Below are 72,089 nucleotides of genomic sequence, written 5' to 3' on the forward strand. Positions count from 1 at the left end.
TCGCTTAGCTCCTCCCCCTCCCTCCGGCGGGCTTTAGGACCCGGTTCCCAATCCTCATTCTCTGCTGTCCCGCGCTCCTGTACATTTGAACTTGCCTCTCGCGCCAACCCAGTGACCTTTCTCCTAACCGTTACACTACTTCGGTCACTGCTTCCCTCTTCCGGGACACTGGCCGGATCTGACCTCTCCTCCGTTGTCCGACTTTCTGATGGAGGCGTGGTCAGCCCTGCCTTATCTTCTCTCCCTGGTGGGGAATGCACTGGCCCCAATCCTTGGGACTCTTCCCCCCCACTCTGCTCTGGTGGGGAAGCTGGTCCTGATTTCCAGCTACTGCTCTGGGAGTCCCTGCTGCCCCCTTGCTCCTGGGGCGTTCCCCTTGGGAACCCCCTACCCCTGGCCACTGGCGCCCCCTTCTGTGAATCTTCCGATTCGCTGGATAGGCTCATGGAATCCCTCGGTCCACTGTCCTCTTCTTCTACGCTCCCCTCGGATTCTTCCCCTTCGCTCTCCATCTCCTCTCTTCCCTGTGCCTCTGCTCCTGAGCCCCTGACATCACCCATTACAAGTATCTTTTTATAATACCCTGAAATAAATCAGCTGCTTAATCTAAAAAAGAACAAAGGCATAAATAAGAAAAGAAAAAGAAGAGAATGCGAAAGAAATAAAAATTAAAGAATGATAAAGATAAAGACTTCAGATTCATTGTCCTGCAGCTAAATATAGTATCCACTCATTAAGAGCCAACCATTCTATCCTCTGTAAACCAGTATTTTTTCAGTCTTCAAATCACTGTGCTACAAGTTCATTTTCTCTTTCACGCAGAAAGTCAGTAAGAAGTTACCAGTCCTGAATAAATGTCAACAATTATTTGCCATCTCAGCCAAGATTAATAATTTTATCAGCCAGGGCTGTATTTTTTCATCTTTGTGCATATAATAATCTTGCCATTGTATGCACACGTTGGAGTAATCTTCTATAATTCTTTTCTAGTTCTGTATCCATTAAGCCTAAAAGAAAGAGTTCCAGCTTCAATTGAATATTAACCTTTAAAATCTGCTATATCAATGTATGCATTTGTAGCCAATATATTTTAGCCTTTTTACATGTCCACCTTGGAAGTACCATTCCTTGTTGGCAAACACATTTCTTGCCACTGGTCAGTGTCCGAAATTATTCTTGCACAAAATCTTGACTGGGCAGCACAGGCTCTTGATGCACAACATTCATTTAGCTTGACTGCTTTCTTAGTGTTGACCTATAGGTTCCCTGGTGAATTCCAAGTACCATTAGAAACAACTTTTCAGAGCATCAAATGAAAAGGGAGCTTCATTTACAAAAAGCAGCTGTTGCCACACAGGTTTAGGTTAGGACCATGGTGCAGGAACGAAATCCAATCATTTGCTCCCATATTAGTTCCAGAAGCAGGCCCATAAGCCTTCTCTTCCATGTGTTCCCCAATATGATTCAGGGTCCAGTTTGGCATTTTTTGAGTGACCTGGGATGATCTAGGCTCCAAACTGGTTTGTGGGCCTTTCATAGCCATGCAATCAGGGAACGTGGGAAAAATATGCCTCCCCTCCCTCCTCTCTGGACCATGTATTTAATCAAGTTTTAGGACTTTGTGGTCAGGGGTAGGATGGAGAAGGAGACATTTATAGGCTGTCTGGGAGCATCCTTCTGCCCCACACTTTTTCTTGCTGCCAGACCATCTCCCCCTTTTTGACAGACCTAGATCACTCTGGACGGCTCCAACCTGGCCCAGAGTAATCTGGGACTGCTGAGAGTTCTTGTCCTATGTTATTTAACTCAAAGATGCTGAGGATTGGTACATAAATAGGGATGTTCCTGCTTGAAAGGGGGAAAGTAGCAGCATAGAGCAAAGCACCAACAAGAAGAATGAAATCAACAATAATATAACTAATAAATAAATCAGAATTGATGTCATGTTTGTGAAACCAGTGGAATGTTTGTCATACATAATACAGTTGGTGTGGGCTCCAGCAACTATTTTTTTCTCACATTTGTGCATAAGTTATGGTAAAGCATTCTTTTTTGGGGATTTTGTAGGATTGCAATGACCAAGCTACCCTGGGACGAGAGCTCACTAGCTTGGTTATCTTTATAGGCTTTGAGTTCTCACATGTTCTTGGCTTAATTTCTATCCTTGGTGACTATTTTTGGCAGGGTGAATTAAATGTTAAGGTGCTTGGAGTGTCAAAAGTGTCCCACAATGGACTGAGATCATGAGCACACCAGATGTTTCACTAACATTATTTGCAGTGGTGTGCTAGAGTTTTATACATTCTTTAACACGTCTCTTATAGGTTTTGAGTGCCTTGTTTTAGTAAGGAAGACAGGTCATGCTATACTTTCCTGCTACAGAATGTAAAGGTGACTACTGTTCAGCTGAAGTTAAGTTCTGTATACAAAAATATAACAAGAGAGAAGGATCGCAACACCTAATAGAAGATATGAGGATGAATTCTGAAGAGCTCTTATGACTAAACCTAATGTAATTTACAAGAAGGATTGCCTTCAGGGAATGAATGGTAGATGCTTGGGTATTAGAAGGGGGAGAGTAGCAACCGATATTTGGATTACTTGAACCTTCGTTTTACAAAATGTCTGGAGGAGTTTTAGAGAGCTCTCATGCCTATGCCTCTTACTTAGTGCCCCAAGACAGATTGTACTCATGGAATGAAATAAGGGAGAATTCCATGTGGACATAAGTGACATCCTGCACTAGGTTCAATACAAAAGAAACAAGATCCTCTTTGAAATGGTGAGGTGACCATCCAGAAATGACAGCTGAGTAATTTGCCTTGTGATTACCTACTCATGTGAGTCATAGAGCATGATGCACACAAAACATTACTCATGTTTGAAAATCAATGGGTACAAAAATAAAGAGATGAATTCTAAAGCCAGATAAGACCCAGCTTTGCCAAGGCAAATCATACCACGTCCTCCATTCTCCAATCTGCAAAGACTAGTGCTATAACAATGAACATGAAAAGTTGATAGAGTACTGTAAGTGTAATAACAAAGCGGTTGCTGCTACTAATTATTTTTAATTAAATAATAATTTTACACCACAGTTCCATATTAACAAACCCTGGCACACATTATCTCAAGTAAGCCTTTTAATACATCTCAACCATTTGTGGGTTTGCAAATTACAACAGCAATTTGGACACAGGACAGAATCTTCAGCACTTCCTCCTATGCCCTCTTGGCCAGAGGAAACGGCCCTTTTGCCATCAGTATCTGAAGATGAGCAGCATCTCCAACATTCCCATCTTGTAAAAGGTTGTGATTACAGAACAAGGGATCCTGCCCCTTGTCCAGGCAGCTCCCACAGAAGGGCAGGTCTTTCCAGCTTTCACAAGGCTCCAAGCAGCAGCTCTGCTATGGCAACATCCCTTTATTACCCACAATGAAGAGGAAGAGGGAGGAAGGGCTATAGGCAGCAGAACTCACTGGGAACTATCCATGGTCCTGATAGGGCTGCCTGAATCTGGACATACCCTGCCATGTCACGCTGTAAGTTTCTTTTATATACAGCCTTGTAAATATGTCTTGCATGTTACAAACTTTTTGTGCAGTTTTTTAGTCAGTGTTTCAGTTCAAAATAAGCACTGTGCCAAAAAAGTGCATGCCCGTGCACTTAGAAATTGCATGCCTATTTGTTTGCAAAGGAAGGCCTCCACAAGTCAGCCCACCTTTTCTACGAGAGCCACCAAAACCGCTACCCAGTCTGCACCAAGTCCTAAGCCATCAACCACTTCCCCAAAAGGATGGCATTGAAGACAGACTTCTGTTTGAGCTGCTCCCTGACTTCTGTCTGTGACAATAACTCACTTGTTAAAACTCACTTTTTTAAAACTCGTCTGCTTGTAACAAATTTAATAGCCATCAGTAAGCACAAACTGGTTGTTCCTACATGTGAGTGTGGAATAATGAGGTTAAGCTAATGGCAACTTCAATCGGAGCATCTCTTAAGTTCCCACCCTTTGCAGGAAGCTGCTGTCTCCTGGATGAATTTAGAGCTGATTTCGTTGTGCATTGATTAAAGATAAAGGGACCCCTGACTATTAGGTCCAGTTGCGGATAACTTTGGGGTTGCAGCACTCATCTCACTTTACTGGCCGAGGGAGCCTTCCAGGTACAGCTTACGGGTCATGTGGCCAGCAGTGCACGGAAACACCATTTATTTTCCCGCCAGAGCGGTACCTATTTATCTACATGCTCTCGAACTGCTAGGTGGCAGGACCAAGCAACGGGAGCTCACCCCGTCACGGGGATTCAAACCACCAACCTTCTGATCTGCAAGTCCTAGGCTCTGTGGTTTAGACCACAGTGCCACCCGCATCCCATGCATCGATTCGCATCTGAATAACAGTACAATCAAAGTCTCTCCTCCCCTGCCCCATTGCTCCAGTTCATGTACTCTCGGTATGAGGCAGCAGACTCTTTCCTTGGAGGTTTATAAGCAGAGATTGGATGGCCATCTGTCATGTATGATCTGGTTGAGATTCTTGCATTGCTGGGGGTTAGACTAGATGGTCATTGGGATCCCTTCCAACTCTGCAATGGTATGACTGGCAAGTTATAGCCCTTCATATGTCACTATAGAAATGGCACACATGCAGGCCAGCACTTTTGCTACCCCAAGCATTTAAAATAGTTTGTAGTTTACTGTGAGGTTATTAGTGTGACATGAGAATAGCTACTGTACCCTTATGGGGTATGAATTTTTATTTCAGAGCCAAGGCTTTAAAGGTAGTGTATGCAAGGGAATGTATTCCTTGTGACACTTAACAGTGCTATTTGCATTCTGTTGGTGAGAAAATTCTACGGGTTCAGTAACATAAGTTAACGATTTTCATTTGCTTTTATGCAATACATGGGCTGGATTTTGTTCATGGGTGCTGCTAGTGTACTTTCTTCTGGAGCTTGAGACACAACATAGAACAGATTGTCTCCTTTTCAAAATGGCCTTGATTTTCTGTGGTGAGCCGTTACATGCCAACAGTTTACCACAGAGACAAATGCTACGTGATGTGAAGCAGCCTTTGTCTTGCAGCTGTGATGTGCACAGCAATCTTAACTTCAGTCATTCTGGCTCCTCGCTCGACTTCATCAGCTCCTTTTCTTTACCTTGACACTATAATGATATGACTCCTGACTTGGCTACTAGGCTTGCTCATGAAACTGCCAAAATGTACTATATAGACTGGGAAGGAACACGGTTTCTCACTACAGCTTGCTATCACATGTTACACCCTACAGTGGTACCTTGAGTTAAGAACTTAATTCATTCTGGAGGTCCGTTCTTAACCTGAAACTGTTCCTAACCTGAGGTACCACTTTAGCTAATGGGGCCTCCTGCTGCCGCCATAGCACAATTTCTGTTCTCACCCTGAAGCAAAGTTCTTAACCCGAGGTACTATTTCTGGGTTAGCAGAGTCTGTAACCTGAAAAGTCTGTAACCCAAGGTACCACTGTACAGACATTGGCCCAACTAGCTCAGTATTGTGCACAATGACAGTCAGTAGTTCTCCAGAATTTTAGACGGGATATTCCTAGCTCTTCCTGGAGATGCCAGAGCCAGAACCGGAGACCTTTTGCTCTACCACTGAGCCAAGACCCCAAGTATACAAAATCATTTCCCGTTACTGCTGTTCTGCAATGAAAAGCATTAATGAAGGACAGTCGATTAACTACATTTTTTCCAATGATCAAGTGAGTGGATACTAGCACTTTCTCATCAGGGACTGATACAAGAAGCTAATGGAAATGAAAATGTATATAAATGGCACATGAGAAATGGAAAGGAACCACTGAGTAATTTAGTACCACCTCCTCACTGTGCGTGTGCTGTTTATTCAAATTACAAAGATACAGATGACGTTTGTTGTTGTGGAGTTAGGTGAAGCAAGGTGGCAGTGCATAGCACTCATACTTCCATAAGCTAGTCAGGCTGCGATATCCAACAAGTATGTAAACTGCATATTTTTCAGCTGACTGTTCAGAATCATTACTGAATATGTTAGGGTTTTGTTTGACAGAATTTCCATTTTAGACACACATAAAGATTATAAAAATGAAACAGATGACAAATATTCCTGAAAAGCCAAGGCCATCACTGGGTGTTTATATTTTAAATCTATGACTTAATATTCTTCTTATAACTCTTCTGAGAGCCTGGTGTAAGCAAGGAACAACTTCTTCCCAGGATGAGCATTTACAGGAATGTACGTTCCATTCTGAGTAATTTAAAAGAGGAGTGGCTTCAAATGTTATGAGAAGTGCTGATAGGTGGATGCGCAAAGTGGCACCCGCTTCTGCCTCCTCACTTTCAGTGTCCTGAATTAACAGGGTTTTTTGCAAGGAGGAAGTCCAACTTTAGTTATAGATTCCCTCTCCACACAAAATACCACCCCACCCACCACTTTGAAACCTTACAGTCCAGGGGTGCCCAAGCTTTTTTCAACGAGGGCCAAATTTGATGAAGTGAACATGCGTGAGGGCCGACCAGTTGTTGAGCTTTTTTAAAAAAATGTACCCCAAAATTGTTCGGCTTTTTTTTTTAGCATTTTACCCCAGGACATATACTGCCACGGGGGCTGGGTTAGGCCCCCAAAACAGACTTTGGACATGCCTGCCTTACATAGAATATGCAAAAGGAAGTATCTCCACAAACCAAGTTATGAAGATAGGATCTGACCCTGGCTTCGTATCAGAGCTCGGCAAGAGCTCTCAAGTCACAGTCACTCAGTTTGGGTGTCATCGGAAACTGGGGGCTTAAGAAAAATCAAAAATCTTCACTGAAACCAGGGATGCAAGGACACAGATTGTTCCTGCCCACTGACCCCCAGTTCATCAGACTGGAATGATAACATTTGAAATGGGCCACTGCCATTTTTGCTTATTTTACTTCTGTGTGGTGAAAAGAAAAAGTGCAGTAATGTGTATCTTTGTCATCAAGTGTCTATTTATAGTGCCCCTATATCCAGAGCAAAGAGCTCTGGGTTACATAAAGTTCACAAGATTTCCAGAAGTTTTGAAACTCTTGGACATTAAATGTAGATTGAATTCTACAGTTATTCTTCTATGGAATTACAAAGAAGAGTTAGGAAGATACTGTGCATGAAGAAAAATGGTTAGAACAAACACTATTTTGCCTTGTCCCAAGCAATTTATTTGAACCATTTTACTTAGATGTTTTGCTGTGCAAACATGAACTCTCATTAGAATTATGAGCTTTGCCATACACTGAAAGTTTCAGAATGCTGTTTCTTTTGAAATAATACAGGCATTTTATATCCATACAAATTATCTTATACATTTAAATTTAAAATTTACAAGAACAGTCTTGGATAGAACTGTCGTACCACACGGGCATTTAAAAAGCATGCAGACCATTTAGACATTTACAGGTTCAAATCTTTATTGTTTTAAAATTCTACGTGTCTTTTACAATACAATAATTTGTTACTTCAATGACCTTTTCATAGTTAATGTACAATGGATTCTTTTTTTTCCTGAACCTCAGCCATGAAATATAATTTTATCAATATGATTTTTCTAAATAGATTAATACAAGACGTCTCTGTGGATTGGGAAGGTTCAGGTGCTTCTTTTAAATACAAGAGCACATCTGCTTCCCTTCAAAATTCTGTGATCAATCCTTCAAAAAAGCTTTACCTATTGCTGTTTTGTATCAGTCCAACATTTTTCTTCTCTCTCTCTTATATTAAAGGGCTTTGTAACACCAGTTGCAGTAGTTACCTTTTCATCTACTGAGGCAAACTCATGTTGAAGAAACGTATGATTATCTGCATGCAATGAACACTCCTCTTTAAATAACTGATGAATTTATACATATTATAAAGAATCTGTTAAAGAGTGCAAGTATTTTGATAATGATTTCACAAAAGGTCATATGCTGGTAATAATGGTAGCTAACATTTAACACCTAATAGGAACTAATGTATATTTAACAGGCTAGTAGCATGGCTAGTAAATAAGCCATGATATGTAAGATTTGCCCTTTCAGAAAATGAACTCATTTGGTCCACACTTCTAAAGTTATCCAGGTAAAAAAATTGGAACAGTTAGGCCAGACGTTGTGATGAAATCCTTGTTTCTAAAATGTAACACATTAAAAAGGAAAAAGGGAGGGGGGACAGTATTACATTGTGGAGCATTGTCATGGGACCTCAGTATAAAAGGATGATGGCCTGCTACTTGGGAGTGGTGAATGAGCACTGAAGGCCAGGCCAGAAAAAAATGGTGATGAGGAGTTTCCATCATGTGTTATACTTTCTTGTTCCATGGCACTGCTTTTACTCTGTAGAATTTTGTTCCCAAAGGAACTTTAAATCTGTTTTGTGCCTAAGCAAAAACAAAAACACACATATGCAAAGAATTATTTGAAATATACCAGAGCTAGTCAGAAGACAATCCTTTTTCATCTCATTTCTTTGCAGACATGGTTGAGCTGGCAGCTACATGGCCTCCCCCCACCCCAGTCCATAATCACAGCTTGTTTTATTCACAATAATGGTTCACTAATTCATGCAAGCACAATAACACTAGCTAAATATAAATCAAGCGTCCTTTGACAAGCTCAGTATCTTTAAGGTGAAAATGGTCAAATATGCATAAATTTTCTGTGAATGGGCAATGCAACTAAATCTACCCAATTTAACAGAGTAAGATATTTAATGTACATTAAGTGAAACTGAATCTCCTTTTGAGGTAAATTACTATTTCACCATCTAGTGGGCTATGGGTAAAAAAATGTAATTTTGTGACACCTCAAAGCACTTGCTTCTTGATTAGCTATTGGCAGCAGCTCAGCAAATTACTGAAGTACTTGCCCCAAGATATTTAAAAGTATTTCATAGTTAGCCAAGCTTTTAGACTTAAGAAGTTGATCCAGAGCACTTTCATAAAAAATAGTAGTGTTGATGGCTATGATATGTGAGGGATGAATTAAAAAGCTAACAATTACTTTATTTTTCCGTGTATAAGACTAGGTTTTTTCCCTAAAAAATAATGTCAAAAATTAGGGGGCGTCTTATACATAGATACATCTCCCCCAAATTTTCTTAAATCTGAGTCCCCCAAAATAGGGGGCATCTTACAGACAGAAAAATATGGTACTTTAAATATTACTTCTACAACTGAGTTTAAAACAGAGTTATGAGTAAGAATGAGGGAAAAGTTCCCTCTTAACTAAAAGGAACTCTTGCAAATATTTTAAATGAGCCATGCTGAAACTGAATATCTATCCTTACCTTTTTTGCCTGACAATATTCCTTTTCCATCACTTTTCCCAACACCCAAGGTCTTCGAGATGCTCCTGAAGCTGGAAGGAGAATATTTATTACTTGTGGCATGATATTATCCAAACTACTTTAGGCACAAAATTGTCCATGGCCATTTATCTAGCAGGCACATTATAATCTTAATTTTAATTATCTGATGGAATAAAAAACTTCCATATACAAAATGTTACCTCAAATTGGTAAAATATTCTAAACTCATAATCTTGCATTTGAATTTGAAAAAGCGTATACTAGCAAAAATGTGTATAGTGGCATATTGTCATCTTTTTGCGACATACAGTGGTACCTCTGGATACGAACGGGATCCGTTCTGGATCCCCGTTTGCATCCTGAAGTGAAAGCAACCCGGGTCTGCAGGTTGCAATTCGCTGCTTCCGCGCATGCGCGTGACGTCATTGACCGTCTGGGCATGTGCAAGCGGTGAAACCTGGAAGTAATGCGTTCCATTAGTTCCGGGTCGCCGCGGAGCGCAACCCGAAAGCGCTCAACCTGAAGCATATTTAACCTGAGGTATGACTGTACTGACAAAAGAAATTGGTTTATTGTATGGTGCGTAAGAGGGATCTACTCTAACCAAGGAGCAATAGAAGATAAAAGCAGGCAGACAGCTCACCTTCATCCCTGCTACACTTCAGTTGCCCAATCCAGCACCATAGGAAACTTCCTTAGGCAACTTTAAAGCTACATGGACATTAATTAGTGGGGCATACTTTGCTTCTTCATCTTTTTCATGCCACCTCCCCATAGCTGTCAACTTTCCCCCCTTTTTAAGGGAAATTCCCTTATTCCGAATAGGATTCCTCGCAAGAAAAGGGAAAAGTTGACAGCTATGCACCTTCCTCAAATCCACCCACCCACAGATATTGCTTCCCTACTACTCATTAGAGAAGCAAAGCATTAAACCTCCATCCTCAATGCTGCTCAACTAATCTGCACAGAACACTTAAGTAGCAGGAGAAAAAAGACAGCGGCTACACCCTCATTCTCCCACTGCTCAGTTCATCAGCAGGAGAGGACATCACAAGCTGCATAAAATTAAAACAGTGGGCTGGACGTAGTATGCAGCAAGGGATTGCCCACCTCTGTACTACAGATAGAAAAAAAGGGTATGTTTCTTTGTACATCTGCATAATGGCTGGCAAATGTGCACATTGCCCAGAAAATGTAAAAAATGCAGTTAGGTTGTATACAATGCCCCACTCAAATACCTTTGGAGATAATGCATGGAAAATATATGTACAAAATACTATCAACTTGTAAGCATTCAATAAGCCTGCTGGAAAATGACTGGAAAATGTGCACAATTCCCTCATGTTTATATTTTTCATAAGATGTGGGAATCATGCACTAGTCAGCGGTTATATATATACTGGCCCCAACACGTATATGTAATACATGCATTCACATGTTCAAACATAAATTTTAAGCAGATTATTGCAAGACTGAATATTTAAATGCATCAGAAGAACATTCTCTCCAGAGTTATGACACTTACCACACTCACCTGGTTTGAGATCCAGTGCAGCAAGAGATTCTGAGTGTAAGAAATACAAAGTTGGGCTAACAGTAAATAATACATAGTTGTCATGACGTTCATCCAAAATAATGAGAACCAAATCGCCAACCTGAAAACTGGATAAAAAATACAAGGCTCAGAAGAAAAGCAGCACAATTGTATTTTTGTTTACTCAGGGGAAAGCCCTACTAAGTTCAGTGGGCTTCCTCCTAGGAAAGGGACCACAAGATTGCAGCCTGAGTCCTTATGCCCTTTACACACTTTGGTGCCGTGATATGCTTTTGAGGCATTATGTAGTTTTTGCTTTCACCAGCTAGGTATGGACATGTTGCCAGAATCGGGGACTGTTGTGTTGAACCAAAGGCGAAATGTTCTGGAAGACACTGTCTTGGTAGTCAAGATAACCCCAAACTAATTGGCAGTTGTTGCACGAATGAGCTCATAGATGTTTATATTCACTTGCTTTGATATATGCTAACTGGCTTGCTTTGATGCTGTGCTTATCTGTGGGCTCTGGGCTCTAGGCCCAGAGAAGGGAGAAGCTTTGGACAGTTGCCACCTATGGCCTCACTGGCCAGGTGTGATGGGAGGTTCTGGGTGAACTCACGTATGTTGCTTTGTGCATAAAGGATGTATACATGTCTCCTTGGGTGCGGACAAGCCACCTCCTTACTGCGATGTCCATCCCACTTTTGTAAAGGCTGGAAGACCTGGCAGGCTGGTTGGCTGCAAGTCCCCACCTTTTTTAAAATAAAGCACTAGAACTGGTCACTCTGGCATTTTTGACATCCTTCTTTGGTATCCCTGCATCTGACCAGTCCCACAAGCCCTCCTTTGGGCCAGTGGATCAGGACAACTTTATAAAACAAACTGCATCCCATTAGGCGTTTCTATATGACTTTGTAAAACAAAAGTACATATGTAGTGGGCTGTTGTTCTAAAAAATACAGCCAGTGCTGTGCAGTAGGTAGTATCAGAGTAGAAGTGGGAAGACATGTTCAAATCCTCACTTTCAGTTGCACAGTTGTGTGGGGGGAACCTCTACAGGAGAGTACTCCCTTAAGGATGCAGACCAGTATCTCTTGAATGACATCAACCAGGTTTTTTTTGTGTTTGGCAGTTTAATTCTAGGATATTATCTATCCTAACACAAACAATGCATTTTTTCAAAAGGACACCCAGGGTGGGGTGGGGCAATTAGATGCTTGCCTAAAACAATAGGAACAATTAAATAAACCAAGGCAGAGAACTGACTCACTCAATAGCTTTTCAGATATACTGTTTTCAGTCTGCGCTCAATTACAGTGGTGCCCCGGAAGACGAATGCCTCGCTAGACGAAAAACGTGCAAGACGAAAGGGTTTTTCATTTCTTGAGTTGCTTCGCAAGACAAATTACCCTATGGGCTTGCTTTGCAAGACGAAAACATCTTGTGGGTTTGCTTCCTTTTTCTTAAAGCCGTTAATACACGGGGAATCCGCGCTCCGCAAGACGAAAAAATCGCAAGACAAAGCAACTCGCGGAACGAATTAATTTCGTCTTGTGAGGCACCACTGTAGAACTTTAAAAAGCATTTACCAGAGGAGGAATTTTTTTAAAAAGAATTCAATAAAACAGAAAAAAAATCATTGACCATTATCAACACCCATACTTACTCTCTGATTGCAATTTTCTCAGAATGTCTTAGAGACACTGAAGACATGCTTTGAGACATCTGCAAAAATGAGACAGCAGCATTATTATCCTTTCCTGAAGGGTTTCTGCAACATATTCTGGCTATAGGGTCAATATTGTAAGATATTTCTATTACCACTTATTAGACTGCCTAGGGACACACCAGACACCAGTGAAGGCATAGCCAGAGTGCTCTTTAACCAATAGCCTGGATGCAAAACTGGTTTACTCTTCACAGGCTATTTTTGACAGATGAGTGGGGCCACAAAGATTCCTACCAAAAGCACATCTTGCATTGGTGCTAGATTTTTTTTTTGCAGCGATCAGCTACACTCAGGAGTTCCAACTGGGAGTCTGCATATGGTGATGATCATTCACCTGTACTCAATTTAACTTTGAATGGCATTAACTGAATAGCTGGTACTGTACTGACCTGCCACTGTGAAACTCAATTTTAAAAAGGAAGGCAATGAGGACAGAGGCTCAGTAATGAAACAAAAATGTGTGAATGCACTGGGATGGTGGTGGTGGCAGCAGCAGCAGCAAGTTCCTTTTTACTATTACTTGTATGAGAAAGAGTGTGATGGGAAGGTTGTGACAAGGTTTCTGTGTGAGGATGTGTGTGGCAGTAGGGCATGTATGTGCACACACAAACATGAATGTAAGCACGCAGTCCTCAATTTACTGCCAATCCTGCCTACAGCCCCTTGGGGTCAAAAAGGTTGCTCACCCCTGTTGTTTGGGCTTGGAGTGAGTACTTCACTCTGAGTCAAACGGGCAAGAATATAACAAGAGTCCTGCTGTATCAAACCAAAGGTCCAACTAGCTCGGTATGCTGTTCTCACCAGATGCCTATGAAAAGACTGCAAGCAGGACTATTCCCCACACACCAAAAGGGAAAGAAAACCTTCAGAAGCTGACCAAATTATGCTCAGCATTCACATCACTACCAAAAGAGCATGGACACTTACATCAAATACTGAAACCCATATTCAATGATGCATCAAAATCATTTCCACACAATATAAAACTTCTCTTAAAAGTATAATTTTTCCAAGGACCATTCTGTGCACAACCATTTCAAAGAAACGAACAAAAAGTAATGGGGGGAAAATCACCTCTTTTATATTGTAAAAATCTTTCATGGCATTTCCAGGTCCAACCACCATCAATAAGTTTATTAACATGCTTTCTTATTTCATCATAATTTTAAACAAGGCTTTTAAAAACTATGTGCCTCATCACCAGATCTGGCCTTAAGTCTCAGTATATAAAATAATTACTTTTATCATTTGTTTCCTCTGTTAGGCTTTTCTCTTCAACATACTGGCCTGAATCCAAAGATCTACATGCTTGACAGGGCTATTAAGAGGCAACCAATTTGTGTTCTGCTATGTTGACAGTGTAACTTTTTGTCCATATGGAACATAAAAGCTGAATATATACGCTTTTGTCTGGTCACCCCACACCTTTTAGAATCTTTCCTTTATTTTATGACATTTAAACTCAGGGTTTTTCATAGTCTGTCACAAAAATGACATGTTCCAGTGACTCTAGATGAAAGAGGTCTGTTTCCTTACTGCACCTCGTAGATACTAAGAGGGTCCTAAAATAACTCTCAATCAATGGAAAACTGAACATAAATCCTTGCTCTCACAGTACATCCGAGCTGAGAGAATGTACTTCACATCTCTTCTTTATGATGACGTAAATGAAAGGAAGCATTTGCTGATAAAATCTTGGGAGTATCAAGAAAAAATGCAGTCATGCTCTTGGCTGCTACATTAGTTGCTTCAAAACCAAGTAGCAGCTATAATTACCCATGGACTGGCAAAAACTAGCTTTAGATTATTCGTGCTTACTTGTGAAATAATTAAGTTACTGTTTTCCCCTTGTGAAACTTCTGTTACTGAAAAAAAACGGTCTTTAAATCATACATCCAACTGCCAAATGCTCTCTTGTAGCTTTGTTAGTGTTCAGCTGAACACAATATAAGATATATTAGACTTCACATGAGGGGAAAAAGGAAAGTTTGCCGTTAAATGAAAGTTTGGCTACAAACTTTTAGAAGCAAGTTATTTAAATCAGTGAGACGTACTTTTCAAGTAAAAATGGATAGGATTACGTAGGATGGTAGTCAACTTAATAACTGCACTCACACAAGGATTACCATTGGGATGTTTACTGTAGTACTATGTTGGATCCAACCAATAGTATTTTAGAATGCCAGTGAAAAATACCTCCAGTGAAAACTACTTTTTACTGCACTTCAACATCATTATTATGCAAAACTATTACAGTATCACTGATTCTTAGTTTCAAAGTAATTAGAAACCTATAATACTTCTATTCCTATGAAGTGGTTACAAAATCTCATTAAAGAAACCAGGCAAGACTCCAGCTTGCCTGCTGAATATTCTATGTTTTGCAGAGCTTTTGGGGATGCATCAATAGCAGGGGTAGCCAATGTGGTTTCCTCCTGATTTTGCTGGACTATCATTTCAATCAGTCCCAGGCAACATGGCTGACTGACTACAACACGCATCATCCCTGACCGACTACATCTGGAGGGTGCTATGCAGGTTACTCGTTCTAAGGCATGTTTTCTATACTCCCAGCACTCCTTGATGGCTGTACACTGTGGGGAAGTTCAGCAATGAGGGACAAGCCACCCTGAAATAATCTTTAATCAAGAATGATTTAATCAATTGATCAATCAAGTCTACTGCCAACCACCCTTTAATGAACACCACTGCATACCTAGTCAAAGTCCTTTACACAAATCACAAACAGAAACATAAATAAATCTAATAAACACTCGTAGTGCTGCAATACCAGCAGCTTTCATGAGTGCTATGAGTTCCAGAACCCCATGTAGCCACATCTCTCCTGTTATGACATCATGCTTCTAGACTAATGCATCACAATTCTAGATCATACATCTTAGACTAGATCAGCTCCTAGCAACTCCCATGGAACTGCTTCTGGCAAGGCTGTTCCTCACTATATATTGCTAGCTTTATTTTCAAGCAACACACACACACACACACACAAACATACATATGAATAATTTTCCTTGTTTCTTTGAAAAACTACTCCCATCCTCAAATTCTGAAATATCTTAGATTTTTTTTTTAAAAAAGAGAGAAATCAAATAAACAAAAATAAAAATTTTAAAAAGGAATATTTGCTCTCCCCACCACTTTGAAAGTATTGGTTTAATTATTATTTTTTACTCCTCAACAGTTTTCTTGGGCCTCTCAATTACAAGGATCATCACATCCAAATGTAGCCTGGCTTAACACTGTATTATAAAGGCATACCCTCTTGAGTTAAGTCTCATTGCCACAAGCCAAGAGTGGCAAAAACCTACCTGTTTAACCACATTTGTTTTCTAAACACATACTTTTGTTATATGCTTACCAATCTTTGATTAAGCCTCTTATTTTCCTCCTCTTTCAACTGCAACGTCTATAAAACAGCATAACACAAACCTTTCAACATTTTGTTTAAATATAGTTTTACATATATTAGTTTTATAACTTCATATGCATGTTTTCAATATTTTAAGACTGCAGTTCTATACTTATGTGGGAGAGGATGGCTCATTTATCTCAGTGCGACTTAAAGTCTGAGTAAACAGGTTTAGGGTTGTGTTGCTAGAGGCTCTGTTTTTTAAAAACACTACAGATGTAAGTGTGCGTGTGTGTGCAGTTAAGTGTATAACCCACACTTATTTATTGTGCCACGTACTTTAGTGGGTTTGAATATGTTTCAGATCAGATTTGGCCTACTGGAAGAGAAATTCATACCAGCTGTGCCATCTATTAAGTATGAACTCAAATAATGATGTTCATAGCTGAATCATTTTTCTTCCGAGTAGTTACATAACTTGGAAATTCAGCTTTGATTTCATGAAAGTTAAATTTTCTCTCATTGGCTAGCAAAGAAGTCATAGAATCATAGAGTTGGAAGAGACTACAAGGGCCATCGAGTCCAACCCCCTGCCAAGCAGGAAACACCATCAGAGCACTCCTGACATATGGTTGTCAAGCCTCTGCTTAAAGACCTCCAAAGAAGGAGACTCCACCAAACTCCTTGGCAGCAAATTCCACTGTCGAACAGCTCTTACTGTCAGGAAGTTCTCTTACTGTCAGGAAGTTCTAGAAGATAGAAGAAATTCTCAAAGCTTTGATACTGTTAAATTAATTTGGCCCATGGTGTCTGAGCTTCTAAGACACGTCCCAACCGCAATTTATGACCTGCAGTCTGAGGGCAGGGAAGGAATTTGAAAACAGTCATCTCTATAGATGAGCTCTCCCACCATCACCACACCAGCTTTGACTGGAGGTGGGTGAGATCCAAGTATTCATCTTCCCTTTTTTACTGGCATATGGCTGGGTAGGCGAGATCTGTATTACAAGTTTAAAAACCAGTCAACACATCTACAACCAGTCGTTGTTTGACATCTTTTTAACTACAGGTGTTAGGGATTAAACTTGGGGCTTTCTGGATACAAAGCATGTGTTACATCCCTGCTTTTTCTCAGTAACCTATGAAATGTGAATTAATTGGAAAGCCAAAGTAACCACAATAATTCCTATGTTTCTAGTTTTAACAGGAATCAGTTTAAATGTCCTAATATGAAAGGGTAGTATTGACTCTGATCCAATAGTTCTAAGCACCTAAAATGAGGAAGTGCTTTCAGTCATCCAGCTGCAGAACAGCAGCAGTAACAGTTGTGTTACTACTCAGTAATACTTAAAAAGATGTTTGTCAAAGTAAAACTATGGAACTCACTTGATTTAAGAATGGGACAATGAATTTACATTAGTTAAGAATTAATAGGATAATTAACTTACAGATCTTGCAGATTACATATAACACAGTAACAGGTTTGCTCAATAAACAGCAAACATGGTAGCAAGGTAGGCTTGTGCAAAAAACAAAAACACAACAGGCTCCTGTGAGCAAAGGTCATGCTGCTGTGAGCAGATCTCTGGCTGACCAGGATCCACATGTGCAAACAAGTGCTGCACATGCAGTTCCTGGGCTGGATTCTCTGTGTCTTGCACTTCGAACTGCACACACAGTTTTTGTCAGTGCTTTGGGAACTGTTCGTGCTCTGTCAAATAGCAACTCAGGCTCATCATGCATCCAAAATAGAATTCAGCATCATTAAAGCTGCTATGTATGACTCTGGATAGGACCAATGGATGAATTTGTCTTTCTTCCAAATAAGCATCTTCAAGTATCTTAAAATCAGAGGGTTGAAGGGTGGCATCCAATGCACTCACTCCATTAACACAAGGATATAAGCTTGCGCAATGGAACTCTCTCCTCTGCCAGAGTACAACCCACACCCTTCCCAAATCTGGGATAAACTCCCAGAACAGATATAGGGTGGAGGGGAGTAGAGTTCCATTGTGCTAGTGTAAACACTTGCACTAAGGGAAGAAGTCGCTTAGCACTACATTAGATATAGATAGCCCTTACAAACATTCTTACAACAACCTGAAATCACAGGCAAACGTTCCCTAAATAACCAGTAGCGGTATGCATAAGAAAAAAGGCAATCACAGTGGACGAGAAGAAGTTAGGACTTTTGCTTTTGTTAGCTCCCATGTGGTTCCAGCCCACCTTATTTCAGCAAATGTATGACAATACATTAATACATGAAGCTGAACACAGAGGTTCCTAATCTCTCTTGAAGGCAATAAATAGGTAACCAGAGCAAAAACTACTCACTTTTTCTAACATCATTATCCTCTGTTTTTCCTCTGACAAAATCTGCACATTTTCACTAAAAATAAAATAAGAAATGGTTAACAAGATGCGCAGCTTCATTAATAGGAAAATATGTCAAATAGAGGGTTTTAGTAGATTAATATGTCACAAGAAAATGAAGATAAGCCATATTATATTCATCTTGACATGATACATTGTGTCTCCAGTGTATCTGACATGCTGTATATTCCCCGCTCCTAAATAGCAGGTGACAAAAAGAACGAGGAATCACAATGCCTTGGAAAACATGTATGGTATTTCTATTGTGCTCTTTTGGATTTTCAAAGGCAGTTCAGCAACCATTTCTGAGGTGAGAGAGTCTTTATACCAGGTGAGTTCTCTTTTTAGTTTTCACATGATAACACAGTTCAGTGAAAACACTTCCATGTGCTAATATAGTAGGGCTGTGTCCAGAAGAAATATTCTGGACCTTCCTGGTTGGTTTGAAGAGGGGGTTGCTTTGGGTCAGTGGCTTGTACTGACTTGATGTTTCACTCTGGATCTAAGACATAGGGTAAAAACCAACAATTCCTATGACATCTACAGTATAGTCTAAATTTTCAATTTTTTTATACAGAATTGTATATTTATAGGCACCGTAGTCACTTCTGAGGGAATGAAGCTCTCAGATTTTGGACCCTTTAAAGTATGAGGTGTTTTTGTTTTCTAAAAAGAGGCCCAATGATTTCCTATGTACTTTTGCAAACAATTTCCATGAACATGACCCCCAGAAAAAGGAAAAGGTGCCAGTATATGGCGCCTGCAAAAATTATAGAAGGATGGTGGACGGGTTAGAGTTATGAATAAAGAAAATTATTTGAGGCATTTAAAAAAGAATATTGTTTTCTGTTCAAATTTCCACCAAAGTCACATGCTGCCAAAGCCGAACAAGGTGTAGATGGATGTGTTTTATCCCTCACAGCAAAATAAACACTGTAACTGGAAGTAAATGGAGAGTGCCGATAACCAAAGAAATAAAGATGTCATTCACAGGACTATATACTCCTCTCTGTCTGTCTCTCTGCCTAGTGTTTTCCCATTCCTGAAGAGCTTGGAGGAGATGTAAAAATGTATCAAATCAGATCAAAATATAAATACAAATTCCCTCCATAATTCCAGGTTGTCCGAAAGCCTTGCACCCACAGCCTATTCACCTCAGATTTGAGTTGCTTCACATGACAGCGGAGTGGGGGGGCATTTTCAAACATTTCAAATAAGAATAAAAAATTCAAAACAATGCCTACTGACATTCAAATACATATCTATTTCAAGATTTGTGTACTAACTTTACAGCCATCATGCTTGTTTCCAGCGTGGAATCCATTTTTCGTTCTTCTGTGGTATCTGACGTTAATCGCTCAGTTTCTGCTGTAAAATCAGCTGCACAAGCTCCGGGAGGTTCTGAAGGAGGAGGTAAACAGGCTGGTGGAACAAAATTGCTACTTCTCAGCTTATTAACCTCTTCTTCAAGTTTCTTCTTCTCTTCGAGTAAACAGGCTCGGTCTTCAGAAAGACTTTCAATCAGATCTGAGCAAAAGGCAGCCAACAAGTAATATTCAACATTCTGATATTCTGCAAAGCAATTAACTGGATTCAAACTACATGTACAAAACATTTGCTTACCCTTATCCCTTTCTTGCTGCTGTATTATTGCTTTTAATTTGTCACTAAGATCATTTATTATGTTCTCCTTTTTCATTTTTTCTCTTGTTAGAACAGTGTTAAATGTCGTCTGAAAATACAGAATCAGCATTATTTTAAGCAATACAATGTACATATACATGACATGAAAAAAATAAATAGGTAACTTTTCAATCTCTGAAGAGGCTACAACGTACCAGCTTTGGCCTCCTCCCTCAGCAGCCATCTATCAGAAGCCATTCCAACAGGTACAGGAGAGGGAGAGAGGCAAGACTGAAAGACTGGGAACTTTTGGCTCTGCTTCTTTGTATCTTTCAGTTCCAGCTTGCTTTCCCCACCTCCTTCCCCGTTCCTTTTCTTTTTTGTGCTATACCTCATTAAAACTGTGAGCCTGCAGGGACTGTCTTATCATCATCAAAATTTGTAAGCTGCTTTGTGAGCCTTCTTTGACTAAGCAGGGTAAAAATGCTTTTTGGAAATAATAATAGTGATTGATTGATTGATTGATTTTACTTTTTAGAAGCATAAGCCCAGAATGCATCCAATTTTGATGTTCTCCAAGCTGCTCATGTCTCCTTGTGCCAGCATCTTTCAGATGTAGTGGCACAATTGCCAATCATGCAATAGAAGTTGTTTGGAACCCCAGTGAAAACTCCACTCAGATGAACAGGGATTGTATAAGAACAAGCAGTGGCTGTATGTGACATGTCAGAAAACCAGTACTAGCCTGAAATGCTAGGCAATAATCTCTTTGCAAGCTAAAGACATAAGGAAACCATCAGAAGATCCTGGAATTCTGAGGAATGAGAATTTCTAAGAAGGCTGTGAAAAACAAAGGAGCTCCCAGTTACTTTAAAGCATCCTCGCAAGTGTATCTAATCTGAAATCTTGAAACAGCCTCGTCTACCTGCTGTTCTGCAGTGAGTGATGTCCGAATGTTTTGCATTTCCTCATTTTTTCTTTTCTCATGTTCTTCAAGCTGCTCCAAAAACTTCACTTTTTCTTCCTGAAGTTTTTCTTGAAGTTCTGCTACTAAGCTTGATGCAGATGATTCAACCGAACTAGGAAAAGGAAAACATTGAAAATTTAAATGATCAGCCCAGGATGGTACGAACAAACTACAAAGGGAAACCTTAAACCTCAATATCACTTTATCTGGTGTTTCCCTGGCTAAGAAATTCAAAATTCTGACTAGTCAAGGGGAAACATTCCTGATAAATGTATGAAAAAGAAGCAAGATTCTTAGCGCACGGTGTGTTCGCCTTCTTTTGCTTCACTTTGCAGGAGAAAGTTCAGATGTGCAAATAATCGGTGTGTTCGTGGAAAGATAGAGTAAAAAAATAACATCTAAAAATGAAACTAAATCTTGGTTATAGGAGGAACAATAAATTTAGTTTTGATCTAAACTTGCATTAATCCCTATATTACAGTATAATGGGATTGCAAAGATGGAATTCACTATCAAGCAATTTGCTGCTCTAAAGTCAGAGAAATTCAAGAGTTAATAGTTGTCTAAATATATCCTACTACAATAGCAGGCAGGGGAGCCTTTGTGAATCAGGTACACCACCAGCATTAATCAAATGCAAGATAATCCAGCTACAGACACGTTACACAGTGGTCTTGACATGCCACATAGGAAACACAATGTATATTCTTGTTTTAATAAAGAGATGGGAAAAACTCTGTAAGAAATGGATCTGTTTCCAATACTGTCTTTCTTGAATATTCTCCAAGATTCATTTCTCATATGTTAAGACAGCTAAATTATTCTACTTGTAAAGCAATGTATTAAACAAGTCATTTCAATTACACAGTAAAAACTCTCAGCTTATTGAGATGATAGTGTGGAAACACTTCAGTCCGGTATTACACAATTCCCATGCAATTCAACAAACTCAACTCATGAAAATTACATTTAGAATTTTAAATATGATAAAACAACTTGGCACTAAGCACATTATGTCTTGATGTGGCCATGCCTCACAAACTAGCTTGATCCCCAACAACTGAAAATGTATTATTTTTGCTTTTAAAACTTTGGTACCAATGAATCCCTTCCACAATCCCCTGAGAATATAATAAAGCTCAATTTAAAAAAACAAGTTCTATAATCTACAAAATAAGGCTGCAGCTCTGTGTTTATTTCCAGATAAGAAACAAAATCCATGTGCCTCCCCTTTCTCCTAATTCCAGGACTTCTGCCAAGGTTACTTTCAAAGAATCTCAGCCTAGTGTTATATTCAAACGAGGAATCCTGGTTAAAAATAAACCCTGCCCTTCGTCCAGCATGCATAGTTCCTGTCCGTCCTCATAACAACTCTGTGAAGGTATGTCAGACGGACTCAAGATCTGCCAGTGATCTTGGAACCGGCCTCCTTTCAGTCCTAATCTTACCCTCTAACCAAACAATGGCTCACCACTGTTTGCTTCTAGTGCTTAGCACACCCAGTTGCAGACATGAGAGAAACTGGAAGCTGTATTGTCCCACCACATTCCCACCTTTCCCCCCTCCTCCAGGCATTCCTGCACCCAACTATATATACGTATGCCCAGATAGGTTAGTCTTTACCTGAACAGTTGCCTGAGCCTGGCTTCTTCTCTTCTTGCTCTATTCGTCCCCAACAACAGCCTTGGACTATTTCTACAGAGCACAATGCTTTAACCTTCTAAAAAAGTATTCCAAGGGTTTCCTGGTGATGTTAGTCCCTGATCTTGTGGTGAGCAGACAGATACTCAAGGATCTTTGCCATGGGGGCACTGGCTCCACTCAACCATGCCCCAAAAGCTTTGGATTGCCTTTATCCCTAGCAAGCACCCCAGATTACTTGTGCATTAAGTGGTCTAAAGTTGTGTACTCTTGGAATGGAGCAAAAGAACAGAGTTATCCCCCTCCCCCGAGTAAAAGAGAGTATAGATAGATATATACAGATTTATATAAAATAAAATCTGCCTTGCATCTATCCTATCCCCCTGGACTCTGAACTCGCTCTTTGCTGATTAAAAGGCATGGGGTTGCCCATGTGCAGGGAGAACAAGACATTTTCATATCTCTCTCCCCCCCCCCCCCGCCAACCACCACTTTGTGTCTATACAGAGGATGACTGCATAAAATTTCACCCTAGATGGAGAAAGCTGGCTCAACTACTAACAAGATCACTGAAGAAAGTTCCTGTGGCAGTCCATGGCCCAGACTGCACTATGTGAAAAGTTCCACACAAAGAGAAAAATGCAGGTTGCCTAAAGAAAATAATTATGTCTGACTTGACCTGCATGTAACAGTTTTGAGTAGATAATGTCTTGGATTGCTAGTTTGTTGTTGGTGCTGCTGCTGTGGTTTTAAAAAACCTTTACTTCATTAACCCATACTTTAATTTACACGATCAAAAAGACTTACATTGTCAACAGAAAAAACTTAAATCCATACTAAAACCAACATAAAGTATTAGCTAAAGAACCTTGAAAACAACTAAGTAGTTGATCATTACTAAAGCTATCTTAGACTTACTTTTCATTATTCATGTTGAACAAACTATTGACTCATGGAAGAAAATACTTTGAGTGGAGATGGAGGAAGTCAAAGTCTAGCTAGCTGAGTAGGTCAGAGTTGTTGGGCTAATAATGTCAAGGTTGTGAGTGCAGGGTCCATACGAGTTGGGTGGGGTGGATGGAAGCCTGTGAGATTTTCTTTGGAGTAGAATACATTGTCCACCTGTGCTGGACTGGGTTACACTTTTCCTTACGGCACATTTTGTAGCTTTGGAGTGCTGTAAGATCTGCCACTTACTTAACAGCCTGTGACATCTGTGGTACAAAGTACTTCCTGAGGCTGCTGCACAGTTTTGTGGGTTGTCCAGATACCACTGAATTGTAAGATTTTCTATGAAAATTAGGGTAATCTGCATTTTAAAAAACAAAGTATGCCCTAGGTATATGATCTAATTTTGCATTGGTGGATGTGTGGGTTTTTTTTGGTATTTCATAAACAAAGCTAAAAAATGAAACTGCCAAGCTTGTCTAATATTTATTTTCAATTGGCATCAATTCATTGTTAATAAACAACTTACAAAACAGGCGTTTTTTGCCATGGAAAAATACCCACCCCACATCACTAGTGTTGTGAGTGGCAGGACTCCTTGGTGGACAAAGACTGGGTAATTCAAGCTCTAATATCATGCAGTGTGTAAACTACAAGGTGTTGTACATGTGGCTGCCTCTGAAGACTACTTGGAGGATCTCAACTATTCCAAAATAGATCACCAAGACCATTGAGAAGAATAGATTTCTTTGGTTTAAACTAGTTTCCCTAGCTCAATTAAAAAAACAACAACAATGCTGACTTAACCTATAAAGCCACACACGGCTTGTAGTCTGAGGAATAGCCTGATCGCATGTGAACATGTTCACTCATTAATATTTTCCTCCAAAGCCCTTCTCTCTATTCCCCCATTATTAAAAAACTGAAAAGCAGTCGGTGGTATTGCATTCGGCTGTGTGGGTCATCTGTTTAAAGAAAAAAACAGTTGAGTTTTCCACTAAGCTAGTAGAAGCCCCTTGTATGAGCCAAAATAGCTTCTTGGATTTGTAGCCCATGTTTTTACTCATTGCAAGCAAATTCTTCTGTCCAGAGAAACTTGGCTGGAAAAAACACACACCTATGCATACACTTCTGTTTCTTCTTCTCCTTCTTCCACTGCCGCCACCGGCCCACATAATAACCATGCTATTAGTGATCACGTGTTGGAAGATCAGCATGCCTGGATTTAGACCCTCAACATCCCCACACCCTAGGTAATCAACTTTAACAAGCCTGATTACTACTTACAGACATATATGTAATTGCTCTTCTATATGCTATCTAATGAAGCGAACAACAGAAGAGCTCTTTCAGTTGCAAGTAAGCAATTGTACATAGTGCTTTCAAATTTCCTGAGGAATGCCCCTTCAGGCATGAGCACTGCATGTATTCAATGCATGAGCATAAATGTCTAATTTATATACATTGACTATCACAAAGGGCGTAACAGCCATAAAATAAATATAGGACATCATTAGACTGCATAATTTTTAACAACGTATCTTCACTACTGAAAATTAGTAATTATAACAAGCATAAATACTTAGCTCGATATCACATCACATTTGAAGATGGCCCATGGTATTTCATTTGAGGAAAAGAACATAGGTCATATGTACAAAGAACTTGTTTAGAACATAATTTTACTTCAGGCTACTTCTGAACTGTAGAAGTGAATACATTTGCCAGATTTTCAGCATCTTAAGTTTTTCAAATATCTGGGTTTTGTTTTGGTTGTGACATTGTGGTGTCCAGTGATCTTCGTAAAGTCACTTCAGGCCTCCCAGAAATAAAATATCAGCTGCTCCACTAATCACTTTACTTATAGAAAAGCTGAAACAGTTACCACTATTATTTTGCTACTATATGCTTCAAAAGGTAGGAAATGAAGCCTGAAGTATTTTTGGTAAACAGGTATCTAATTCTGGAAAAGTCTGTTACTGGGTTCCTTGAATGCAAATTATGCACACTATTAACGTTCTTAGAATCTTATGTTCCAATTTTAACACTGATCAGTACTTAGAACGGTGCTTAGGTAAACAAACATATTTTTGTGCCACTTTAAAGACTATTAATATTGCTGTTGTATTCGTTTTCATGAACCAGAGTCCGCCATCTGACTAACATGGCAACCCTTCGGGAACAGTTCACTGTATGGCTCTGTTAGAAGTAACGAGAAACCACAGCTTGTTGCTGAAAAATGGACTGTATTGAGGCTTGGGCTTCTACACTCTCCTCTCCCTACAATTTTCCATTTTAAAATAACAGTGGTTCCCTGTGACATCCAAACTCAAATAAAGGTAGTTTGCTTAAATGACAGCTTGAGAAGCCACAGTTTAACCTTCGCTTATTTTCATTAACCAAAGTTTAAAACAAATTACAGTTCTTAAGAGTTCCGAAGATACTGTTTAAATTTAAACCAGAAGTTTTTGGTCTCCTTTTATGGGTAACAAGAGGGGTGGAGAGGGAGAACCAGGCCTATGTGGAGTGTTCAAATTCCATCCATCAATCAAAAGTTCAATTTCACTCTTGGATAGGGCAGCTTCAAAATCTTTTTTAAAAAACCTAATTCCTAAAAGATATCTGGGGAATAAAACAAGTGCCACGGTTTTTAAGCAGCCCTATAGTTATATTTTAAGAGCACTTTTGTGTAGTATTTTGTCCCTGATAAACTGCCAGACTGATTTTTAAAAACTCCCGCATGCTGCTTTCCCATTAAAATCAAATTTTAAAAAGCCAAAATCTCAATTGATAAAACTCAGTGACTCTTAAAGCTATTTGTGCGCAGCCAGAAACATTGTTATGAATATCACTTTCTGCTGTCAATGACTGATCTTAAAAAACAGAAATATTCTTCCATCATTCACTTAAGGAATTCAGTCTGCTCAGCTTGGACAGATGTATCACTTCCATCTGGCATTCAGTGCAAACTCCCCTTCATGATCAATAAACATTATGAGCTGGATCCAAAGGTTCCCTTTCACTATGGGGAGAATTCCTTTACTAGAAAAATGAGGGATTCTGCCCTATCAATCAAAAAGAATTTTGAATTTAGATGTGACAGTTTTAAAATAATGCACATTGTGCTTGATTAATGCTGCAAGATTGTGTGAAGGTGCTTCTCTTATCCAACAACTTTTCACCCTAGGGGAAAGGTAATTTTTAAATTCTTTCTTACACACAGCTTGTGTTTAACATAGGGACACCAATTTCATGGGGTGATTGATTGATTTAGGTCCACCTATCCATTGGAAGATGAAAAAGAAAAAGAAAAAATCTACACCCAACAGGAAGATGTGAAAAGGAGGTTTGAATGAAGTCCTTAACTCAGGAGCTTGAACTATCTAAAAAGAAGCAGAAAAGCTCAGCATTTTTGCAATCACAATGTATACTTACTAGCTTGAATACAGAAGTTCAATAGAAAAAGAACTACGTGCTCCTGAGCATAAGTCATGTAATGATGGAATTAGGGACTGGTTTGAACGAGGGGAAAGGATAAACATATCTAAGGAGACAAGATGCATCTGAGCAAGAGCAGGAACCATTAATCCAAGAACAGAGAAAACCTTCTATAGTTTGAGACTGCACTTACTCAACTGACTACAAATTATATTAAGCACTGTTGGTTTATTTTATTTCAAGCATTAGAGGGCAACTTAATTCATACAGTACCTCTGATTAACTTGCATCTCTAGTTGCTGGATTTTCCCCAAAAGTTCTTTTTCAACAGCTTCCCTTTGCAATTCAAATTCTTTAAGGGCATTTCGGACTGCATCTTCTTTTTCACAGTTGAGCTTTTGAACAAGCAGTTTCCTGTCCTGTTCATGATTAGTTAATAGTAGCTCTTTTTCTTCTGCAAACTTACTGATAGTGGCTTCATATTTCTTTTGCTGTTCACACAATACCAAATTTTCTTCTTTTTGCTTTTCTAGGGCACTGACTTCCAATTCTAGCTTACCTTGCAACTCTGTTATTTGTTCTTCCAATCTTTTTTCTGCTTCAAGAGCTTGTTGGTGCAAAGAAGTTACTTTCCTTAATTCAGTTCTAAGCAAATTTGTTTCTTCTTCATGCCTATCAATTAATTCTGAAATGCACTGATCTTTCTCAATTGTCATTAAAGTTCTTAGCTCTGCTAGACCCACCTGATATTCATCATTATTTATTTGTATTACATGGTTCAAATTATCAATCTGTTTTCTTAACATTTCAGTTTCCTTGTCAATAAGACTTTTTAGATTATCTTGCTGTTGAGTTTTGTTTTCTTCTAAAAGTATTTTCATTTCATCTGTTTCTGCCTCTTTCAGTGCAAGTTCAACCTCTAATTTGCATCTTAAGTCAGACAGTTCAGAAACCTTGACCTTTAATTCCTCAATCTGTTGTTCTTTCTCATGGACATTTGCAGCATGAGTTTCTTGCATTTGTTCAAGTCGGAGTTTATTCTCCTTTTTCAACTCCTCTAAGCAATCATTGTGTTTAGCCATTAGTTCATCAAATTCTTGTGTATGTCTTTCCTGTAAATTGGATTCCAGTTCCTTTAAGTGATCTTGCTCCAAAGTCTGAAGTTCTGCTCTCAGAAGCTGCATTTTTTCATCGTTTTCAGTATGAAGTTTTTTCAAACTCTCCATCACCCTTTCACGTGACTCTCTTAGTTCTTTAATTTCACAACTCTGATTCTTCATTTGACTTTCCAGTTCAAGCAATTTTTGCTCCTTTTCATTTTGTAAAAACACAACTGCTTCCTTTTCATTCTTTACTATTGCAAATTCATTATCTTTATCATGCAAAACATCTTCAAGACCTTTTAAGTCACCTTTTAATTTTGTGATCTTTTTTTTGTTCTCTTCACCATCTTCAACTAAAGTATTCATTTTGCTTTCATATTCAGTTTTTACCAATTGCAGCTCTTTCTGGTGTTTATCTTTTAGCGTTTTTTCAAGAGAAAATTTTACTTTTTCTATAATATTCTTTATTTCTATTGAAGTACATTTTAAAGAACTGGAAAGGTCACATTGTTCTTTTTCTACAAATGTTCTAAAATGACAAAGGTCTTCTTTTATGTTTATTAAATTTAACCGAGATTCCTCGGCAACATCTCTACATTTTTCCATATAAACATTTATAGCAGAATTTTCTAAAGCTTCCGCTTTTGCACATATATTTGTATCTTGCATCCGCCTGCTGTCAATTGCATTGATAACTGAGGAATAGAGAGACTCCACCATCATTTCTGGACTTTGAGGATCACTTATCACATTTGGTGACGTTAGGTTTTCTTCTATTATGAACTCATTAACAGCTGACATAAAATCAGATTCTGGACTTTCTGCCAGTGAGTCCAAGTCTAATGACCCTTGCTTAAGGGCTTGTTCAATGCTTGGATGGGCAATCGTTTCAAAATCAAATGTATGAGCATCAATACTGTCTGGAGACAATTCTTCTAAAGGACCTGGGGGGCACACAGGAGGGCACAAAGGACCGTGAAGACTGAGTGGTGGAGGAGTTCTAGGAGAGGTAGCAATTGTTGTACTTTCCATCCTTGGTGTAGTGACAGACTGTGGTGAGGCTTGACTGTTGGAAGCCTAAAAGTATAAAACACAGGCCAGAGTTAAAATACTATCATTCCATAAACGTAAACAATTCCTAAGATAGGCCTCGAGTGGGCTCCATACATGTGGCAGGATTTCACATTAGAGAAGGAGGAATTCATAAAACCTTATGACATCGTACTGGCAGCTATAGGTAGCAGAAAGTAAAACCAGGGCACACCAGCAAATCAGTACCCCAATCTCATTTGATGCACCTTCTGAAGCTGCCTCATGCTTGCATCCCATCAGAGTTCCTTTCATTCTGTTTCATTCATTTGTTCCTAGTTTAATTTCTCTCCCCCCCCCTCCACTTTTATATCATTTCAGAATATTTGAAATGGACAGTATTTTATCTGATAAAACATAAAGGAATTTTGAAACAACTTTTTTCCTGCTTGCATGCTTTGGAGAAAATAACCCCCCTTCCAAGCTGTCCAAAAATGAATTGGTATGCTTATGCTCTAGTTCTGCGTGTATGTGTGTGCATAGTATGCCGAAGTAAAATGGGAATTATTTTTACCGTAGTTTTCGCTCCAAAACACGCACTTTTTTGCTCCTAGAAAGTAAGGGAAAATGCCTGTGCGTGTTAAGGAGCGAATGCACGGATCGGAGCCATGGCTGCCGTCAGTCAAGCAAAGCGGGAGCCGCTTACACACATTAGGAGGCTCTTGCTTTGCTTGCTTTAAAGTGACCTGGAGCGGAGGGAGGGAAGGAGAGCCATGGCAGCAAAGCGGGCAGCAGCCGCTTACACGGGAGGAGGGACAGACGCTAGCAAAGGTCCGTGCGCTCTCTAAACAGAGCAATGAGGCTGCAGAGGGACGGCAGGAAAGATAAAATTTAAGCAACCAGCAGCAAAATAAAACCAACCTCGAGCTCTGAGCCACGCAGTGAAAACCAGGAAGTTAAAAAAAAAAGGCTGGGGATGAGGGAGAGGGGAAAACTTCGCAAATCCCCGCGTCTCAGCTGATCCGCTGGGAGGGAGCAGCTTGTTTTCAGGCAGGATAGATTCGAGCATTGTCTGGGTCCTAGTGCCCCTACCACTTTTTTGTGCTCCATTCTATTGCTGCTGGTGGCTGCTTATCACTCAGGCTACAAGGAGGAGCGCTTTTACACAGCTAATGGTGAATCCCCTGCAATCCAAGTCCTCACTTGCTCAAATCTATTCTGCCTCAAAACAAGGAGCAGAAGGAAAAGGCTGCAAACTGTTAAATGGGAAAAAACCCAGGCACAGGGCAAGTACCTTAAGTATACCTTTAAAGCAACAGTGCTCTTTCCCTCCCTCCTCCCCGCTCAGCTCGCCGAAAAGCTCCTTCTCCACGCGTGCTCCTTGTCCCTTGAGTGCTTTTCCTTCCCTCCCCACTTAAAACGTGGTTACAAAGCACGGATCCACATGGATCCTCAGGATTTTTGCATTGGGCTACCCCAAACTCACCATCAGATCACATGTCTGTGGCCACAGCATGAACCATAAAAATCATGCACCCACTGTTTCGTTCAGAATATTTTTTTCTTGTTTTCCTCCTCTAAAAACTACGTGCGTGTTATGGTCAGATGCATGTTATAGAGCGAAAAATACGGTACTTCCTTTCTAAAAAGGGCCTGGAAACTATATGCTTGTTGTACTAAAAACAAATGTTTTTATATGTATTGAGAACTAACATCAAAACCAGTGGGGTTTACTTCTGAGTAGACTTGTAGAAGACTAGGAATTCTAATCTGAGGTAGCCATAATGCTATTTGTGGCAGGGCGGCCTTTATTCTGAATCAGTTAATTTAGAACATTTTTGTCTCTGGCTCTATCAACCACCAGCATGCAACCCACAACAAAGGTTGCCTGCTCCTGTGCTAGAACATTATGTAGCAAACTGGTTATAATTAGTGTATGATAGAGGTCCTGAAATACTTGTCAGATGGTAAATTACATTACTCTGAATTACTGGGATTTCCGCTTTTACATGCATTTATGGAAGTACAATTTTATTTAATAAGTGAATCACATAACACAAAGATATGAATGAAATCTAGCCATGATCACGCTCTGTAATTTCTACCTTAGTTTCTTTCAAGCTATATCTCCTTAAATTAATTGTTTATTCAGCTTTTATGTTGTGTTGACAAAACAAGGTGCAAAGACTGAGTTCAGAAAAAGCACACTATAACTAGTGGATTCTGCTTCAGTATCACATTTTCTTTCCATTCAATTAGTATTTTAAAAAATATTTCCAGTATTAGCCATGCAAGCCTAATTTAGGCTTGCAGCAAAATGCTTTCCAATTAATATCAATAGTAAATTCCCAAGAAAAAAAATATCCTGAGAAGCAGAAATATGAACAGAAGCAGCCCCTATAACAATGCACTGAAAAAGAACACCAAGATAAATATTTTACAAATTTTCTCCTTGATTTAAGTCTCTCCATATGTTACCTTTCTAAGAAGGGTGGTGTAATAAACAATCAAAGGACGGACCCCTGATGAGGTGACAAGCTCACGGATTTGCAACAGATGCTTTCAGAAATACATAACTGACACTTAACTATGTTTAAACCTGAAACGTTTTGTGATTAAGTATGTTACTTAAAACCCAACATTTAAGCACCACAAAATATCTTTGGAGGTTAGGGAAAGCAACTTTTAGCTGACTGTTCCAGTATGTCCAATAAGTTGTGTTAACTTTACAAAAAAATAGGAAAGCATTTAAAAAGGTCTGTTTGGCAAAATGCCAAGATTCAAAGGATCGAACCCTCCTAGTTTCTCAATCAAAAATTTTAGGGCAGTTGATTGCGATATTATATAAAGTATGGGCAATAAGCTGCCAACTGCAGGCAGTTTGCCTTCTTGTAGAGAGAAGAGACACTCCACAAGAAACATCTACTGAAAGTTGGGTACTCTCAGGAAAGGCCGAGGAACTGAGAAGCAACTTTTTTTTGTTCTTGTTCACAAAATACATTTCTCAGAAATATTCCTCACCGATTCACTTCACAACTTAGTTAATTTCTAAGTAATTGTGTTTAGGATTGGCATTCAACAATCTACCCACATATAAAGTCACACATATAATACAATGGTACCTTTTGTTCGTTCAGCAGATCTGTAATGGTCTGCGACATTTCATCCAAACTTTGTGCTGCTTTGACCAGATTATGTAGAGCAAGTACATGCTGGTGGAGAGGTTCGAAATCACAAAGTATAGGAACCCTTAAAAATACAGAGTAATTAACACAGATTACATTAAACAGATATTAACAGATTACAAGTGTTAACTGCATTTAAGAATATTTATATATAAAAATATACCACTTAACATATTCAAAATCTTTAAGTAGTTTAGCGGTCGTGGGTTTGAGTCCCACGTTGGGCAAACATTGCAAGGGGTTTGGACTAGATGACCCTCATGATCCCTTCCAATTCTACAGTTCTATGATTCTATGATTTACATAAAACAACACAATATTCAACAAAATTTCCAAACTCTAAGTTAAAAATGACAAAACACAACTGTATTATCACAGATAAAACCAAACCATGCACAAAACAAAAATATACATAAAAATCAAGAGCCAAGAGTCCCAAAAGCCTGGGCAGACATTTTAAAGATGTTTAAAAGTTCACAACTGTCTCTGTCTTACCAGCTATTCAAAGGAGGGCAATCCTGTGCTATCATGAAAAGTCCTGCTGCCACAAAAGTGTTCAGTTTGAACCCTAATTGCTAAAGATCAGGGATTCTAACAGCCTCTAAAACTAGGTCACCAAACCATACAAATACCTGGCCAAAGGAAATAAATAAATACTATAAAGCAAGGCTAGCTATGGCAGATATTATTTTTTTCTCTGAGCCACCTTACTACAATTTTACTAGTTTATTGTTATGGGAACCACTGCCAATCTACTACAAATTGCCCAGAGATCTAGCAGTAGATCCCAATCTATTTTCTGCTTGTCCACATGCTTAGGAACTCATTTTACCTGAGTAATGGTTGGACTTCTGAAGGACAAAAGGACTGCAAAAATTGCAGATCGGATAATGAGATATCAGGAAGTTCACCATCAAACCTGCGAGGTTTTCGGGTCTGTATGTAAAACAAATCAATGAGAACACGATAAATAGCAAAATAGATTGGACACCTGAGATATTTTTTTAAGCCTATAAATAAAGACCATTGAGATATATTTTAATTTCCATTTATCAGTTGAAAGACTGTGCAGGGAGCTTGAATGTCTCCTGATCACTAAAACAGCTGCAGCTGAAAGTAGGAACATCTGAGGCTTGTAAACAAATCTACAAAAGTAGCTTGTCCACAAATAAATTTGTTAAACAAATGACCAGATATTTCTAAGAAAATAGTATTCAGTGTTTGATAAGCTTCCCAACCTGGTTGTTTCTTCTGTGCCTCAGACAGCCAGGGTAGAGACTATTTATAAGCCTGAAGTATTTGTCTACACTTTTAAATGAAAATATAGACATAAATGGTTACACTGGATGAAAGATCACTAATCTATGCTACCAGAGCAATTATTCTAGGGCAAGTATAGTATTAAATCAAGAGGCAGAGTAATCATTCTATGCCACCAAGAATCTAAATACCCCCTTCTTCACAAGCTAGTTAATACAAAAAGTAGCTACACACTTCCTTCTAAATTCAAATTATACTAATTGCTCAAAGTGTTTGGGAAAAGTCTACATTAAAAATAAAAAGCATGGTATACTCACACAAAAGGATGGGGGCCAGGCATCAAGTCCCCTGAACAAACGATTTCTTAGAAAAGATTTCCCTGTTCAGAGAAATAAATATTACTTGATTTATTCACATATGTGTATGTATGTGTATATGTATGTATATGTCTCTATGTTTGTGTGTACACACAACAAAACAAACAACAACAAAAATGGGGAGGATTTTTTCTTTTTTGGGGGGGGGGGGGGAATGAGCCCAATGCATTTCCTATCAGTTCTTTCTCAGGACACTATTAAGAGGAACAATATAGAACTACATTGCAAGTTATTTGTGCAAATTTAACAGGGGCAATTTCATTTTATTTTTCCCATGTATACCTATAGATCTCCTTTTTTCAACTTTTACATAAAAGGTTATTTCATTGTATAATTCAGGTGAGGGGTGGGAGAGAAAGTCCAAGGGCAGCTGTGAAGAATCTTTGGCCCTCCAGATGTTGCTGAACTACAATTTCCATCTGCCCTAGCAAGCATGACCAAAAGTGATGCAAGCTGTAGTTCAGCCACAGATGGAGGCCCACAGGTTCCTCACACCTGGCCTAGGGCAATAAAGCAAAGGGAAGAAAGGAAAGAGAAGGGATGGTGGTAGTTTTCAAAAGCAACCCCCCCCAATTGTCTAGTTTTTATCTGCACACAACTAGTTCAACATAAGGAAACAGTCACAAAATGCTGCAGTTTAAAATAGCCTTTACATGGTAGGCACATGTATGACCTAATTATTATTCAGAGATAAAAGTGGTGTATGTATCAATATTACAGGTTTAAGAATGAGAGTGAGTGAGAGAGAAAATACTTACTAAATAACTTTCCAAAAGATTCCCTTTTGGCCTTTTCTGCATCATAAAGATGTTTCCCATCTTTTATTAAAGCAGCAGCCCACTATAAGAAAAAATACATATTTATATTAAACATACATACACACACAGTCATGTTCCCTCCTCAAGTCTTCAATCTGAGATCTAGGTATTGTACTCAAGTTGCTTACCTCCCTGTAGTGTTTTACAAACATCTTTCTCCTTACAACTTCAACAACAGCCAAGCAGTACATCTGAGGGACATTACTAAGCTTCTCTACAATCTTCACTCTTTCTAGCAGCTCTGTTACAAGACGAAGCAACGCTTGAAGTTTCTCTCCATCCTGGTCAGCATGAAGCATTACAAAGCAGCACCACCTATGGAATACAAAGTTTCACTGTAGCATACTGAATTGTTAACAGCAATAAAATTTCTCCACTGGATGCTTCTACCAGAACTCCTGTTTCCAGAGTTGTATCAGTTTGCTCATTTGTAAACAAAAGAGAAGTTCTCTGTTCATTTTCTGCCAAAAACCAGAATATAATACAGAATGCCAAAAACCAGTTCTACAAATCTACCTATATTTGCTTATACGGCATATTGGTCAAGCTTCAATGGCATGGTAAAAATACAAAAACAAAACACTAGATTCTCATACAGCTGATTTATGCATCGTGTACCAAGTTAAAGATCCCAGAACTGTCCCAATAAGTCACATTAACAAAATTAAATCTAAATTCAGGTTTGACTGTCGGATATGAACTAAATATCTTTCTTGCACAACACTAAAAGCAAGCCCCCACCCCACCCAAAAAGAGATGAGCGAACTTTACAGATATCTCCAATCTTAGCACCTAGTACTTTATGCTTGACATAGCAGGCCATTTAGTTACTGACCATTACGAAGTGGAGGTTTCCCATCCCTGCATAAAAACATAATTTTAGAAGCGTTGCATGCATGACAGGCTCGTGACAATAAAAAGGAAACAAAACAAAACATGGTTGAGGAGCATATAGCACTGCAGCAGCATCACTTACTTCAGCCGGACTTGTAGATTATTTGCAAGTTCTTGTTTGGCAGTAGTACATTTCTGTTTAATATCTAAAAGTTTCCGGTGGTTAGTTAACATAATCATCAATTGATTTGCATGACTCAAGCACAAATCAGGTAATACAGAAGGATCTTTCAAGTTCTCTGCTCTCTTCTGATTAGCCAAAAATCCCTATAAGAAAACAGGTTTAAAACTCATTGTTGTGGCAAGATATGAAAACAAAAGCAGGACAAAAACACTGCCTTTTTAGAAGACATCTGAAGGCAGCCCTGTTTAGGGAAGCTTTTAATGTTTAATAGACTATTATATTTTAATATTTTGTTGGAAGCCGCCCAAAGTGGCTGGGGAAACCCAGCTAGATGGGCGGGGTATAAATAAATTATGATGATGATGACGATGACAATGATGCCTGGTCTTCACAGCACATAATCACTCAATTATAATACATCTTAATGCTCCCTGATAGCCGAGATCCATGCATATCCCAAAACCAAGCTAAACAGTGTTAGTTATTTGAGCTGTCACATTTAAAACAAGACATTGTGCAGTTTTATAAAGAAACACAATTCAACTGACAAGGTAGGACTCGAACCAATGGCTTCAAGTTACAAGAAAGGAGATTCTGACTAAACTTTCTGCTGGTAAAAGCTGTTTGACAGTGGAACAGATTCCCTCGGAAGGTGGTGGACTCTCTTTCCTTGGAGGTTTTTAAGCAGAGGTTGGATGGCCATCAGTCATGGATGCTTTAGTTGAGATTCCAGCATTGCAGGGGGTTGGACTAGATGACCCTTGGGGTCCCTTCCAACTCTACAATTCTCTATTTCTATGAGCTTGATGTTTCATTTGTAACCCAAGCTGTGACACTGAAATGATGGTGGGTGGTATAAAAATAGAAATTAATACATATTTATTTACTATCTTGTCAAATGTTCTGTGCCAGCTTCATATACACAAACCAAGGACAAGAACACTATTCAGATCATTTAGTACTCCATGCAAAATGGGCACATCTTCTGCAAACCATAACTTAATTACTGGCCTAGAGTAAAAAACCTCATTTGTTAAAACCTACTTATATAACTGCATGACATTAAAATAGAACATCTGTCAACAAGACTAACAAACCATACTGTTCTGTCACGCAAACTGCTAATTTTAAAATATATTTTTCCTACTGTTTCAAGGACCTTGCTCCATTTTAGTGAATTATTACTAAAAGAGTTTCAATTATGTTTTTACTTCTGCTACAGGGCAATCTTATGCCTACTCAGAAATAAGCCCCATTGAGTTCAATGGTAGTCGCAGGTAAGCACGTACAGGATTGTAGACACAGCTATATAATGAAATTGCAAACTACAAAAATTCTGCATCTTATTTACATGAAGTAGCTTTTAAAAAAATAATAATAATCCATGGTTAGCTTCCAAGGTAGCCAACAATAAAAAATTAAACCACAGAACAATAAAAGCAACAAGAATAAGACTGTCCATTAAAAACTAAGGAAAATATGATTGTCTTCTTTTAGTGCCAAAAGGTAGTGAAGCGGGGAATAATGAAATGTTTAAGGAAAACATTGCACCATCAATTGGGAGTCGCCACTGAAAAAATACATTGGACAGCTAGTAAACATGTGGAACTACATATGAAATCATTTTATATTTATGAGGTGAAGCTGAATATTTGTCTTCAAGAATTATGTCCCACATAGGGATTTCAATTAACACAAATAGTGGCTGTTGAAAGCTACACATAGAGCGTGTCAACTGTGGACACAGCTGTCAATGGCAGGATTGCTAGCACATAACCAGCTGATCGTTTGAATCCTTCAGAACGTCAGATGTCTCCACATAATTATGGGAAAAGGCATTGTATTCTACATATAGAAATGGCTGGATTTTGAATAAAATATAGCTTTTTATATTCATAATACAAAGATTTTAAAGAAAAGCAAACAATCAACACTGTATTCTTTCTAGCAACAGGCTTCAACCTTTTTATTTGCCCAGGGATTTTAGATTGCTGTACTTTTAACTGGCTGAATAGTTTATTCTTCTCAATTTTCCTATATTTTTGTTTCACGACTTTTAAGTTTATTTCAATATTGCATTTAATTTTTATGTATGCTACCTGAAAGGCATTTTCGGATAAAAAATGTGATATATGCATTATTGAAATAAACACAACCAAATGAAAGTCACAAATGAATGTAAGTAGCACAAACATCTCTACAGCTTTACATTTGATTTAGGAGTTGAGCGGAAGTAGCCTTATTATGCAATGCCACCTACTGACCATATTGATGAAAATCTAATGGATGAATTTATTTATAAAATCAAGAATTTATTTTTATTTTCACTCTATGTCATGCACAATTCACACAGCTATGTCGAAAATTAAAATAATATTGTCAGCAATATTAATGGATCCCAGTTCCACAAACAGGATCCAGTCCAGTTCACAGCCAATCGTTCTCTCTGCTTTGAGGCAGCAGGTTCAACACACCCTCCTCTCACAATAAACCTATGTGGCTCAGGGTCACTGTGACAGAGAAATGTTTATCAAAGAGTAAAATCAGGTAGCTTAAAGCGAGCAATTAATTACAGTTGCTGCAGGAGCAACAGAGATGGGGGTTATGGGAGTGAGAAACTTGAATCCCAATTGTGCTATAATATTGTAACTTGCCCTGGGAACTTAGGGTGAAGGACACAAAATAAACAAAATAAATAATGGCAACAGTGCTGGAGCCTGCTTCACTTCCAAGAAAGAGAAATGCAGAGAACTGGCGCCACAGCATGCTTTACAGCAAGGGCACATGGTACCATCAACAGATCTTTATCCACAAATCTCAGTGACTAGGATACAGGAGGAAGAGGTGACTTCTCATATACCCTTGTCCAGAACTGTATAGGCTTTTTACACCAGTAATAAGAACTTGAATGTAGCTCAGTAGCAAATTGGGAGCCAGAGCAATACTTTCAACAGAAGCTTTATACGTTGCCTCGAAAAGCCACCGTGCAACAGTCTTTTTGTACTAGCAGCAACTCTAGATGAAATTTAAGGACAGCCCCATTTAAAGTGGACTATAGATCTAATAGTACTATTGTGTGTACCACTGTCACCAAACTACCCTTGTCCAGAAATGGCTGCAGCTGGCGTTATCAGCTGAAACTGGTAAAAGGCATTCTAGATGCTTGTGCTTCCATTGGCAATGCTGGATCACGGATCAACCCCCCCCCCCCCATTATGCACCTGTTCATTCAGAGGAAGTGCAACCCCATCCAGAAGAGGCAACGGACCAGTTTTCAGATCCAGTATCCACTCACACACAGGGCCTCTATCTTTGCTGGTGTTTCATTTCAGTTTGCTGTCCCTCAATCCAGGAACTGTTTCAGGACTTCCACAGCACCTCTTGATTCAGATGTTACAGAGAAATAGAGCTGTGCTATAATACTTCCTAATGGCATTTGATCCCACTGGCCCCTTAAACTGAATTGCACCATGGAACTCCCAGGGGACTGAAAGGCATCACCCAATGCTACCTTCTGCAAACAGCACTCCCTACTCCTAAACCCACAGTGGTGTGTATCAAAGGCCATCAAGAGATCTAACAAAATCAAGAGTGTAACCCATCCCCACCCCGGTTTCTCTCTCATGTGGCTAGAGCTGGTTTGGTCCCCAAGCAGGCCTGAATAAAGACTGGAACTGGCCTACAAAATCTGTCTCATTCAGGAGTGCCTGGAGTTGTTCTGCCTCCACCCAAGCTGTCGAGACCCGTTTTGCTGCTTAAGGTGAAACAAGAAGTACCACCTTTACCTGCCTAGCTTCTCTCACTGCCGCTTCTCTGCCAGCCCTGACACTGACACATATTTTGGGGGAGATCTCACTGAAATCATGTGAGATCTTGCACACTCCCAAGATCTCATGTTATTTTAGCTAATACAGTGGTACCTCTGGTTGTGGACGGGATCCGTTCCAAAGCTCGGGTCAGATCCCAAGGTTTCCACAACCGGAGGGACCGCTTCTGCACATGCACGTGCGGCGAAACCTGGAAAAATACTTCCGGGTTTGCCACGTTCGCATCCTGAAGGATATGCGACCTGAGATGTGTGTATCCAGAGGTACCACTGCATCAGCATAGATGTGGCAGGGCAACTACGGGGCTCTGCCTTTGGGGCTTCTGCCACCTGAGGCAGCCACCTCAGTTTGCCTAAAGGCACAGCCAGCTCTGCTCCACCTTTCAAAAGACAGCTGTGTCTTCCATCAGAAGGCTAGCTTCCAAATGCATGTTCTGATAAAATACAGCACATTTCCTAGCCTGGGTTGCACTAATCTAGGGCTTAATACTAAATTATAAAATTGTGATACTTTAAAAATAGTGCCATTATTGGGGTGGGGGGATACAGTAGCCTTGGGAAACAGTATCATCCACCTGCCACTCACATAAAAACTGAAAGAGTCATTACCTGAGCAAGTTCTTTTTGTTCATTTACCAGTCTGCTACAGCTAGCTATCATCTGGTCCAATGCATAAAGCCTGTCCTCAAGTCCCTTAATGGCTTTCATGTTCTGATTATCTAATTTGGCAATTGTTTGTCGACAGTCTGCCAAAAAGGGCTGAATAATCCTTGGATCAAGCTGAAAAACAAAAAGGCAGTTGGCATGAATAACCACTTTTAGTGCAAAAAATACTATCAATGGATCATGGAAAGATAATTTCACATATGTAACTTTAGAAACCAAAAGCTTGAAAGATTTTAAACTGCAGATGAAAATGTCATCCTTAATTAGTTCCTTAAAACTTCTGATTAACAACACAATCCAAATGCATGTTTACTTGGAAGCAAGTCTCACTATGCTCAGTGGAGCTTACTCCCAAGAAAGTGTGCACAGGATTGCAGCTTGTTTCATTTGAACAAAAAAAGTCTCCAAAATATGCTTCTTTTGGTCTTTTTTTCTTAAATAAGGCCTCTAAAGCTTTCAAGCCCATGTACCATGTATCCATCAGGTATGTGCATTGTTCAGATGAATCTGAACTGAATTGGGCAGATTATGAGAGATTTGGGACTTGTCCAGGCTGAAGTGGGATCCCTCCGAAACAATTCCATTTCAATCTGGTTTCAGGAAGAAGACTACTCTGGTCACCTTGGTGGATGATCTTTGCTGGGAACTAAATAGAGTACCATCCCTGTTGGTTCTAGCAGACCTCTTAGATGTCTCAGATAACATCACCCACAAAGTGCTTATGGACTGCTAGATGGAGTGGGACCATTTTGCAGCGGCTCCAGTCCTTCCTAGATGGAAGGTTTCAGAAGGTAGTCCTGGGGACACTTGCTTAATGCCTAAGGTATCCCACAAGTTTCTATTCTGACCCCATGCTACTTTTTTAAAAAAGAAATGCTAACAATGGGAGAGCCTATTTTCCCATAAAAGAGTCTTAAAATATATTTCAGAGTTAACATCATGGGCATATTGTGACAACTTAGTCAATTCTGAAGTGGACCCAAGGCTCATTTCCATTTTCTAACAATGACAATAGCAGCAAGTGGCCACACCTAGCCTCTCAGAAGATGACTGGTTGCTGATACAAGAAAGGAAAAGGATATTTGTTCAGCACAATTCCCACAGGGAGTGACCATGTGAAAACAATATCTGTTCATGAACAGTGGGAACCTCGCTCAAACCACAACCACAAACCACAGCAAGATCATCATGCAATGTAGGAGTAAGAAAGAGGATTGTACAACTATTATTAAAATCTGATTCAGAACTCCTGGTAAGAACATCTCACCGTATTCCTATGAAGAATGCTTAAACTTGTAGCAAGCTGGAAAGCCAGAACACAAAATATTAGAAGAGAACCCAATGGCATTATTTGAGGCATTAACTTACTCTGCTCATGGAATCAAAACATTTTCTGACCAAGGATTCAACATCATTAGGTCTATCTTGAACATTTATCCAGTCTAAAAGTGAGACATTGAAAGAAGGCAGATCAGTCTCCTTAAGTTCCACTGAAGCATCACTGTCCTGAACAGAAGGATTTTGACTGGCTTGGCTGTTTTCATCCACTTTTTCGGAGGATGTGCCATCTGGGATTGCGTGCTCTACCGATTTGCAAAATGATGCTAACAGCGATTGTTTGTTCATTTTAAGCATGTCAGGAGAAAGTGTCACTTCAGCGGACTTCTCATTCTCTGTGTCTTCACTTTCTGTCCCACCACGTTCAGCAGAAGAATCTAGTCGTTCTAAACATTCCCGGTAACTGTGTCTGGTTAAGCTTTCCAAGAGTGGGATCTTGGCCATTATCGAAACAGCAGCCCCTAAGCTTGAGAAAAGAACACACACAAAAATCTATTAAGTACAAAGAAACTGAGGTACAGTGGCAAACAATTTAAAAATATGCTCTCAAAGGTGTCCTCAATACAATTTAATACTCAAGTCTTTAACTTTTTCCAATTAAGAAATGCTTCCTTATAAAATTAAATATTCAAACCTATTCTGAATTGGACTATGACTTGAGCCTTATTCGGATGTTCATTAATTGTATCCATGGAGGGGTAGCAGTGACCCTGCTCTCTCCACTCAACCATCCAACATTATGAAGGAAAGTCTGACAGGGAACTGTAACTGCCTCCAGCTGAATGTGAGTACAGTCTCCCATGTGACTGAGAACCCTCTGTAACTGGGGTCAGCTGAATGTGCTTACAAGACCTTTTCAGAAAGGGCAGCAGGGAAGGGGCAGGGCTGGCATACAACCCTGTGGGTACTCCATGGATTCAATTCCTGAATTCTTGAATAGGATTATTTTTTACTAGAGCTAAAACTTTTATGTATGCATGTGGAACACTATTTAGCAAACGGTTTCAGATGAGCCAGTGTAGTGTGATGGTTCGAGTGTTGGACTACACCTTAACTGTGAAGCTCCCTGGGTGTCCTTGAGCCAGTCACGGTCTTGCATTGGAGTGTTGAAGAAAAAAAGGTTAGGAAAACTTACATTTTTTTTACAGTGCAATCCCAGTACATATCTACCCAAAAGTAAGAATTCAGTGAGATTTAAGTTTGGGTTTATAGCCTTAACTCCAAAATTAAACCTCTATAAATAATACCATTAGCACTATTTATTATTTCAATTAGTGGAAAGACACTGGAACTGGATTAAATTTAATTTACTGTAAATGTAAAAAAAAGCAAACCCATAAAACCTTAGTTTTCAGTAAAGCGACTATGCAGAGGTAGCTTCTTATTGAGGAGTCTAATGGCAAACCTACTGTGTAAGTTTCAGCTTAATATCATCTATGGACTGCAGGTAATTTGAATATGCATTTTCAAACTTGAAAAGCAGCTTTTGGTAAGAATATGTGCAATCCTCCAAATTTGCCATTATGGCAGCCCAGCCTTGGTGCTGAAGATGTTCGTCATGGACTAGGCCTTCACAGAAGGAACAAAGTTTCTTGGCAATCTCATACATTTCCTGTACAAAAACAACATAAACATTAACGTGTTAGCGCTCCAGACATACATATCAACTTGTTGCAAAACATGATGCAAAAAACTCTGACATTTTCAAGTTAAGATATATGAAACGCTAAAAGCATTTATTAGATATTCCTTAGGAGGAAAATGATTCACTGGTGCAAAGACAAGATGTGCGGTAGAAGGCCCTGCAAAAGGAATCTGAGTGAGAGTAGTTGTCCTGGAAGGCTCAGAACAACACAGGCTCAAATGCCTCACGCCCTGCAGATCACTTGTCTACTTTTTTTAACTAACAAGGTGATATGCTGTGCAGTTTCCAAAGCCTGCCAACACATAGGCACTGCATGTTTTGTTAATATGCAAGAAAGCATCTAGCAAGAGCAAGAGAAAAATCTCTTCCAGCCTATGCTCCAGCTTTTTTATTCCCAAATCCTGGCTAGGTGCCAATAAGCACTTCCTACCTACTTCCAGGCTGTGTAAAACTCCCAAGATCCTCTCTGATTGGCCCTCATCAGTAAATCAACAACACCCAGTACTATTTTTCCATACCATGTGAATCAGGTGTGGCGGTGCTGAAGTGAGCTGGATAAGGGTCAATAAACTAAGTTTGACTCCTGCTATGATGTTAGTTCTGGGTAAGCACCTGTCCCTTGGAATGCACTTCCAGCCAACATCAGATAGGCACCTATTACATTGGAATTTAGGCATCTGTCAAAATCTATTCACTTCTGTCCAAGGGGTGATCCACCGATGTTGATGTATTCATCAGTTGATGTATTAGTCAGATATACTGACCTGTAATATATTTTGTATTTGTTTTACGAATGAAATTTTATTCACTTCATGCTGTTGATCGCAATATTTCTTCCCCCTAATGTTGGTGGCATAAAATTTTTGGAAATAAAACCAACTAACTTCATTAAATATGATAAATTATCCTCTTTTCAAAGAGCTCAGGGTCACTGAATGAAGGTGACCAGCAGCAGGCTCAGGACAAACTAGCAAGAAGTAGTACATTTTCCTATAGTAAATGAAGTTTATGAAATTCATTGTCACAAAATATCATAAATGCTAGGGTTAAATAAATACAGGCAGGACAAATTGCTTTGTTCAGAGGTAGCATATCTTTGATTACTAGTTGTTAGGGAGAAACATGATATGGCTATGAAGGAGCATAGGAAGCTCCACCAGACTATTTGTCCATCTAACCCAGTAGTTACTTTGACTGGGAGAGGCTGCCCAGGATTTCAGAAAGAGTTTTCCCAACCTCCTGCTAGCTGATCTTTTAACAGAAGGTGCCACACATTCAACCTGGAATCTTCTGCAGAAACTGAGCTATCAAATCACCATTGTCCATCACATGCTACTTGTTAAGCTTCTTTGAAACATCTGGCTGACCACTTTTTGATGCACTTTTGGAATTTACTGGATCCCACAGTATCAAAGGATTTATCCACCCAATCAAGGCAAAATGAGATCTGTTCTTAACAAACCATCTAAAATACCTAATTGTAATCATATTTATTCTGTAAGATTTATATGCCAACTTTAAAAAAAAGCCTCAAAACATTTTACAGAAAGTTATGAAAACCCATGTAGTTTTCATGCAACACACATATCTATTTGCACTTCCATTAACAGCATAAAGTGCATTTGCATCAGAAATACCACTTTTATTGCAAACATGTTGGTGGTCTTCCGTTCAAAGAAAATGTAATTTTGAAAAAAACTCAAGAGAAAATGGTACTAACTAAAGATAGGTGCAAATGCAATGTTTTCTGGGCATTTACCAAGATTCTAAAAAGTTCTAAAACAGTCTATGGGATCACACATTTCTGTTTCATGCCACAATCCCTTCCTTATTCCACACCTGTTCACCCTGTCATACCATACCATTATCATTACTTTATCATTACTTCTAACCTCCTACAAACAGAGGACATTTCAAAACTTGTTTACAGACTCCTGGATTAATCCAATATGTCAAAAAGGAAACACAAAAAGGAAACAGAAGAGTACCAAAAGTAAAACTTTGTACCATGAAAGCAGCAACATGTCCAGCTAGCTTCAATTTGAGAGAGTTTACTGAGTGCTCAATGCTTTAACACAGCCCAATTGTTAAAGGGTCTGAAATTGCTTACCACAGCAAGCTGTGTCCGAGAAGCTACCGTGTGAAAAACTGCAGGCATCATAAGAGATTCTTCCACTTTTAATTCCATCTCATTTTCTGCTGAAAATGTTGTTTTTGGAATAGCTGGAGGACGTTCACACAAGATCATTTCTTTGTTGAAGAGAAAAATTGGGTTTGTATCCTGTGTTAAGATAATAAGTATTACTTTCTTCTCCTTCCAGACTTTTTTTTAAAAAATGAAATAATGGAAAGAGAAGTGAATATTTACCGTTCCAGCACTATAACTACAGACTTTCCTGTCAGCTGCCATACACTCTCCTCCATTGACAACCAATACTTGATGTTGAATAGCGATCTTGTATTTAGTTTGGATCGCTTGTTTAAGGTCTGCCACACTGATTAAAATGACAAAAGAAAGTTTCAGTATCTTTCACAGATCCTTAAGAATTATACATTTACAGAGTACTCTAAATGTTAAAGACTTAATATAGATAATGCCAAAGTTCAGTTATTAAACTGTTACTTCCTACACTAGGACAATGATAGAGGCTAGGAGTAACTGCCCTTTGTCAATCCATCACTAATGGCATTTTATATGAGAAACCATCCCAACTGTTTAAGGACAGAACAGGCAACGTAAGTTGGCCCTGCTGCAGTGACCATGCCATATATCCAGCACAAGCTCTCTTAATTTAGAGTGACTGGCAAAGGAGGAAGGATCTCAAACAAGGACGAAGGGGGTGAGCTCCGGCAAGGTTCATGTAATGGCACAAAAACCACATTAATAAGAGAGTATTTATTAAATTCTCTAAATGTCTCAGAAAAGCTGGAATACTACAGGTTCATTCTAAAAGCAGTTTTGCTTTAACTCTCACTCCTAAACAAAACATATACTGTGAATCAAGAGATGACTTTGCTAAGAACAGTCCAGCAACAGACTCCTCACAGAAGACCAGACGGATTTACTTACTTCTGTACGGCAAGTTCTGTGTCAAAGGTAAGGGTGGTTCCAGTGTTGACCAGAAATACATATAACTTCATGGTGACTTCTTTAGGATCCGGAAGTTTATAGCTTCAACTCTGTGATTATTATTTAAAAGCTGAAAAGAAACCCAAGTATCGGCTTAATAATAACACATAAAAATTATTTTCAATTTAAAGGTTTTCAGTGTCAACACTTGAGGCACATTCATAGCAGGAAATCCTAACATATAGCTATGAACTGATGCTGCAGCAGTTCAAGGACGTAAGAGAATCATTCCATGACAGCATATGTACGTGAGGTAGCCTTTGGCAGGGGTTGATTTGCTTTGCGACATTTTGGGGGAAGTCAGAAGCAACTGTGTCGGTGACCACCCCGTGGCTATTAGTAACCAAGGTATGGTAGCATGATACAGGGTATCACTGTATTACTAGTCTATTCTGCCTCTTTCAACCATCTATTGCATGCATGCCCTCCCCCCAAAAAAATCCTAAACACAAGAACTAACTCAGATCCCAATAATTGTACATCCTCCTGGGACATGCAGGTGACATTATTTCAGAGTAGACCCACTGAAATTAACATACCCAAGCTGGTCTCATCCATTCATTTCAAAGAGTCTTCTCTAGAGGAGGACTAACACTGGATACAACCCCATGTGTGTGGTACCCTAGGAGACTGACACTCTGTAACATCCTGAGAATTCCAAATTTTTCACACATACTTTTTCATGAATTTTTGCAAAGGAACTAGGAAACAGGCTACCTTACTAGCCTACTGTATAAAGGTAATCTGTACATTTATTGCTTCACTCACTTTCGCCTCTAGCCCCAACCATCACTGGCAACAAAGCTTCTGTACCCAGATAGGCTATATTTTTAAGACTTTAGAGGAACTGTTTACATAACTGCTAGAATTATTACTTCAACACCTGGATGTTCAGGAGGAATCATTATAATATATTAATTAAAAGAGCAAAACCCGGCGACTTTAATTTGTTTACGATGACACCAATCACTTAGCAACAAATTCTCAAAAAAAAAAAACAAAACAAAACTGTAGCAAATAATTTGTTATGAGTTTAAACTTGAAATATTTGCTCTCTGGGATGAAACAGTTACCTTCAGGCACTGCATGGAGGTTCCACCGTCTTTAACAGCTGGGTTGCAAAACCACCTATTTTCCTCATTTGACTTTGGCAAGAGAATGAAGTAAACACAGAGCATCAAAGACCTAAAAAGTAATAGGGGGTGAGAGAGAATGAAGGGTGAATATTTGTGCAACAGGAAGCAAGTTAACAATGACTATTCAAATGCTCATGACAATGCTGCACTTCAAAAACTACTATTAAAACACTTTTTTCATGCCAATTGTATACTTTGTACTAAACAGAACAAAAAACAAAATTGCCATAGAAGGTTTACAATAAACATTAGGTGGGGAAAACTAGGTGATTGTAGAGAAAAGAAATGTGAGACTAATACTGAAAACCTCATTTAAATTATTTCTGTACAGCATGAACACAACAATTTCATCTAAGCTGAAACAGAAAACTCAGACTCATGAATACCACCAGCTCACACATATCTATGATAGTAATTTGGTGTATAGTGGGATAGCTCAGTCAGTAGAGCATGCAACTATTAATCTCAGCTCCGTGGGTTTGAGCTCCACATTAGACAAAAGATTTCTGCATTGCAGGGGTTGGGCTAGATGACCCTTGGGGTCCAACTCTACAGTTCTATGATTCTAAGAAGGAGAAGGAGAAAAAGCAACTGTTCTGTAATTTACAAACGCTTCCCTGTCTAGTTGCCCAGAGAAGAGACTAAATTACCACCAGTGACCAGGCTTTGTTATTTACAACTGAACAAAGCATAGTCCTTAGTTGTCATCCTATCCAGAACCACTGTGGAAAGAAAAACAAGTGCAATATACTTTGAGAGGCTTCGTTTGAAATGCAGTACAAATACTATATATTCTTGCCCTAACCTGGTCCAGATCAAAGTTCTGATGATGATACTGAGATGAACAAAAAAAATCAGGGCACATCCAAACATAATCAGATCACGGGTTTATGAATGTTGTTTGGAGACTGAATTGCATCCAATCAAACAAGTTTCTCTCTCCTTCAACCACATTCCACCCAACTCATTTCCATTGGTTCCCAGAGTTCCCTGGGAAGAAGCATCCAGCGTTAAACCACTGAAAGTGTAGCTTTGGAAGTGAAGGGGGTCTCCTAGCAACTCTTAGCACCCTTAACAAACTACTCTTTCCAGGATTCTTTGGGGCTGTTTAAAGTAGTATGTTTTAAATGTATAGTGTAGATGAGGCCTGAATCCTGAGCAGTGCCCTGAATCAGATCAAGGATGTGTTGCCAAACTTCTTCTGAAGAGCAATTACAACTCTATCATATTCAACATGCACATGAGCAGAAAACTTCCTAGCAAGTCCAGCACAGTTATACTTCATTTCAGAAGAGGCAGCCCTCCAAATGGGAGATGGTTTGTTTAAAGTAACTCGGTTTGGAGATATAACGAAGGCCCAGATTGTCCGAGAAAGCTTTGATGTTGTTCAAACCACTTTAATAAAAATCCAATAAAATAAGTACATAAAATAGAAAGGATAGAAAAGGAACAAATCCAAGAGACTATGTGGTTAAATGTCAAGAACACCGTAAATTGCAATGAGTCTTTTTTTAAAAAATGGAAGCACTGTTCAAAAGAGGTAAATTAACCAGACTGCTTACTGTGGCAAACACGAGTTGAAGCAAGCAAAAAAGATGAACAAGGGTATTAAAAAAAAACCCACAAGCACTTAAGTTAAGATATTAAGTGCAGGAAACCAGTAAAGAGCCAGTAAGAACCTTGGATAGCAAATGGGTGAAAGAACAACTGTAAGAAGATTGGAGACTGCAGCAAAACAAAATGTGTTGTTTCCACTAGTTTTCATTGTAAAAAATGCTGATGAGAGTTCCACAGTCAAACCACTCCTTTCGGGGAAGAAAGAGCCATGCCAAATAAAGCTGCTAAGCAATCTCATTATAAAGCTAAATGTCACATTAGAAGTTTAACAGATCACTGGAGCAAGATAGCATTCATCCAAGACAGGCATAGGCAAACTTGGCCCTCCATATGTTTTGGGACTACAACTCCCATCATCCCTAGCTAACAGGACCAGAGATCAGGGATGATGGGAGTTGTAGTCCCAAAACATCTGGAGGGCCAAGTTTGTCTATGCCAAAGCCAAGGCTTCTTTACAAACTCAAATGTGAAAAGTGCCAAAATTTCACAAAGAATGCAACTTATTAAAACCAGAATCAGAGGGTTAGAAGGCTATCAGTGTAATTAATGCCAGTATTTAAAGGGAATCTAGCAAATTACAGACCAGTAGGCCTACGTGACGTTCTAAGTAATTAGAAGAAAGCATGATTAAAGCTAGGTCATTAAAACACCTAAAAGCATAAACCTTGTTGAAGACAAGTCAGCATGGCTTCTTCAAAGAGCTTCTAACTTGCCACTTCTATTTCAGAGTGTCACAAGTATATAGATTGGGGTAATCAGCTAAATTTTATGTACCTGGAACATCCACAGAGCTTTTTATACACTATTCAAGTGCTTCTGAGCAAACTTAGCAGCCAAGAAGCAAGATCAAGGGGTACTCTTACAGGTTGAAACCAGGTAAAAGGACAAAATGGCTGGAAGAGACATTTTTTTACAAGGAAGGAAAATAAGCAGTAAGGTCCTCCAAGGATTCCTTATGGGAGTGATTCGTAAGTGAAATAAAAACAAAAAACAAAATATTGGTTACAGCTTGTGGTTAGCAAGGAGAGTGTAACTCACAAATCCTGGTTTGATAACAAACCGTGGCTTAGCTCAACACAGGACAGCAGCAAAAAGGATCAGGAGAAAAAAAGCAGCTGCATACTCCTCTCTCAGAGCCCACATTTGGGCAGTTTCAGTAAGTAAGCTATCATTTCGCTTATTGTGTTGTGTGGTCCAGGACAGTGTCTGTACCATTCTTACTAAGGGCGTGTCTTAACAGAAGCAAGAAAAACCTCAAAGAAAACTGGAAAAATCCTAGGTGCCAATGTATTTTTAAGAGCTGGAGGCCAGGAATTTCATTACCCCCAACAGTAAAATATGAAATGTGCTATGAATATTGCTTTGCTGTGTGGAACACAAAAAACTGCATAGATTCCATAAAAATAGTGTTGTTAGACAGGGTGGACATGGGTGAATGCATAAGACTGGAGCTGGGAAACTAAATTCAAAATTGTGACTAGGCTATGAATTTATTCACTGACCTCAAGCAAGTCACAACATTATCGTCTGTGATCTTTGCCTGCATTTTGCAGACAACAGCCTATATGCAAAACTGTTGTGAGGAGAGTTTGGAATGCTAATTCACTAAAGAAAGTAAGTAAAGTAAGTATCTAGCCCTCCTAGAAAGAAAGTTATGAGGCAAAATGTCCAGTATGGTGTGGCCACCTTGTATATTTTTCCTGGTACTGAGGAATGCTCCCATTTCTATTAGAAAACAACACTATCAGAGTGTGTGTGTGTAAAATTGATATTGTACAATCTCAACAATCAGGACCAGCAGGACATAGCTGACTTCCCATGGTAAACATAAGGTTGTTGGGGGTCATTGTTTCTCTAATTTAGTGTTATGCCATGCAGCCATTTTGTATTACTAGCAGCTATTTGGTGACTAGTGTCCCCAGAAATCTTAAAATTCAAATGCACCTGGTGGTCAAAAAAAGTTGGCAAACCCACACTATACAAATAAGGTATTCTGTCAAGTAACAATTCACATTTGCATGGATTCTTAAGATTTATAGATACACTTTCTTCCCTCCCCCATGCCAACAGAGTTTAAATTCTTTAACAGTTCATTTACATGTAATCCCAAATTCTCCTACTGCAACCAGTAAACGTATTTTAATTTTAAAATGTAAGCATCATGAAATTTCATTGATAATAACCATTATTTTAAAAATCACCAAAGCAGTTATGGATCAAGACAGATACAAGTTGGATGAAAACATCTCTCCATCCATACTGAAATTAAACCAGTAGAGCAATCCTATACATCTACATAGAAGTCAGTGTTGTACTGGGATTTACTCTCAGGAAAGTATCTACAGGGTTGCTCAATAAGACCCACATAAAGGAGACCCACATAGGGTGTCCATGAAGACTCCTAATGAGAATCAAACCAGTAGAGAATACTGTACATAGGACAAAACACCTTACATGGAGCATTAGCTTCTCATAATGATATACTGGAGCTGTTCAAAAACAAGTACATCACAAATTAAGGTGAAATACTTCACAACTATGATACTTATACCCCTCTATCAGTACAGTTAATGTAAACTATGAGCCCAATGGAGCCTATAGCATGGCACAACTGTGAAACCATAATTTCATGCAGGCTATATCATTGTCTGGTGTGTTCCTGTATCATGGGAATACTTTAATACCAACATATTAAATACTTTCTACTTCAGCGCTAGACTAAAATGTCTGATCAATAAAATATAAGCACACAGGTACAAGCAAGTTCCTTCCCCTAAAAAAGAAATAAATCCAAGAAACACTTGAATGCAGCCCTTGCCCTATTAATACACCTAAGATTCACTAACTGCTAGTACTACAGCAGTAGTTGGTTATGTAACTGCTATGTACTGTTCTATGTTACATTAAGATAATACTGTGACAGGGAACTTTTCTTATGACAGTTCACATTAAATTCTCGATTTCCCAAATACATTGTAGGACTATTTGCCTTTACATAGTTCCATCCCTATTTCAGACATCATGATATATCAATATATTGCTATGTTTAGCTGCTGGATGTATCATGGTGCTCAAAACCAGGTATTGCCCAGTCCTACTGTAGGTTTAAACTTAAATAAATAATACTTAAATTAATACTATATACAGGAGGAAAGATGATTACTCTCTAAATAAAAAAAATTAAGTCTACACTGGCAATGACTTAATTATTTTGTCAACTAAACACAGTTATACAAAAAGTAACACCAGTCACTGGAACTCATGTGAACACCACACTAGGCTTCACAGGTTCATAAAACTAAATTTAAAGAGTACAATCCAAACTCCCATCTCCTGCCAATGGGGTTTTGCAGAGCAGTGGAGCCACTGCCACAATGGAAGCCCTGCCACTCTCAGTGGACACAGTGGAAAGTGAGGACACAACAACTGGGCCTGACACCACTGAGCAACAGCAGCCAGGCAGCTTGTCACCTGCTCAGCAAAAGGCCTAAGAGGTGGGCAGAGGAACACCTCCACCTAATGCAACCCCCACCCAACATAAAGAGGAGGGGGTGTTGGATTGCTCTGCTTGCTGTTAACACTGATTGGGAAGGCTATTATTCTTCACACTCTACATTTGGCAAAGACCTACAATGCACCTCAAAGCTTCAAAACTTAAGGACACAAAGAAATAGCAGCAAATTTTGCAAAGCCAGTGTCCGAAGTTAAAAATAAAAGCAGTTGCAATGCTACTCACACTGACAGATGTTCCAATAGCTTTCACTTCACAGTAGAAAAAATACTTTTTGTAGTATTCATGGTAAAAAAAAAGGATTACAGTGATTCACTACACACCAACTTTTCATAACATGTTCAGCATAACCTACATATCACTTAAACCAATCTACTTTCACCTGACCCAGTGTCAATGAAATACATTATGGTGTCAATGAAATACATTATGGTGTCAATGAAATACAATGTTCTATTATGCTTATCTACCAAACAGCCATTTAATTGTCCCAAACAATTTCATCTTGTAACAGCATGCTTATGTGTATTTTGTCAACAAGCTCAAACCTACAACATAAGCGAAGCCTACAAAAAGGCAATTGCCTGGTTTGTGTGAATATCACCCAGTCAGTGACACCCACCCACACAAAGTCAATTTGGGCCAAGCCCACCTAACTTAGAAGACCATTCCGACCCAATGTGACTTTGCATTCACACAGGGCCTTCAGCGCAAAAGGAAGGGGGGGGGAGGGAAAGTTGGGTGTGGAGGAGATGGAGCAAGATAAAAAAAACTAGAAATCCTTCGCTAGCATCCGTGCGAATGAAGGCTTTAGGTAAAAAGCCTGCTGTCCTGGGTGAGGAAAGAAGAAAACAAAACCACCCCAGCCACCCCCTCGGAGCACGCTGCCTCCTTTTTCGCAACAAGGTGCTGTGGGCGGGGCTGCGAGAAGCGCAGATGGGCTGAGTCATCCCCCCTCGGAGTTAACTTCAGGACGAGCCGGTCCCCCTTCCGAGCTACGCGGGCCGGAGGCGGAGGGGGAGACGAGGAGAGCCCCAGCTCTCAGCCCCCAAACCTCGAGGTTCTTTGGCCCGCGGACGGAGATAACCCCCCACCCCACCCCGACTGAGGGGGTGGCGGCGGCTCCGCTCTCGCAAGCGGGTGCGCCCACCGCCCCCGTCGCGAAGAGGGTCCTTGCCCCTCCCCTGCCGAAGGGAGGAGGAGGAAGGCGGGCCTTGGTCGCCCCGGCGACAGCAGCAACTGCCGCGGCCGCCTCGCTCCCCCACCCACCGCGCCCTTTTCCCGACGTACCCGAAGGAGAACCAAACGGCGGCAGCGGCGGCGGCGGCGCCAGCGGCAGCAACAGCTGGGCGGCCCCGCGCACCATCCCGCGCCGGTGACCGGCGGCCGCGGAAGCTCCTCCTCCTCCTCCCCTTCGCTGCGGCTCCACAGGGCAACCTCAGGCGGCGCCGCCTCAGAGCGGGAGGGGAGGCGGCGGCGACGGGGCTCCCTGACAGGAACAGGGAGGGAGAGAGACGCGGAGGTGGCGCGAGGGGAAGGGAAGCCACACAGCCGGGGATTCCGGGCGCTCCTTCGCAGGGCCCCCCGCTCGCTTTACGCGCAGCCCTCGCCGCCGCTGTTTGTTATTGTCGTCACTCTCTTCCGCCGCGGTGCACGCTGGGTAAGGCACAAGCCGGAGGACCTGGAGCGGGGGAGGAGGAGGAGGAACCATAGCGAGAGTCGGGGGATAGAGTGGCACGGAAACTTCCTCCTCGGCTAAGAAGGGGAGGTCCATATAGTTCCCCCTTCCAAATGCTGGAAGGGTCGGTTTTTGAAGAGGGAAATTGTCGCTCCTCACCTCCCCACCCCCGCACCCCCCCCCACGAAAAAAAAGAAGAAGGAAAGGAAAGGAAATGGGGAATTTACCAGGAGCAGAAGCGTAGTTGGGAGGTGACTCGACGTAAACGTCATGTGTTGTTGTCCACCTGAGGTTGTATTTATCCAATTTTGAGTCCTGCTAAAGAACAGGAGATTGTTTTTATGTCTTCACAAAACCGCAGAATTCAAAGAAGATGCCCTTTCTTTTCCCCATGACTGTTAGCGCCAATGTAGAAACCAAGGGTATAAGAAAGAGGGGAAAGTTTTGTGGACAGGAAAAAATATGTTTACACTCCCCATTGCTACCATTCAGCATGTGAATAGTCCTGTAAGACTAAGACCAGGACTGCAATTCTAACCCCACTTAGCTGGGAGTAAGCTCCATTGAATTCAATGGTACAGTACTTGCTTCTAAATATATATGGTTAGCAGCCTCAAGCAACAAGGGTCCCTGACCAAAGGGTCCACAATCTACGGCAACCAATTTAGCTGAATAAATTAGTGCTGTGCATGAGGTTACCTAATCAGAAATTACGCCACTGTGAATAGTGGGTGTTGTTTTGTAGAGCTGAAGGTGCAATTATGTAACATTTGGTCTATATTTTATTTTCCCTCAGCTTTCATTTAAAGAGAATGTAAAAGGATACTGTCTCTTTTGGTTAAAAATGAAAACATTTGGGCCCCAAGATTCACAATTCTGGTCTGTTTCTGAGCCACTCTATGTTCTTTTTCCAATCTGAATTCAGCCCATGAGCTATTCTGTATAAAACAGACTCTGATTCCTCATGCACTATAACAGGGAATCTAAACACAGTAACTTTCCTTTGGTCCAAAATGGATGAAATTTGCTGGCACAAGAATCCCTATAGTGTGGATTAAGTCTCCCAAATAGTAGACAAATAGGTCCAGGGGTGGTGGGAAAGTAAAAAAAGATTCACTTTCCTAAATAATAATCCCTTAAGAGAAGAGTGGGTTTCCCCGTCTTTCTAACTTTAAAGAAATTCAGAGGTGGCCAAGTGATGTGTATTCTTGCCTCTACATTAAAAAAAAAAAAAAAAAATAACTTGAATGCATCACACTAGTCTTTCTTTCTGGTCATTACTGGAGTCCTCCAGTAAGCTATATAGGTCTTCAATAGGGCTTGCAATGTGATGCTGTATAGAATGCTATGTGCAGAGTTCTGAAGAGCTCTGGGTTTTGTTAAAGCAGAGCAAAATAGGATTCTTTAAAAACTTAAATTTAGTTTTTTATTTGAAATATACTCAGAGTCGCAAAGTGATTTCATGCTCTTTATTCAGCTCACGGTGGTGAGGAGGAATGAATGAATGTCCCCTCAAAGTATCTGCTTTATATACATTATTTACACAATGGGCTGCACATGATTGGCTAATTCCGGAATTCTACTGTAAGCCAATCAGGTTGTGGATTCACTTCAATCTGGAGCATGATTGGGTGGCTCCTGCCAACCAATCATACTGCTGCATTGTTCTAGGACCAATCAGACTGCTGCATTCTGAATCCTATTGTTCTAGGACCAACCAGACTGCTGCCTTTTGGATCCTATTGTTCTAGGACCAATCAGACTGCTGCAGTTTGGATCCTATTCGACTCAGTACATAACACCCCTCCCCTCTAAGTTCCAGTCCTGCCCGGGAGGTCGCATTCATAGTCCTCAAGGTACGCTGGCGGCCTACGTGTGCGTTGCGGCCTGGGGTGTTCCCTGGTCCGGGGTTCAGGTTCTGGCTCGTGTTCCAAGGATGCTGGCTGTGATGAGGCTGTTTGGTCTGGCGCAACCGGCTCGCTCAGTCGTGGTTCTGGTTCCGGTGTCCTTTCGGCCTCACGGGTCCTCTCTGTATTTACTGATTCTGCCTCTCCTGCTGGCTCCTGCTGCTCTATGGGCCTCACTGCCCCACTGTTCCCTTGGGACTCCTCTGACCTGTCCTCCTCCTCCTGGTTTTCTCCCGGGAATCGTCGCCATATCTGGTCGCAGTGGCGGCGCCAGCATTGCCCCCCATCTGTTAGCACCTCATACGACACGGGGCCAGTGACCCTGGTGACTGTGGCGGGTACCCATGCAGGGCCTGCCCCAAAATTCTTTGCATACACTGGGTCCTGGGCCTCAAAGGTCCGGGGGTTCCTGCCTTCCCCCACCACTACCTCAGCCTGAGCTCTATCGGGGTGAAGGCGGTCCAATCTGATTGCAAGGCGCCGACCCATTAGTAGTTCAGCGGGGCTCCGGCCAGTCGTTGAGCTGGGGGTGCTGTGCTGTGCTAGAAGGAATGTGGCAAGGCGGTACTCCCAATCCCCTTGCGTCATGCGGCGAAGGGTTTCCTTGGTGGTCCGCACCATGCGTTCTGCTTGGCCATTGGTGGCAGGGTGGAATGGCGCCAAACGGATGTGGCGGATGGCATTCTGCGCTGTGAAGGTTTGGAATTCTCCTGACGTAAATGCAGTCCCGTTGTCTGAGACGAGAGTGTCAGGGAGCCCGTGGGTTGCAAACAGCCTGTGTAGTACCCGGATCGCTGCGGACGTAGAAGTGGACGGTACCAGTGCGACTTCCAGCCATTTGGTGTAGGAGTCCACCACTATGAAGAATGTTTTCCCCTGAAAGGGGCCAGCGAAGTCCACATGCAGGCGTGACCATGGTGCTCGGGCGGACTCCCAGGACTGGACTGGGGCCCTTGGGGGATCTGGGCGGGATTCTTGGCAGGCCTGGCAGTGTTTGACCCAGGCTTCTATCTCTCCGTCGATCCCCGGCCACCACACATAACTCCTGGCAAGGGCCTTCATTCTTACTACCCCTGGGTGTGTCTCGTGTAGGGCTGTGAGGACCCTTTTGCGGAGGGGCTGGGGAACAATGACCCTGCTTCCCCATAACAGGCACCCCTTGTGGGCTGACAGTTCATGTTTACGGGTTGTGTAGCCGGCGAATTCTGGCCCGGGGCTGCTGCTGGGCCATCCCCTCCACACCCAGTCCAGGACCCGGGAGATGACCCTATCTTTCTTGGAATGGTGTGCAACTTCTTGTGCCTGAATGGGGCGGTCAGGAAGCAGCTCCAGGCTCATAACCTCTTGTGCAGGTGCTGGGTCGGGGCCTGTTTCCGGTAGTGGTAGCCTGCTGAGGGCGTCCGCATGGCCCATCACCTTCCTAGGGCGGTGAATCAGTGCATACTGGTAGCTGGCAAGGAAAATTGACCACCTGAGGACGCGAGGAGACAACACTTGGGGGGTCTGCTTTTCGGGGGCAAACAAGCCAAGCAACGGTTTGTGGTCAGTCACCATGGTGAAGGGCCGTCCGTACAAGAAATCATGGAATTTTTTTACTCCCTTCACGATTGCCAGACCCTCCTTGTCGATTTGTGAGTAGTTCCGCTCGGTTGCGTTGAGTGTCTGGGAAAAGTATGCTACTGGTACCTCTCTTCCATCCGGGAGTTGGTGTCCCAGGACAGCGCCAATGCCATAGGGCGAGGCGTCGCATGCTAGCACCACCAGCAGCCTCTCGTCGAAGTGTGCCAAGACCGAGTTTGAGACAAGCAAGTCCTTGACTGCCTGGAATACGGCCTCCTGGCGCTGGCCCCACACCCAAGGGGCCCGCTTGTCCAGGAGTCTGTGTAGGGGCTCCGCTACCGCCGCCTTGTGGGGAAGGAAGGAATGGTAAAAGTTCAATAGTCCCAAGAAGGCCTGAAGTTCAGTCTTGTTTTTGGGCTCTGGGGCATCACAAATGGCCCGTACCTTGTCCCCAGTCGGGTGGACCCCTTCTGCGTCCACCATAAATCCCAGAAAGTCCACCTGGGGCACTCCTAGTAGACATTTTTCCCGCTTCACCTTGAGACCCGCTGTCTGGAAGCAATGCAGAACAGTGCGGAGGCGGTCCTCAAACTCCTCTGGTGTGGGCCCGGCAATCAACACATCATCGAAGAAGGGGGTGACGCCAGGAATCCCTTTAAGGAGAGAGTCCATTAGATTCTGGAATATGCCTGGTGCCACGCTGACACCAAATTGCAGCCGCTTTACCCTGAATGCTCCTCTGTGCGTCACAATCGTCTGTGCCTCTGCTGTGGCCTCATCTACTGGCAGCTGTTGATATGCTTGGGCCAAGTCCAGCTTGCCAAAAATTTTCGACCCAGCCAGGGTGGCAAGGACATGGCTGACCACAGGCACTGGGTATGCATGGGCCGTGAGGGCCTTGTTTATGGTGCATTTGTAGTCTGCGCAGATGCGGACTGAACCATTGGGCTTGACAGGTGTGACGATTGGGGTTTCCCAGGGGGCATTAGGCACCGGTTCCAGCACTCCTTGCTCCATGAGCCGGTCCAATTCCTCGTCTATACGGGGTTTCAGGGCGAACAGGACCCGGTGGGCCTTGAGCCTGACCGGTCGTACTGTGGGGTCAAGCTGTAGAGCAATGGGGGGGCCCGTATACTGTCCCAATTTCCCATCGAAAACCCCTGGAAATTCCTTGCATATGGCGCCCACGTCCACTTGTAAGCTAGTGTGGTTCACCCCGGTGACAGCTAGCCCCAGTGGTCCAAACCATGCCAATCCCAGTAAGCTAATGTAGGGGCCCTTGACCACAAGCAAGTCCAGTTGCCGCGTCCGCCCTCGGTATTGCACCCTGAAGGTCCCCACCCTCATTGTGGGGACCTTACGTTTCTGGAAGTCCCGGAGGGTGAATGGGGCCGGCCTGAGTTTGGGACCCCCAGTAGGACACAGTTTCCTTAAGGTCCTTGCCGAGATTATGGATAGAGTTGAACCCGTGTCAAGCTCCATGCGGCATGGGGCCCCCTCTATCTGTACCTCTACATAAATTTTCTCTACGTTGGGGTTGGGCAACTGGTATACCTGGAAGTCCGTGAGCTCTGTCGAGTTGCCTTGGTGCGTTGGGCCCCGGGACCTGGGGTTCTTGGCTTGGTCATCTGATGCCTGGCGTCGGGTGGGCCGAGCCCGACACACCCGGGCGATGTGTCCCAATTTTCTGCACTGCCTGCACTCTGCGTTGCGGAAACGGCAGGTCCTCCTCTCGTGACTTTCTCCACAGCTTGCGCAGTTCCCTCCTTCTTGTTGAAGCAGCTGTGGTATGTGGGCTGCTTGAGTGCGCTGCTGTACTCGGTGCACTTCCTCCCTGTCAGATCCTGAGTCGTCAGTGAGGTCTTCGTGGTGGACCCTCGGTTGGGACGGCTGGCTTGGCTGTGCCTCTTGCGTCGACCTCTCGGCAGCTTCCGTTGCCAGGGCCTCCTCCAGAGCGACCTGGAATGTTAGGTTCTTCTTAGCGTAGAGGCGTCGTTGCAGCTTCTCATCCTTCAGGCCACCGACGAGGCAGTCACGAAGCATGTTCTCCAGCTCTGAGAAGTTGCAGAACCGGGCGGCTTGGCGGAGAGAGGTCACAAACCCAGTTATGGTTTCCCCAGGGGCTTGCCGCTTTGCGTAGAAGGCATTTCAACGAGCCACCACTGAGGGCTGTGGCGAAAAGTGCCCCTTCAGCTGTTCCATTATTGTTTTGTATGGAACAGTAGCAATGTCTTCAGGCGCAAGGAGAGCCCGGGCGATTTCAAATGTCTCCTCTCCGCAGACGCTGAAGAATATTGCCCTCTTCTTGGCATCATCGGTGACCCCTTTGGCTTCTAGGAGGAAGGTGAAATGGGAGGCGTACGCTTCCCAGTCTCCAGATGCTGGGTTGAACGGCGAGAAGCTGCTGTCGGTTGCCATTCTGAGTTCCTTGTGTCCCAGAGCTGAAGCCTGGATACACGGTGCGAGGCAGCGGTGCGGCAGGTGGCGGTGCTGCGGTGCTGTGTGTGGCAGTCAGCTCAGCGGGATCCCACCTTCGTCGCCAGTGAAATATACTCAGAGTCTCAAAGTGATTTCATGCTCTTTATTCAGCTCATGGTGGTGAGGAGGAATGAATGAATGTCCCCTCAAAGTACCGAATTTTTCGCTCTATAACACGCACCTGACCATAACATGCACATCGTTTTTAGAGGAGGAAAACAAGGGAAAAAACATTCTGAATGAAACAGTGGATGTATCATTTTTGGGCTTCATGCTGTGGCCACAGACATGTGATCTGATGGTGAATTTGGGGTGACCCAATGCAAAGATCCTGAGAATCCCTGTGGATCCATGCTTTGTAACCACATTTCTGCACCATTGCAGCCCCAGGCAACAGTGGGTGCGTGATTTTTTTGGTGCAGGCTGTAGCCATGGACATGCTATGTGATCTGATGGTGAATTTGGGGTGACCCAATGCAAAGATCCTGAGAATCCCTGTGGATCCATGCTTTGTAACCACATTTTTGCACCATTGCAGCCCCAGGCAACAGTGGGTGCGTGATTTTTTTGGTGCAGGCTGTAGCTATGGACATGCTATGCGATCTGATGGTGAATTTGGGGTGACCCAATGCAAAGATCCTGAGAATCCCTGTGGATCCATGCTTTGTAACCACATTTTTGCACCATTGCAGCCCCAGGCAACAGTGGGTGCGTGATTTTGGGGGGGGCAGGCTGTAGCCATGGACATGCTATGTGATCTGGTGGTGAATTTGGGGTGATCCTGAGGATCCATGTGGACCTATGCTTTGTAACCACATTTTAAGTGGGGAGCGAAGGAAAAACAAATAAGGGACATGAAAGGGGTGTGCAGAGAAGCAGCTGGCTAAGAATGCAGGAGAGGGATTTAACGGGAGGGAGGAAAGAAAGGCAAAAGTTTCCCCCCACCCAAGCCAGCTCTCTCTCTCTCTCCCTCCCTCCCTCCCCCCTCCCTCCCTCCCTCCCTCCCCCCTCTCTCTCTCCCTCCCCCTCCCCCTCTCTCTCCCTCCCCCTCTCTCTCTCCCTCTCCCTCCCCCCCTCTCTCTCCCTTCCCCCCCCTCTCTCTCTCCCCCAGCAGCACAGAAGCACAGAGAGGAATTCCCCTCTGCTTGCCTGGAGGGGAGGGGATTTCCCTGCTCTTTGTTCCGTTTCAGCAAACACAGCAACGAAACAGAGGTGGGTGGGCAGTAAGACCCTGAGGCAGAATGCAGGAAAGCAGCCACTTCCTCTTTTCAGTTTTCCCTTCTCCGTGAAGCGCCGCGATTTGATTTTTGCCTGATTTTTCGGCTCCAGGGACCACACATTCGCTCTATAACACGCACAGACATTTCCCCTTCCTTTTTAGGAGAAAAAATCTGCGTGTTATAGAGGGAAAAATACGGTATCTGCTTTATATACATTATTTACACAATGGGCTGCACATGATTGGCTAATTCCGGAATTCTACTGTAAGCCAATCAGGTTGTGGATTTACTTCAATCTGGAGCATGATTGGGTGGCTCCTGCCAACCAATCATACTGCTGCATTGTTCTAGGACCAATCAGACTGCTGCATTCTGAATCCTATTGTTCTAGGACCAACCAGACTGCTGCCTTTTGGATCCTATTGTTCTAGGACCAATCAGACTGCTGCAGTTTGGATCCTATTCGACTCAGTACAAAACACCATTCTAACAGAATCCTTCATTTTAACAGTTCAGAACTCTGCAGTGCTCCATAGACAACATTTTAGACTAGGAGTGGGAACCTTTATGACTTCACAGGCCAGATCCTTCTCAGATCTAGCCTTGCAGGCCACATTTGATGTGCAGGCCACCCACCAGTCAGTAAACCTGACATCACAGGGGATTTAGCACTTTGAAGTCCTGAAGTTGGAGCTTCAGAGAATCATGAAGGGCTTGCAAGGAGCCTGTGGCTTTACCATGCCCAGGGAAAGGTGCCAGCTACCTAGCCACCAGAAGCATAGGTGTACATGTTGAGTGCACCTCAGGAGCTACTGTAAATTCCTGCTTATCAATAAAGAATGAAACTACCTGCCTGCCAGTTGTCCTCTTGGACTGAGTGTGCTCAGGGCAGATAGTAAGAGAGTGATACGTCATCCTGCCCAAGCAAGGGAGGAGTGTATGCCCAAATCAGGGAGGAAAGTTGTGTGTGACTGTGAGGCATGCTATGCCGTGTTTAAAAATGGGAGGATTCTGCTGTGTATTTATGAAAACACAGGTGTGGGTCAGTGTTTGTGTGCAGGAAGGGACCAATGAAGATATTTGTCCTTCCTCTTGTCTTGCCTTATTTCCCCACCACACACATTTCACATTTGCTACTTCCAGGTGTGTGTGTGTGTTCATGTGCATATCCAGATTCCCAACTCTATTACAGTTGTCTTGCATTTCCCCATGTGCGTGATTCTCCTATACAGACTGACATCTACAGAGCTGTCATATTGCTGCATATGCAGAAAACTACCCTTGTGGGATCTATTCCGTCCCAGTCATGTCTCGGTGTGTTTTTGCAAGGCAGCCTTTGTGTTATTTTTGTGCCTGCTGAAAGTGTTGCTTAAGGTGTAGTTTATGATCACATTGTGGAAACTGGCAACACTAACGTGGGATTTGAGGGCAAGGCAAGACAGCAAATAATAGATGGGTTTAAGCAAGTATATGAGCTGCTGCAAGAATTATTTTGGATAAGAAGCAAGGCATGTTAGGATGTAACCCTATTATTATATTAAGGGTCAGTCTAGACTAGGCTTCGCCAACTTGGTGCTCTCCATATGTTTTTGAATACAACTCATATCAACCCCAGATGACCCGAGCTGTGTGGAATTGTACTCTGAAACACCTGGAATGCATCTGATTGGGGAAAGCTGATTAAAAAACAGTCCTTCTATCCCATTGCCCCACTTTGACAAGTTCTTTCACTTTTTCTTACTAAAAAAAATATCATTAATTTTAAAGCACTGGAGTGTGCTGTAAGTTCCATGTCTTGATTTAGAGATAATCATTTGGCAACTTGGTGCCCTCCAGGTGTTTTGAACTACAATTCCCATCATCCCCAGTCAGTGTAGACATGCTTGACTGGGGCTGATGGGAGTTGTAGTCTAAAACCTCTGAAAGGAATGTGGTTGCTGAAGACTGGTTATTGTTCTGTGGTTGTTCATTATAGGTATATAATTATATGTAATTGTTCATAATTGGTTCTATTTTGTATTTGCTGCACAATTTAAAAAATGCTGTTTAACTTCTGCCACAATAGGACTATTAGGGTACTACCTGTGCCCAGACGGTCCCAGTTCCTGTCTTAAAATTGATCCATCCTATATTTAATTATAACAAGAGAAACTAATATGTTTGCAGACTTTAATTACACAAGCAAAAGCAGTAAAGTATACATGTAACTATAGAGCACCTAGTAGAGCTTGTCGATATAAGCAAGCAGGGATGTCAGTAGTCTATTCTAGACTATATGTCCAAGTGATACAGAGGTCATCATGTAAGCTTCAGTGTCACCTGCACATACATTTTTCACAAGCTTCCCATAAGCATTTGTTTTCTGCATGGCTATTGAGCAGTTGTCAAATACTCCTCCAGCAAAAGGCCCAAAAACAAACAAAGGCCCAAGAAGAATACCAAGGATTTCTTGGTTGGATGTGCTTGTTTATTTGTTTTGCAGCTGCCAAATGAAGCCTGTTGGCCTGAGACAGAGAAGCAATCGTGGCTGGGATAATCATGGCCTTGCATGTTTTTATTTTTAAGCTGTCGCTTGCCAATTGTGTCTCAGTGCTGTCTGTCTCTATTCATTTTCTTTTCATTCTGTGTGAACAGAAAATATTAAGGGAAGAAAAATCACTCTCTTCCTTGATGGTAGCTGGCTTGCAAATAACTCATTTTCAGAAACACTCTTCTTTAACTAAAGTTCTTGGAACACACTGTTGCATTCTAACTTTAGCCTTTCCGGGAAAGGTAAGATCTGTTTATTTGCCTCCCTTTACTTAGGCCACTTGTTGGCCCATACTCTATACACCTTTGAGAGTAACACAAGTGTTTGTTTGTTTGTTTGTTTGTTTGTTTATTTCTTGCATTTATATCCCACCTTTTCCCGAAGGAGGTCAAATTAAGGTGGTGTGCATGGTTCTTCCCCTCTTCATTTAATCTTGTGAGGTTAGGCTGAGAGGCAATGACTGGCCCCAGATCACCCAGTGAGCTTTCATGGGTGCATGGGAATTTAGTCTTTCGGGTTGTAGGCCAGCACTAACTACTACACCACGCTGGCTTCACTGGGGATTACTAGCAGGTTGCCCATGGGCACACATGTGCTCAGAGGCCTTTCCAGGGTCTTATTTCCCTCCACCACATTGAAATTAGACTTGAAAGAAGAATTCTTTGATGACCAATAGAAAAGGTTGTTGTATGTGCATGGTTGCAGACTCTGTGTAACCACTGCAATTTCTCTTGTTTGTAGATGTGTCAATAAACTCAGAAAGGTTAACAAGCCCTACTTTGAACCATGATGTAGGTGAGGGATGGGGACTCTTTTCTGTCAAAGGTCACATATTCTTGGGCAGGCTTCCTCAACCTTGTAGTTTTGAGACTACAATTCCCATAATCCCTGACCACTGGTCCTGCTAGCTAGGGATCATGGGAGTTGTAGGCCAAAGACATCTGGATGGCTGAGGTTGAGGAAGCCTGTTCTTGGACTTTACATTTACGGGAAAACAGATTGGAGTTAGGGGTATTGTTCGGTCTGCAAAACAAAAGAATAGCCTACTGGATCAAGCCAGTGGCCCATTTAGTCCAGCATCCTGTTCTCTCAGTGGCCAGCCAGAAGCCTGTGGTGAAGAAGAAGAAGAAGAGGAGGAGGAAGAGGAGGAGTTTGGATTTGATATCCCGCTTTATCACTACCCTAAGGAGTCTCAAAGTGGCTAACAATCTCCTTCCCTTCCTTCCCCACAACGAACACCCTGTGAGGTGAGTGAGGCTGAGAGACTTCAGAGAAGTGTGACTAGGCCAAGCAGCAGCTGCACGTGGATGAGCGGGGAATTGAACCCAGTTCACAAGATTACGAGTCCACTGCTCTTAACCACTACACCACACTGGCTCTGTGAGACACCAGTAAGCAGAACATGAGCACAAGAGCACTGCCCCCCCTGTGGTTTCCAGCAACTGCTATTTGGAAGCATGCACTGCTTCCAGCTGTGGAGGCAGAGCATAACCATCATGGCTAGTAGCCATCAGTCACCCTCTCCTCCATGAATTTGTCCAATCCTATTTTAAAGCCATCCAGGTTTGTGGCCATCGCTGCCTCCTTGGGAGTGAATTCCATAGTTTAACTATGTGCTGTGTACTCCCAGGCCACCCCCTAACAATACCCCTAGACTTGTACATTGCAAGTCAGTTTCCCGAAGAGCACAGATTTCATTGGAGGCTGTCTTACATCTGGAGGGATCAGCTGAGAGCAGGAATCATGAACCTGAGAAAGAACAACGTAGTGCTCAAATTACAGGGAGAGGAGAAGAATCCTGCCACGTTCCATTTATGATGCCTCCCACCACCACACCCTTAGGTACTGCTTTTAAAAGCTGACCTATGATTTGCCTAAAACTGACAGTGGGTAGGGCTTGTGCATTTCATGACCTTTAGCCTCCTTCCACCACCACCCCAATAGTGTGAGTATGAGCAATCCAACGTGATTGTTGTGTTACTTTGGGTGGGATTCACCTAATATGCCCTGTCAGCGGAAGCCCTGTGCAAAGATTTCCACCCATGCAATGGGATTCCCGCTCCCCTCCTGCCTCCACGTGCCCATGGAGGTTGGCTGGGCATCCAGAACAGTGTACTGTGGGGGTCACTCCATCTGGCAAACTACAATGCTTGCACAGACAGAACACTAATACTAGCACAATGTTGGATTCTACCCTTTGATTCCAACTCTGCGCTGGTGGAGATGGAAGTATCTGTTTCTTTGCCTTGGAATGATCACACACTGCCTGCTAAATTTGACTTGTGTCATATATCATATGTCATTACAAAGCATCTGCCATCACTGGAGTGTGTTTGATTGACTTGCCACTCTGTGGAAACCTTGCTTTCTTCTCTCTGTTCAATGACATGCATTTACGGTGGTGGTTCTGTATCGGTCCTTGCAATGTAGACTATAGCTTGCTTAAGCCTCTTACCTTTCAGCACCAGAAGTGAGTTAGATGTATCCATGAATGGTGACTTTTCCTTGCCATGCCACAAGCAATGAAAGCGTACCTTATTAGTCAGCTTACAAACTGCAAGTGGCAATGCTACAAAAGCGCCACTAGAGGGAGCTTCAAACCATTGTTTGTATTTCAAGCTTGTTACCATCTCTGGCAAGGACACAACAGACTGGGTAGTAACACTTTTCTGGTGATAAAATTTAAGCATCAAATTTTCTAGAAATTACTGCATGTGTGAATGGAAGGTTATAATACATCCCAGTATACTTGGGACTTTGAGCGAGTTCTGCTGAACGCAATGATGCTTGCAAATGATAAATCACATACCAATTTAGGAAAGAAGAACAAATTGTGCATTTTCCTTCACTGTGTAAGTATTCTCCATATCATTGTGTGTTCATCTTGTTCAAAATAAAAGTGGCAGCAACAAATTGCGCAGTTTTAACTGAAACCTAGTGATGGAACATGTCGTTCCACACTTGTATCATCTTCACCGGCAGCTGGTTCATTTTGGCACAAAATGTGATGTCCTAGTTATCCATTTTAAAGCTCTAAATCAGTTCAGGGCCAGGAAATCTTAAGTACCATATTAAAGACCAATAGTGCATAGGTCTGTACACAGGTCTCCCATTTTTCTTCCTCTTGTCTAGTGATAAACAAATACTTTAGCAAAACAGATGCAATGCTGCACTGTCACTGCATGTGCTACCTTTTTAGGGCCACATAACACACTCTTTGAATTCCCAGTGAGCTCTACCAAACCTTTTCTGCAAAACTCTCAAAATAAGATTCCATCTACTTCATGCATTTTAATGGACATTTGCAGGGGCGGGGGGGGGGGGGGACTTTGTACCTGAAGAATGCAATGTGCATTGCTAACAAGCCTATGCTCTCAAGAATCAATGGTTTTCCCCTTTCCAAAGCTGTTGTTCCTAAGTGACTTGAATTATGTTAGCTTGGTTGGTAGAGCATGAAAGGGTTGTGGGTTCAAGCCCCACGTTCAACAAGATTCCTGCACAGCAGGGAATTGGACTAGATGGCCCTCATGTTCCCTTCCAACTAAACAATTCTATGATTCTATGAATTCATATTCCATAGGAATATAGATTTGAACGCAGTGTAGCTCTGATAAGTATAATTTTTTTTAAAAAAATCCTTCCAGTAGCACCTTAGAGACCAACTAAGTTTGTTGTTGGTATAAGCTTTCGTGTGCATGCACACGTGGTATCTGAAGAAGTGTGCATGCACACAAAAGCTCATACCAATAACAAACTTAGTTGGTCTCTAAGGTCCTACTGGAAGGATTTTTAAAAATTTTGTTTCAACTATGGCAGACCAACACGGCTACCTACCTTTATCTGAGAAGTATCTGAGATATGCAGCAGCCTGGGCATTAAGATACTGAGTTTCGCTCTGCTTTTCCATATTCCTCCCTGGGTGTTTATTTTAATAATTTCCGTGTTGATTTCATTTTTTAAAAAAGAATCGAAGTCCAATATAAAAGCAACAAAGAATTGCATAAAGTATCATTATAAAACAATAAAGCTGGTATCAAGCAAGTTCAAAATATTGAATGTCATCAGGCAAATTAAAATCCCGCAGAGCGTAAATTTTAAAGCCTTCCAAAGTAGTGAAACGATTTGTGTGTGTTTTCAACATCCCTGTGATGAAGTAGCGCTGTTACTGTTTTGTAATTGAGGAAAAGAAGGAAAGGAGCATTTAAATGTGTGCTAAAGGTATATATGCACAATGCAATCCTATACACGTCTACCCAGAAGTAAGCCCAACTGGGCTTAATGGGCTTTATTCTCACCTAAGTGCATATATGACTGGCCAAAATCTCCAGAAAATATGAAAATAAAACATGATATCCAGGGCCAAACTTCAGTCTGTGCTCTTTTGTTTGCTGTCTCAGGTCAGAATCTAATGATCTATGACGTGCCAACTTGCTCTGCTTTCTTTGTACCATGTTTATTTTGCTATCAAATACAGATATGGACCCAGAAACAGCTTCAGGCCGCAATGTCATGCCAGAAAGCTTGATTTGTATTGGGGAGTCAACATCTGGCCTTTACTGAGCACACTAATGCTGGTTAGCCAGAGGCAAAAAAAACCCCACACCCTTCAAACCACAACCTAATGCACTCCATTATAAAGCAAAACATGAAGAATATTTGATTTATCCAGTGTTATTGTTCTATACTGACATTGCCTCTCCTACCTAATCAGGCTGAACTAGTCATCAATGCTGGGTGTTGGGGAACCATTTTTCTATAAAGGGACACATTTCCTGAAGGGAAATAGTTTGGAAGGTGCATACTGGCAGTGGGCAGGTCTGGAGCTGGGGTGCGTGGGGCTGGCAACAGGGGGCACGGATAGAGCCCAAAGTATGGGAGGCTCTTCTCTTTCTGCCACCTCTACCCTGCCTCCACTTCCTTGCCAACCACCTGAAAGAAGGTCAAGGGCCACATGCATTCATTCCTTGGGCTGCAGATTACTCACTGCTGCCCAGACACAACAGAGGGCAGGCTGCAGAGGGCCTTCTCGGTAGTGGCGCCCGCCCTGTGGAACACCCTCTCATCAGATGTCAAGGAAATAAGCAGCTATCCTATTTTTAAAAGACATCTGAAGGCAGCCCTGTTTAGGGAAGTTTTTTTTAATATTTAATGCTGTATTGTTTTTAACACTCAATTGGGAGCCGCCCAGAGTGGCTGGGAAAACTCAGCCAGATGGGCGGGGTATAAATAATAAATTATTATTATATTATTATAAGGACATCTACATCCCCAGGCTGCAAAACCTGAACTCATCTCTAGCAATAACTATAAGGCTGAGTTGTACCCAGTGTGGCATCTAAGCCAGAGAAAATGCCAGTGCTTTTATCAGCAAAATGCAAAGCGATTGAGCCACAGCGGATTAACTGGGTTTTATCCCAGAGGAAAGCCAGCACTATGCCACTGCAGCAGCAAAAAATAAAATAAAAGTCTGCTGGACAGCAACAAGCAAACACAATGGTGACAAAATTAAGTTCCCTTCCATGTCATCCCTGCTGTGGAATTTGCCACAAACTTGGATAGTTTTAAAAGGAGGTTAGGCAAATCCATGGAAAATATTCCAGTGTTGGAGGCAGGATGCTTCTCCATACCAGTGGGGAGAATGTTGTTGCCCTCAGCTCCTGCGTGTAGTTTTGTCATAGGCCTCTGGATGGCCACTGGGAGAACAGGATTCTGGATTAAGATGGGCCTTTGGTCTGTTCTGGCAGGGCTCTTTTTATATTTTTTGGCCACAGAATATTTGGCCTGTGCTTGGTCTGATTTGTCCAAGTTTTCCTCCAGCCATCCTCCCTTTTGTTTTGATTGCTCAGAAATAAGACAGTCCTAGCAGTAATCACCTGATCCTTTCAAAATCACTGCCTGTAAAGAAACAACAACAAGAAGGCGGCTTACATTCCCAAGTGAAATAGCGTCCATTACAGAGTTATGAGTCATTAATGGTGTGGTAATGAGAAGGGAGGGAAAGGAGCCAATCAAAGTTTGAGCAAATCCTCTTTGTGCTGGGAATGTGGCTGACACACATGGCCCCAACTAGCCAAATACATGCATGATTCATTAACTCCTCTCCTTCCTCAGCCACTGCCTGCTCATCTTTCAGCATCCTGGGGTGCTTAAAGAAGCACTCTAATGCAGCTTCCGAGTGGAGGGTAACTTACTCTTTTTAAAAACCCAAGGAGTTCATTGTATTCCATTGTGCTAGTAGGAGAGTAGGGAATAATGCCACCCAATGAACAACATCAGAGAGGCTGAGTTATAAGAGCATGTTAGTGGGAGGAATCTGGGATTGTTGTTTAGTCGTTTAGTCGTGTCCGACTCTTCGTGACCCCATGGACCAGAGCACTCCAGGCACTTCTGTCTTCCACTGCCTCCCGCAGTTTGGTCAAATCTGGGATTATTAATCTGGGATTAATAACTTCCAATTAAATTTGCAGGTAAGGGATCATCTATGTCTGCCTTAAGAGCTGCTGTGACTGTCATTTGAAAAGGGCTGTCCCTGGACATCCTCATAGTATTAATTAAGTAAAGTTATCAATAAAAGCAAATGAATCTGTAATTATTTTACTGCTCTGCTCCTTTGCTGGAAACCTTCCTGAGGCAAACTGAGCCACGCAAGCCGAGCAATCAGACACATCCGCACCTAACTGAATCAGGTATGGTGTGAGCAGTGACCACTCTTGCACCAAACAGGGTCAAACTAAAGCTGGCCTTGGCTACGCAAGTGAATTTTTTTGGGAGCATGTACCTTCGCACAAAGTAGGGAGAGTTTGCAGGCTGTCTCATTTTTTCCAGGTAAATGGGAATGGTAAATTGTGTCTCATTCCCTTGCTCCCCATCCAGTACAGATACAGGCATAAATGCACCCCGATACACACACTCAAACACATACACACATTAATACAGCGGCAGGAGTAGCCTTGTTTGCTTGATGTCTTTTAATGAGAACATCATTAAAGCCTTGTTGTTGGCTATGTAAATCACAAGGTATGTGAACACACAGGGTGGGAATGGCTCTTCTGAGACAGGCAGTTGCCACCACCCCATGCAAAGCCAAGCCTCAAAAGGATGTTTTCAAGTAGAAAGATGCAAAATGCTCACAAACCTGGATGGCTTTTGAAGAGGATCAGACAAATTCAAGGAAGATAATGATCTGAGTCCATAATTGCTTCTGAATGCCAGTCCCAGCATGAAACTACCCCCACGGCAACCTCCATCTTCCTCCTCCCACAGATTACTAAGCACCTTTTTCACCACCGGCCCAATTATGAAGCCACCATCCCCTCCTATTCCTCAGATCCTTTCATGCTCCTGCTTTCAACTTCACCCCATTCTCATGCTTCCTACTCCTCCCTGCACCCCCATTTTTACCTTTACTCCCCTTTCCCTCCACCCTCCTCACTTTCCTCAGCTCTCCCTTGCACACAGATCAACCCATTTCTGTGCCTTAGGCTTTCTGACTGCGCAGCCCAACTCAGGATACATACATCATTATCATCTTCACCCCCCCTTTCCCCTCCCTCCTCCTCCCTCCTTTTTCCCCCTTTCCCTTCCACAGAGACCACCCCCATCTTAACACTTCTCCCTTCCATTCTGCACCCCCCTTTGTACACACCCCATGCTGATATGTTTCTTCAAGGTGAATAGAATCTTAAGAGCAAGCCTGTCAGTTTACATGTTCAGTTAGAAAAGGTTCAGTTCTCTTGAGAGACGTTGCACCTCTGTAGGTGTTTGCTTGTTTATAAAATACATCTTATAAATTACTACATGACGACTACTATGTTGAAGATAACATATGGTACCAGGGATAAAATACATTGTGGGGAGGTACTGTGAAATGTTTTGAGGGCTCCACATCCTTTATCTCTCTCACATGATGTGCTGAGGAATGAGAGAAGGGCAAGTTTAAAATAGCCCATGCTGCCCCCTTCTTGCTAGGCTGAAACAAGAGCAAAAGTCTGAGTAAAGCAGGGAGGGAGTGATACTGAGGATTGCTTTCTAAGCCAGTTTTTACAAAGAAAAATGTACAACACAGAAGCGAACACCAAAAAACTGACACCACAGAGACTTTCCCA

The 72,089-nt window shown here is 41.5% G+C and overlaps 1 protein-coding gene across 2 annotated transcripts; it reads right to left on the bottom strand.

The window, feature by feature from the left end:
- Positions 1-7,435: 7,435 nt before the first annotated feature.
- On the bottom strand, positions 7,436-47,534 carry RB1CC1 (RB1 inducible coiled-coil 1). Of its 2 annotated transcripts, none has more exons than XM_079983341.1 (23): positions 47,421-47,534; positions 46,288-46,417; positions 45,586-45,712; positions 45,328-45,498; positions 42,982-43,184; positions 41,603-42,038; positions 40,178-40,348; positions 35,701-35,885; positions 34,853-35,039; positions 34,665-34,746; positions 33,847-33,908; positions 33,102-33,205; positions 32,207-32,333; positions 27,226-29,132; positions 20,884-21,037; positions 19,959-20,067; positions 19,622-19,862; positions 18,297-18,351; positions 15,972-16,019; positions 12,530-12,588; positions 10,864-10,991; positions 9,309-9,379; positions 7,436-8,400 (listed from the first exon to the last, which is right to left on the bottom strand). In XM_079983341.1, exons 2-23 carry the CDS (start codon positions 46,356-46,358, stop codon positions 8,323-8,325), a joined length of 4,776 nt encoding a protein of 1,591 aa, XP_079839467.1. In that variant the 5' UTR covers positions 46,359-46,417; positions 47,421-47,534; the 3' UTR covers positions 7,436-8,322. The 2 variants fall into 2 exon arrangements, with proteins under 2 accessions (XP_079839467.1, XP_079839466.1); XM_079983340.1 differs by having other exon boundaries at positions 10,855-10,991.
- Between the last annotated feature and the right edge of the window lie 24,555 nt (positions 47,535-72,089).

Source organism: Podarcis cretensis (assembly GCF_951804945.1).
Source record: "Podarcis cretensis genome assembly, chromosome: 7".
NCBI classification, from domain to species: domain Eukaryota; kingdom Metazoa; phylum Chordata; class Lepidosauria; order Squamata; family Lacertidae; genus Podarcis; species Podarcis cretensis.

Bases quoted from the DNA above. Each gene is read 5' to 3' on its own strand.
- RB1CC1 (XM_079983340.1), bottom strand. From the start codon at position 46,358: ATGAAGTTATATGTATTTCTGGTCAACACTGGAACCACCCTTACCTTT. The intron at 35,040-35,700 runs GTAAGTGATGCT...TGTATTCCATAG, and splicing joins AATCTACAAGTCCGGCTGAA to GTGGTGCTGCTTTGTAATGC. The intron at 9,380-10,854 runs GTAAGTGTCATA...TTCTCCTTCCAG, and splicing joins TCTCAAACCAGGTGAGTGTG to CTTCAGGAGCATCTCGAAGA.